We start from the raw sequence: 58,464 nt of genomic DNA on the forward strand, positions 1-58,464 counted from the left end.
GATTTAATATCTTTGTCTAATAAATGCAATACCTGGGATGTCTTGGGAATGGCTTCTATGGATTGTTTTTTATCCTGTGTATTGGTCGTATTGTCCTGTTTTTCTGTGTGTCTTATAACTTTTTATTGAAAACTAGACATCTGAAATAATATAAGGTAGCAACTCTGCAAATCAGATCTTCCCACCACCACTCACATACACATGGTACCAGGTTTATTGCTTTTGTTGCTGTTTGTTTGCCTAGTGATTTTCCTGACTCTGTAAAATCTCTATTCTTGGTCATGCCCAACCATGGAAGTCTGTTTAGCTTGCTTCATGGTCAAATAATGATTGGACGGAGACTTCCTTAAATGCCTTGAACCAATATGTCTCTTAGCCTTTGCCAAGGGACTCTAGTGTATGTGTGGGCATACCTTCAACAATCTGGTAGGCAGTTTAACACTCTACCTTAGCTATCACTTTCTGTTTGCACAGATGCTCAAGATCAGCTGGTGGCAAGTAATTAGGGCTTTCTCAGGTCTTTCCTGGGCACATGCAAAGCCATGCACATGAATGTAGCCTTTTAGATTCCCAAGAACATATCAGAGCTTTTCAAAGCCCCTGTGGACAGCACATGTTCCAGTGTTCCTTAATTTTTTTCAGCCAGCCTCTTATTAAACCCAATGGGTATTGCCACCTCAGGTGGTTGGAATGTTAAACGACTGCAATTGATTGTTTTGGACGAACATGCTGGCGATAAGCCTGTTCACAGAAAGCAAGCTCTGACTCAGGTCAGATAATGACAAACCCTGAGATTGCAGCTTTTCCAGAGAACTGCCAAATAAGTCAAATAATGACATTTCTCTGCCTTTAAAAAGGCAGAGAAGTTTGGACGGGTGACAGGACAAAAGGAAAACCTACTTGGACAGGCAAAAGTCACAGGCAGTTATGATCTGGTAAAAAGCCAGGTACCCAGTGCAAAACTTCAAAGTCGGGAAAATCATTAAAATTAAAATGAGCAGTAAGTATCTAAGGCCATTCAGAGAACAGAATAAGTTTGTGAAACACAATAAAATACTGACAGAAGAAACAAGAATAGGGAAATTGTAACGATATAGTTTAAATGAAAAGATCCATGCAAAGTATTAACTTTAGTTTTATTTACTTTTTTAATGTTTATTTATTTTTTTTGAGAGAGAGAGAGACAGAGAGAGAGAGTGATCCAGGGAGGGGAAGAGAGAGAAGGGAAGAGAAATCCCAAGCAGGCTCCATGCTGTCAGCACAGAGACTGACATGGGGCTCAAACTCATGAACTGTGAGATCACGACCTGAACTGAAACAAAGGGTCTGACACTTGACAGACTAGGCCACCCAGGCACCCCTTAACCTCTTTAGTTTTTAAAGTGAAGGGTGCTACTTTAATCCCAGCACTGTCACTAACATGCCACATGATTGTGGGTGTAAGTGAGATGCTATCCCTTAGTTTTCCATGGAAGAACCGGAGTTTGGAGTTTGTCTCCCAAACTTTATTTGTATACAACCTTCCTGATTTTAAACTCCCCATATCTATATCCCACTTTGTCAATTTAATTTTTATTTATAGTTTTTTTTTAATGTTTATTCATTGTTGAGAGAGTGTGAGAGCAGGGCAGGGGCAGAGAGAGAGGGGGGCAGAGGATATGAAGCAGGCTCTATGCTGATAGCAGCGAGCCTGATGCAGGGCTTGAACTCACAAACCATGAGATTGTGACCTGAGCTGAAGTCAGACACTCAACTGACTGAGCCACCCAGGGGCCCCTGTAAGTTTAACTTTTAAAAAAATTGATTCCGGGGCATCTGGGTGACTCAGTTGGTTAAGCTTCTGACTTCAGCTCAGGTCATGATCTCACCATTCATGAATTTGAGCCCGGTGTGGGGTTCTACTCTGACAGCTGAGAGCCTGGAGCCTGCTTCAGATTCGATGTCTCCCTCTCTCTCTCTCTGCCCCTCCCCCACTTGCATTCTCTCTCTCTCTCTCTCTCTCTCTCTCTCTCAAAAGTAAACATTAAAACTATAAATACATAAATAAATAAATAATAAAAAAACTGATTCCTTTTCTCAACACTAATATAGTATTTGCCAAATCATCAGTTTGATATGTTACATTTTCTTCTAATACTCATTAAAATAAATATCAAACCATTAAAATACACAATGGTCCTCCATGTACCAACTACTTCACTTTGGTTTTTTTTATACATATTAAATATAATTTATTGTCAAATTGGTTTCCATACAACACCCAGTGCTCATCCCAACAGGTGCCCTCCTCAATGGCCATCACCCACTTTCTCCACTCCCCCACCCCCCATCAACCCTCAGTTTGTTCTCAGTATTTAAGAGTCTCTTATGGTTTGCCTCCGTCCCTCTCTTGTAACTTTTTTTTCCCCTTCCCCTCCCCCATGGTCTTCTGTTAAGTTTCTCAGTCAGGTTCCACATATGAGTGAAAATATACAGTATCTGTCTTTCTCTGCCTGACTTATTTCACTTAGCATAATACCCTCCAGTTCCATCCATGTTGCTACAAATGGCCAGATTTCATTCTTTCTCATTGGCAAGTAGTATTCCATTGTACATATAAACCATATCTTTTTTAAAAAAATTTTTTTAATGTTTATTTATTTTTGAGACAGAGAGAGAGAGACAGAACATGAGTGGGGGAGGAGCAGAGAGAGAGAGGGAGATACAGAATCTGAAGCGGGCTCCAGGCTCCGAGCTGTCAGCAGAGCCCAATGCAGGGCTCGAACCCACAAACCGTGAGGTCATGACCGGAGCCGAAGTCGGATGGTTAACCAACTGAGCCACCCAGGCCCCCGAAACCACATCTTCTTTACCCATTCATCTCAACTACCTCACTTTAATAAACACTGGGTTTGATGTGTAAGGTTCTGTCCACATCTATGATTGTGTGTATGGGTTTTCCCCTATCCTTCCTATTCACTTTGGAAGGTTACCTCTCAGTATGTGTCTCTCTGAGGACAAGGTAATTTGGAGTCTACTATGGACTACATGTGACTACATGATTACATGTGTGACCAAGCCATGTTGGCAGCAGCCACTTTGTCACTGACCCATGGTGGTGGTAGAAAGTGGGTGGAGATACCCCAGAGCTGACATCTGGGACAGAAAGGTTCATGATTTCATAGAGTAGATGAAAGACATTAATAATACCATCTACCAGAGCTGAACTGATCCTAAAAGAACGTGACGCAGTAGAGTTTGACTTAGCTTGATCTCAGCACTTACTGTACACCAGGGCAGTGTGCTAAGCACACAACCTTTACTCTTTACAATCAGTCTCTTCAGTAGATGTTATTATCCCCATCTTACAGATGAGGAAACCCAAGCTCAGAGCAAATAAATGACTCATCAATCCTCTTGTAACACTCTAATGAGTTCCTATAGATCCTTTAATTAATCCTGGGAGGTAACCCTTGCTGTGTTGGAATGTATTGTAGGGAAAGCTCATTATATGAGCAGAAATATTCCTCCTTTTGATGTTTTATCAGAGACACTAGTTTTGTTCCCTGGGGCCACAAAACATAAGATCATCTGTAGTTTAATTCACCCAATTTATAGATGAGAAAATGGAGTGCAATTGTGGGTTTCATTACAAAACCAGCCTCCAGAAGATGAGATAAGCATTTTCTATTTCCTGTCTAGACTAGAATGCCTCAATAGTACTGGGGATGCCAGAAAAGTGGTACCAGAAAAGTGGGTGAGGGAAGGCAAATGTGGCTCATGGCCCTAGTGTGTTTCATCGTAACCACTCTAATGGTCTGCTGGTTTCTGGACTTGCTACACTTTGCTTTTCTCATTAGTCACATGCTAAGAAATACACCATACTGTAAGATGGATATCAGTGACCTAGTCAGCAACCAGAGGAGGACAGCCTGCTAATAAGGGACTAGCATCCGACTGAAGAGCTGAAGGGAAAGAGTAACCTAGCCTAGGGGAGAATGGATGAAGGGATGGCATTTTCAAGTATCTGACCAACTGTTAGCATAAATGAGGAAGATGGCCAATCTGCCTTGTGTCAGAGGTCAAAGACACCATTTGTGGGCAGAAATTGCCAGGAAGCAGAAAATTCTGGGCACCTGACTAGCTTTGTGATCTTCAACAAGTCATTTAACCTGTTATCCTTTGGGATCATAATGGCACATGGTTCTTGGGAAGATCCTATAAGGCAAAGAACCTAGTTCAAGACCCACTGATAGTAAGTAGACACCAATGCTACTGAGTCTAGCCTCTGAAGTGTCTTGTCCAACCTATTAAGCACTGTATAAACATAGAAAAGACAATGAAGATACCTTAGAGGACATGAGGTTCTCATCAGCAGAAATGTTTGAGCAAAGGCATCATCTTTACCTTTCAGGGACACTCTAAAGAGGTTCCTCTATGACAGATAGGGTATGGACTGGGAGACCCATGGAGGTCTCTTCCGACCCTAAAATGTTGTCATCCCATATAAGTCTTGCCCTAATTTACATAGTTTGTGGCACAATGGGGACAGAACCCACCCCTTCCATCTCCAAGCCCAGTGCTCTCTTCACTGGCCCACATATCACACATTAAAAAAATTATATAGAACACTGTCTAGAAACTATTCCAAGCGTATCTGTTTATTCATTACAAGTTTCTCTTTCTCAGTAGCCACATTTTAAGAAGGAAACATGTCTACAAACACATAATTTTATAAAGCAGATAATTTAAATCATTTTATTAACCAATATTTTAATGTTTATTTATTTTTGAGAGACAGAGACAGAGTGCAAGCTGAGTAGGGGCAGAGAGAGAGACACACACACTCGGAAGCAGGCTCCAGACTCTGAGCTGTCAGGACAGAGCCCGACTTAGGGCTCGAACTCACAAACTGTGAGATCATGACCTGAACCAAAGTCAGATGCTTAACTGACTGAGCTACCCAAGCGCCCCGATAGTTTAAATCTAAGTAGATTTCACTGGAGTACAAATAATCCCAAAGAATGAAGTTTCTCACATGTTCAAAGCTTTGAAAAGTGAGGAAGAAAAGTAGGACCCAGCAGAAAGCCTTATTTGCTCATTCTTAGTTATTAGGACATTCCAGAAAGCAGGGATGGATATCTTGTGTAAAGATGGCAACTCTTGAAATTTGCTGTACTCCTTTTCCACCAAAGAAGCCACCTGATGCACATGAGATCTGATGCAGAGCTCAGAATAAATCTCATTTAAAGTTTCCCATAAGGCTCTGAGCCATCTCTTAGTTACCTAAAGAAGGACCTGCAAGTTAGGGTCCATTCAAAACTATATGTTTATATGTGCTCTAATGGGGACTGTGTTTGAGTTGTAGGAATAAAGCATTTGGTTAGTTTAACCCATGTGCTAGGATTTCCTTAAGCACTCTGGAACAGATATATGTTTCATGTATTTTTACATCCTCCATATGTTTTTACATTCCATATATTTTTTGAAGACTGCCATCCTATTCTATTAATTTAGGATTAGGAAAACGGTATTCTCTATTAGCTGCCAACATGCATCAAAGTGCCTGCCTATAGGGGGAACTGAATTTTAAAGGTTCCAATCTGTGATGAGTTAACATCTCCCGAATACTTAGGGAGGGAGACTATGCCTAAATTCACAATTTAAGAATTGTTATGTAAAACATAAAATATATAAAAGATGCTATAAGATATAATTCCTATTTTGATGATGATGATGATGATGATGATGACGATGATGGTGATGATAAAGCCATGGGAACATAACAAAAACTTTAGGCTGAAAGGGATCTTAATGATCATTTACTATAGCTAGCTAAGTTTGTAGATGGGGAGCTGTGAAAATAGAAATATTTAAGGTACCTGAACGTCACAGTACTGCTTGGTAGCAAAGTAGGAACCAGAATGCAAATATTCTGAATTCTAGCCTAGTGCCATTTCACCAACGTGATGCCATGAGGACACTATTTTATGCATCAATTTTAGGAGACATCCAGGCTACTAATTAGAGGTCTATATTTTGCTCTATCAACGTCTGGGTGACTAGGGACAAGTAAATGAGCTACTCTGACCTCAACTTCTCAACCAAAGGAGTGAAACACTAATCAATACCCTGTCGGATTCAACGAGGATTCATTCAGACGAGAAACAGATGCTCTGGGAAATACAGCTACTCAAAGAAAGGAATGTTCTCAGAATGATGGACCAAGAAAGCAGCTCTATCTTTGGCAACTTTAAAAGGACTAACCAGACCCCAAACATGTAACCCAGACATCCAATCAACTAGCTCCAGTAGAGTATAGACAAATTAAGAACATAATTTAAGAATAATTTAAGAACACTGTAAAAAACACTATGTAATTCAAGTAATAACTACTTGATTAGACCGAGTTTTAAAGGGAAGATAAATTTCCATGTCCCTGGCTTAAGGTGGGTTGTATAAGATGGGTAAAACACAGCATCTTATTCTATGTCTTTTGCTCTATAATTTATTATTTTTAAAGCACTCATTTCTCATGCTTACCCACTAGAAAATGTACTTTTCAGAGTTAGGGACTGTATTCTTCAACTCTTTTTTCTCTCCTGCCTGCCTTCCAAAACATTCACTGAGTGTCTAACTGTATGCCCACTACGTTCCCAATGCCTAGCACACTGGCACGTGGTAAGGACTCAGTTTTTATTTAAAGATATGAATGAATAAATCACAAAAGCTAAAGACATTCTCCAAAGCACAGACACTTCTGCATGTTTGACTCCTCCATTTAAACCATTAAAATTCTACCTCACAAATCTGAAGCATGCCCCCGACATGCTCTGATATATCTGTGCACAGACCTGTGATGTTATCAGTTTAACACACATGTGATTGCTCAGCATGAATACAATATAGAATTTCAACTGCAGGCTCCTAGACACAGAGGCATATTCTGTGACTGGACAAAATGTCATGAGGTCCTACAGTACATTCCCGTTTCTAAGCAAGACTGCATCTAACCTACAGTAGAGAACAAGGCTTTCCTCAATCTGAAAGATTTCCGTTCAGTGAAACATACAGGCAGCCTAGGTAGAGTCTTAAGTGTCTAAATAGAAGGTGAGATTTTGATTTCTTGGGGTAAGTATGATTTTCATCCCAAGTGTAGCCAATTTCACCAGAGTTCCATTACTGACTGACTTACATCATCTGCTAGATGACAAGAAATTGCTGGCAATTACACTACAAAGAGTATTTATATGAACTTTTCTTGTACAAAGGCAAGTAAATTTGAGCCTTCTTCAGTACTTTGTTAGGAAAATTTTTAATTAGATACACCACTTTATTTAAAAAGAGAAGCACTAGAAAAACATATTCAGAAATGGGGGGGGGGGCAGAAAAACTTACGATTAGCCCAGTTTATTGGAATCACACAGTAGCGATCTCGTGCACTGTTACTTGATACAGCTAAATTCCCTGAGTTTAAGTGATTTCAGGAAGATCCCCACACAGAATGGCCTGTACAGGTCTAGACTCCCTTCTCTCAAAATATTTTTTTAAAATAATGTTTCATGATCCTGAAATAATTGGTGGCCAGATGTTAAGACATTTCATCTGAAATCTTATGTAAACTAACCTCAACCATTTTCTTCAGGACATCCTCCTTGACACCAGGAAAAAGTTTTGGTCCTGGGTCTGCATTTGCCTGACGGACTGGCTGGCTGCTCTCAAAAATGGAAACATATGTGGGCACGATGAAGGAAAGGATTTGGAAGTTAGGCAAAGGAATTTTCTTGCTCCTTTTTAATCTTGTATGTTTTTCTCTCCCCCTAAGCAATAGGTCTCCTAAACTTTGGTGACTTTTTATTTTCAAAAGTGCAAAACTGAATGCTTTTGGTGTTATTTCCCAGGACAAAAACTTCACTTAGTATTCATAACTTTTTTCTTACAATTTGATGACAATTTTTAGAGAAAAATAATGTGAAGGCTCACACATACACTCATTGAAAGAAGGAGACAGGGGAATTCTTATCATCATCAACATCATCATCACTAAATAGAGCTTGAAGGAACTCACCTCTGTACATCACAAAGAAAGAAGTATTTGGTTTATACTTACAGGGACCACAATGAAAGTGTGATATGAGATGGCTAACAGCAGAAATAAATTAGGACTTTTTGCTCTAATTTCACCTTCCACATAAACCCCTCTGCTTTGGATTTGTGCTTTCCTAAATTGTTTACACAATGCACAGGCACAGATTTTGTTTCAAGTTCATGTAAGAGCAGATGCCCTTGCTTAAGGCTGAGCAAAGAGGAAGTGCATTCCTCCTAAGAGCCTAAATCCAACCTCGCTTGGATTGTCAAGCACACTTATACAAACTGCTTGCTTTCAGGTCAGTCCTAAAATAGAAAGAATATATCTCTCCAGAGGTGCACATTTTGAAAATTATAAAAATTTTAAAACAACCTGTTTTCACATTTCAAAACTCATTCCTTTTAATGCCACCAAAAGACCACCAAGAAAATAATTTTAGAAAAATTTTTAATCTGCCCCCTGAAATTTGCCACCAGCAAAAAACAAACAAACAAATAAATCCCAAAAGCCTCAACAAGAAAACTATTTCTCCGGTTTTTATTAATTAGTTTTTAAAAATTTGGAGAATATGAATTCAGCATGTTGTAGAATTATGTTATACACTGTACTAGCAGATGCTGGCAATCCTTGTGTTTAATGATTGCCAAATAAAATATGAAATAAGGAATATTTATTAGAAATATTTTATATTGCTCCAAATTGGTTGTAACCAATGCACAGCTGAATAAAACCATGAAATCAAAAGAATATTCAATCACATTCAGAAAGTGGATATTTTAAAGGGGAATGAATGAACTTGGACAAAACTGAAGTGTTTAGAAAACAAATAAAAATCACTATTGTTCGAAAAAAATTTCTGGTAGGGGTAGTCTTGACATTTCACCAAGAATTTAGATCTACAAAGTGCTTAACTTGACCTTCCACAACTTAGGTGTCTGAAATTAAGCAGGAGCAAAATTTAAAGGGCAGTTATCTCTTAAGTTTTTTAAGGACTTCCTTTGGGTCTTTCCTTTTTTTTTTTTTTTCCAATAATTTATTCTATTTTTTTTACCTTTGTATAAACAAACCAAGTGTCCATAAAATCAGGCACCCAGAAGCAAGCCCTCTCACATACAGTTCACTCAGACTGAACTTCAACAGCAAGTATTGATATTATCACTAATTTTAACTCTTCTCTTTTTTTCAAAAGAAACAAAACAAAGTGTCTTGGGTCAGATCAGCAACCATTAAACGAAAAAGAAATAAATAATAAGTTAAAAATAGAGGGAATGTATTAAAACGAATGAAGAAAGTAATACTCACAACCAAACTCTGTCATCTTAAAAAAGAAACACTTCCACACTTCATATCTGATTGGGACAGAAAGCTTTTCCTTTACATTTGAGACAAATAATTGCACCTCAAATCCACATTTTCAAAGAAGCCCCTAGCTTTCTGCATCTGGCTCTTTCAACAGTCTCTACCTCATTGAGGTAAAAGCAAGTTCACATTTACTATTTCCGCCCCCCCCAACACATCCCACTACAGTTCCTTGTAAATTTCAGCATAAAATCAGGATTATCACTGTGGGTTTAGAAAATGACATATTTTAGATCTCACCCCCCCCTCCCCGGACTCAAAGATTAAAAAGGCTTTGCCCAAATTTAGGGGAAATTGAAGGTGCTTGGGCTCTGCCTGCAGTTGGAGTTTCCAGCCCCTGCAGTCTAGAAGGTTCTTCATGAGTACGGACACCACATGGGTACCCAGAGAGTGGGAGGGGAGTCGCCCTGCACTTTTGCCGGTCTATTTGTGGAACCCTTTGACAAGCATATTTCTGGACGGATTCGCTCCTCGTGCAGTAAAATGCATCTAATATCGCTCATGTCCATTTTCGGGAGGCAGAGCATCGACCAACCCAGCTGGTGTTTAAATGGTGAAGGGGGCGGGGGGCAGGAACGAATATGCCGCGCGTGAAAAACTCCTGGCGTAAAAGCAAACGCAGAACTCATGCCCCGAAGAACAGAAAAACACTGTCCCGTCTCCCTCACAGGAGAGAGGCTATTTCAGTAGAAAATAGCCGAGTGGCGGGGCGTCGCGACTTAGGAGTCGTGATATTCCGTCTGGTGTCGATACGGAGCGGAACCGGACCACGACCCAAAGCAATGAGCTTTTTCTGCAGCCAAGAGCTGCTCCCGACCTCCAAGTGCAAAAATAAAATCGGAGGGGGTGGCAGGCGGCGGCGGGGAGGGGAGGGTGCGGAAGGAGGGTCGCCGCCCCGGCTCGCGGGCAGGCCCGCACCGCCTCTCCCACCCCGCCGGCCGGCCGGGGGCCGCGGACCTGCCCCGCCGCTAGTGCGCCCACCGCGCTGTGCCGGACACGCCGCAGCCACCCCGCGCCGCTCCCCTGCCGGCGGGCCCCCTCCCCCGCCGCTTCCTCTAGCTCTCCCAGCCCCTTCCCCCCACGTGTGGGTGACGTCAAAATTCCGCGAAAAAGCCGCGTGGTGGCTCCCCGAGCGGAGGCGCGATTCCGCCGCCCAGCGGCCCCCTCCCGGGCGCGCCGGGGAGGGGAGGGGAGAGGAGGGCGAAGCACCGAGACGGCCGGTTCCTTTTCCTCCGGGGAGGCAGGGCGCCGCCGACGCCGCGAGCCAGGCGCCCCCCGCCCCAAATCTTATTGGAAAATTCACTTTTATAAAGCTAATGCATTTCCAGATCTATTTTCGGCCTCTCGAGGCGTGTCTTGCGGCTGAATCAGACAGGAAGAGGGGGAAGCTCGGGTCTTTTTATTTTTTATTTTTTTTCCAAGGGAGGGGAGTGAGATGCTAGGTGGGTGAACAGACGGCAGGCGCGAGCCGTCGGGACCCACGCCTATCGCATCTGCTGCATCAGGCACACAGCCCCGGTCCGAGCTGAAACACCGAAAGGGCAGTCTGAACACACGGGCCGGGCCTGACGCTGCCCCCATCCCCCCCCCCCCCCCCGCTGGACCCCGGGCGCCCCAGAGAGGGGACCGGCGGGGCGGGGGGCGTGGGGGCCGCGGCAGCAGGGTCCCGGAAGCGTATTCACACCTGGAGTCCCAGGGCCCAGGTTGGGAAGCCCTCCTCTCGCTCGTCCCCTCCCACCTTCCTCGCTCTGCGCCCTCCAGTTCCCGACCTGTCCTTTTCCTTTCACACGTTTTTTCAGTTTGCTTTCACTCTTTTCCTGTGACCGCCTCCCTCCCCAATTCCTCTTTCTCTCCCTTCTCTAGCTCTTTACTGTGTCCCGGGAGCCGGGAACTGAGACTAGGTCACTTGCCACCTACTTTGAAGTAACCGTCGGGTTTTTGGTTTTCATTGTCTAACCATCCTTCAATGGAGAAACACAGACACAGCCCTGCTCTTTCAGGGACTTCGGGGGAGGGCGATGGTACCCATTCCGGAGCCTGAACTCACTCCCCTCCCCCCACCCGGCTAGATCGCCTCTGCGACGCAGCAGCGGGGCTCGAACTGGCGCGCGGCTCGGAAGCTGTGAGCCGACGGCGTGATCACCTGGCCTGCGGGCATCTGCCAGGTGAGCTTGGGAGTGTGTGTGCTTAGTGTTTGCAGGTTCCTGCAGAAATGTGCCTATAAACACCCAACACCCTGCTGCACCCTACACCTACAGGGTTTTGTACACTTTCCAACCGAAACTCCAAAACGCGAGGAACAGGGGGTGGGGAGCCTGCACGGGAGGGAATAAAAGTCCAATAAAACTTATGTTCACCAGAGTTTATCACTGATCCTATGAAGGACAGGATTTTTTCTTCCTTGAGGGTGAAAAGGGGATAAGGAAGAACCAACATTATTCCCCTCCCCCCTTTTTCCACAGGGACCAGTTTTGACTTAAAAGGCAGAGCATAGGCGCTTGGGTCCACCCCCCCCCCAAACCCGAGTCTATACTCAAAGAAAATTCGCACATTTGCCCGGAAGGCAACGTGCCTTTTCCCGCGTGCTAGGTGCTGTGCTTCTTAACAAGCAAAATTAAGGTTTTAACACATGGTCGGAGTGGCGACCGAAAGGGAAAACTCAGTTTCCAGTCCAAGCCTCCCGGAGACATTCCTGCCAACCTCCGCACCCTCTCACGCCCCACCCCGTGCGTTGGAGACTGAAACCCAACTGGGGGACTGATTCGAAGCGAGGTTAATGTTCGGGAACAGTCCGTAATAGGAAGTGGAAGTGAATGGGGGAACTCGAAGAAGCAAGCCTGCCACGCGGGAAGCGTCCGCCCGCGTGGGGCTGAGTGAATGCAAAGGCCGGCGGGAGAGGGGGCATCCGCCCGCGCCCCTCTGCGCCCCTCCCCTCCCAGCCGCCGCTCCCCCAGCCCCGCGCCCCGCCGGAATTTCTCCGAGAAGACAGACAGGGGTAGGGGTAGGGGTACGGGGGGAGGGAAGGGGCTAGAGGGGCCCTCGGCTTGCTTTTGAGACTCGAGACGTCGCCACCCAGGCTCTCCCCCCTCCCCTCAGGGTGGGCCAGGCCGGGAGGACGACCACCCGCCTCTTCCCCTCCCCCCTCCTCCCCATTTCAGGAGCCCCAGGGCTGGGGATGCTTTCCCTGCAGGGAGGTGGAGAGAAGACCGTGCTTGGTTAGTTATCAAGTGATGTCAAGAGGCTGGAAGCCTTCGCCGACTTCTGTCCTTGCCTGTCGGGCTAGATTTATACTTTAAAAATACCTCTCTCACCCCCACTGCCCCCCCCCCCACCTCCCCAGCAGCTTTCTTTGAACCGCTCATTGGTGGCTGAGGTGAAGTTTGAGTAATTCCTTTATGGGGTCTTAAAATGTAAGTTAATATATTTATCCGGAGTGACTCAAGCTGGAGTCGGGAAGTCCAAGTTGACTAAAATCAATAGGTAATTGTTAGGGACCGACTCTATTCCGAGGAACACTGTACTTAGCCGGAGTGTCATCCGCTGTGCAGGGCTGTTTCATTTTGAGTTGCAACTTGGGTTTCTCATTGAGCTTTTTTCTTCCCGAAAGCTAATGGCTTCCACAGCAATTAGACATTTTCCTCGCCCGCCCCCTTCCCTCCCCTTTCTTTACCTAAGGTAGATTGGATACTAATTCCCGCGGCTATTGATAAGGTCGGAGGCACCGCGGCCTCTCCCCAGCCCTCGCCCGCCCCAGTCCCCGCTTTCCCTCCGCCCTCCCTTGGCTTCCTTTTGATGTAGCGGGGAACGCGTCCTACTAAAAAAAAAAAAAAAAAAAAAAAAAAAAGAAAAAAAAAAAAGAAAAAAAAAGAAAAAAAAAGTAATCTGCCCGGTAACAATCAGCGCGCAGTAGCAGGAGCCCCAGAGCTATTGGCTATGCAAATAGAGGGAGGGGAGACGGCGCCCCAAACTCTTACTCACACTTTAAAGAGATATGCCCCCCCTTCGTCCCCCCCCCCACCCCTTCCGCCCCACCCTCGTTTAAAGGGGCTCGCTTCAGGGCCTGAGCAAATCGCTTGCACCTCTGGTTTATTCACTCCCGGCCTTCTCTATTCCACTTCGGCCCCTTCTTTCAGGGAATCTAGTGAACAGCTCACCCAGCTCGCCCCCCCCCCTCCCGCCCCGCTAACTCTCCACGTCCCGGTTTGGGCCCCCTTTCTCGGTGAAGGAGGTGCACAGCTGACCATGGTGTTTCCAGGGCCCTGACCCACGCCATGCTCGCTGCACGTGCCAGTTCGGCCAACTTGCTGGGGGCTCTGGGCTCCCTCCCCATCCCCCCAAAGTGAAATAACACTGAAAGTCGTGGGGGCGGGGGTGGTGGGAGGAAGGAGGTGAGGAAACGCCACTATATCCCCTGTAAAAGCAGCGTTGACCCCGGGATGCATTTGAGCACATGTCTGAGCCGACTAGGCTGGCAGCATCTCCACCACAATCCTGCTCCCGGGGAGAAAGCCCTGGCTGGCGGGTGAGGCGTGAACCCCGAGGGGTCGGCGAGGATGCAAGCGAAGGACACTGGGTGGAAGTCTTGGGCCTCCGAGGAAAGGAAGGGGTGGTGTTGTTTGCGCAGGGGGAGAGAGGGGGAGCCAGACCTAATCCCTCCCTTGCCCCCCTCCCCTCCCCTCCCCTCCCCCTCCCGGGCTATTTCCTAGAAAGCTGTATCAGTGTGGCCACGCTCGGCGCAGACACCTCGGGCAGCTTGTCAGCAGATGCAGGGGCGAGGAAGCGGGTTTTTCCTGCGTGGCCGCCGGCCGCGGGGGAACCAATGGTAGCCCTGCAAACCGGCCCCCCCGCCCCCCGCCGGCCTGCGGCAGCCCTGGGCGTCTCTCCGCTGCTCCCCAAGGCGCCTGTAGCGCCCCCAAGAATGGGCTGGTTTCTGCTCTAGGGTCACATTCTATCACGTCGAAGAAGCTGCCCCCTCCCTCCTAACACCCACCCCTTCCTCTTCTTCCTCTCCACACACAAATGCGGGCGTGGGGGCTGGGGGGGGGGACCTTGTTCTGGTCCCTTTAATCGGACTTTTGAAACAGCCTTGCAGTGATCAGGAACTTAAACGTCCGGGATATAACCTTTATCTCTGGATATCCGAGCTTGCTATTTTCTAAAATCGCTCTCCTTATTTTTCACTTAAGGGATCTGTTTCAAAATTGCACGAGCCTACCCCATCTTCCAGTAATCTATACCCGTCATTCTCGGATCTTACATACAGGGGCAGGAGTGTAAGGATCAATTTTGAAAAAGCCCAAGTTGGTCGTATTTTGGCATGATACAACTTACAGAATGTGCGAAATTAGAGGGACTAAAGAGGAATCGGTGTGGGTTTTTTTGTGGGTTCCCCTATCGGGGCCCCTGGCATGCCGGGCTGGATGGAGGGAGAGGGCCTCGGAGAGCTAAGGAGACGGGTGGGGGGGCGGGGGACCGCGTTTGAAGTTAGGTCGGGCCAGCTGCTGTTCTCCTTAATAACAAGAGGGGAAAGGAGGGAGGGAGGGAGAGATTGAAAGGAGGAGGGGAGGGACGGGAGGGGAGGGAAGGGGAGGAGGAACCGGAGAGGGGAGCGAGGCGAGAGGGAGGAGAACTAACTGCCCAGCCAGTTTGCGTCACTGCCTCTCAGAGCAGAGAAGAGCGAGCAGGGGAGAGCGAGACAAGTTTGAAGGGGAGGGCAGGCAGAGTCAGCAGCCCCCGAGGCTCTCCTCTCCCACCGCCCATCCCTTTCCTCTCTTCTCCCTCAGCCTCTCTCTCTCTCTCTGCCCCATAACTTTTCTCCCGAAAACCCCCTACCTAGCCAAAGGAAGGAGGTAAGGGGAACCCTCTCCCCTCCCCCCTCCAAAAACCCCCAATTTTCCAGTCCGGAGAAAGCAGGGAGCGAGCGGGCACCCGGCTGGCCATGGAGCTGCTGTGCTGCGAGGTGGACCCGGTCCGCAGGGCCGTGCCGGACGCCAACCTGCTCTACGATGACCGCGTTTTGCAGAACTTGCTCACCATCGAGGAGCGCTACCTTCCCCAGTGCTCCTACTTCAAATGCGTGCAGAAGGACATCCAGCCCTACATGCGCAGGATGGTGGCCACCTGGATGCTGGAGGTAGGTCTGCAGATAGGATACTCGCTCCCCCCCCCCACTCCACCCCCAGCGCAGGGAATCTAAAACTTGGAGAGGGCAGGCTCCGCGCTCGCCTCCCCGCTCCTGTGCGCGAGGTTACCCCGAGCCCTTTGGCGAGACGCGTGGCTTCGTTTCTGTTCCTTGCAGGATGCAAGGCTAACTGGGGGAGGGGGAAGGGGATAGGGAAGGGAGGAGGAAAATCTGGGATAAACGAGGCTGTCCTGGAGCGGGGGTGGGGGAGCATCCCGCGCGCGTGTGCCTGCATGTGGCTGCCTCTTCTTCCCACCCCCAGCCCGACCTGTCTTTTGCGAGGCCGCCACTGCTTTCGGTGCAGTGAAGAAGGGAGTAGGAGCGTGAAATCGGGACCCAAACGTAAAAAAAAGCCAAAAAGCAGCCCCCCAGAAGCCAGAGAAAATTCGTCCTAGCCTCAGGTCCCCGCATGTGGTCGCGACTCCGCGTTGGCACTTAAGGGGGGGGGGGAGAAAGAGGGAGGGGGAGGAGGGAGGAGGAGAGAACCGGAGAATTCAGGAGCCCCGGAAGTCGCATTGAAGAAACATGTGTTTTAGGGGAACCCAAAAGAACCACTTCTTTACCCTTGCTCCAAATCTTTGCCGAGCAAGCCGTGTGCCCACGTATGCACAGCTCTGGACCTGCCGTGGTTTCGCCATGTTGCTTTGCAAACTCCGGTTGGAAAGGCTGGAAAACGTCGCCCGCTCCCTCCGCGCACCCCATTATTCCGGCCACCCCACTTGTAATAGTGCCCTCTTCCCCAACCCCCACCTCAGGAAGGTTACTTACAGTTTGGCTTTCCAGTTTCCTCGCTGCGGAGATTTGGGTGGGGTAGGAAGGGGGGGGAGGAGGTGTGTGTGGGGGGAGATGTCGGGGCACCCCTAAAGGAGAGGTCAGAGTCCCCCGTGCCTCTCTCTGGAGGCTCCCCGTTCCTCGGCTTTCCCCCAGCTCGTCACCACGATCCCCAGTTTCTGCCCTTGTGGGCCGCAGCCGGACACTCTTGCCGCGGCGCTCACCCCTCCAAGTTTCCCCTCGGGATCCAAAGCCCCAGGGGTCGAGATACAGACCTTTCCGGCACCCGAAACCTCCGTTTCGGGAAGCCTGGGTCCTCTTTGGGGTTTTCACGCCAAAAGGGCTTTTCTAGGATATTTCCTCGATTTTTCATTATTTTTTGAAACCGTCTCCCCATGCTCCCGAGTCCAGCCGCCGAGGCTGCGGCTCTTCCTCCTCTCCTCCCTCCCCCTCTCTTCCCCACCTCTCCCCACCCACCCCCCCAATAGCGGCGCCTGGGCCGCAGGGACCCCCCCGGACATTTTTTCCAATTGTCGGGAATGATAGAGCAGGGTCCGGGGATCCGAATGAGACCAAGAAGAAGACCCCCGGAGCCTCCAGAATATTTTTATTGATTTTTTGAAAAGATGACGAAATCCAAAAAAGAGAGTGTGAGCGAGTTAGAGTGAGCAAAGAAGTCAGTAGCCAAAGGGAGCGTCGCCGAGCCGGGCGGCTACTGCGCATTTGTTTGCCTCTCCTGGCTTCCGATCTTCAATTCACCTCTTTTTTTTTACCTTCTTGGGGAATACCCCAGCACGGATGGACTATTTAGATTTACCCCGTTTTCCTCCTCTTTATTCTTATCACATAGCCTGCTCCCCTCCCCCTCCCCACTCAAAAATTAAATATTTTTGCTTGTTTCCATAGGTTGTGCCTTTCATTTTTTTTTTTTTTTGTCTTTTCCTGACACTATTCCCTCAACCCCCCAACCCTTCCCCACTCCCATTGTAGGTCTGTGAGGAACAGAAGTGTGAAGAAGAGGTCTTCCCTTTGGCCATGAATTACCTGGACCGCTTCTTGGCTGGGGTCCCAACTCCTAAGACCCATCTGCAGCTCCTGGGTGCTGTCTGCATGTTCCTGGCCTCCAAGCTCAAAGAGACCATCCCTCTGACAGCAGAGAAGTTGTGCATTTACACCGACAACTCCATCAAGCCTCAGGAGCTGCTGGTAATGCCTACCTCCTTTCTTTTCCCCTTTCTGCTCTTCCTTCCTTCTTTGCTCTCTCCTGTCCTGATAAGCTTCTGCCCACTGCTCCCCAGAGGAATCCTTAGGATCCCAAATTACCACATCGTTGGAATTTTCACACTTTAGGAGATACCGCTTTTAATATGAATTTTTTTGTGTTCCTACTGCGTGCCAGCCACCATGCTAAGCCCTGAGGCTACATCCACAAATAAGATCCCCGCGACATTTGTGTTGGGGGAATTCATTTGCACTTGTGTGTGCGCGTGTGTGTGCATGCATGGGTGTGTGTAGGGGAGACTTGGAACACAGTGATCACATTTTAATTAAATTCCAAATTTTCAACCACTGAATTTTGAGAAAATAGCTCAACTTCCCACATGGTAGGCATGTGTTCCCGTGGTAAAAGGGTGTTGTGGTGCGTCTCCTAAGAATCCAGAGTTCAAAGGTAATGTCTTATCTATCTATAAATTTTCAAGATACCTGCACATAGTAGCTGTTCACTAAATACCAGCTCACTGACGTTTGAGCCAAGTCAGAATTTGTCCTTTAATTGGAGGAATCTGAGGCCTGGTTCTTGGGGAGGCGGGCTATGACCTCTGTACGGTGACAGGGGTCCTGTCTTGACTCAGGTTTTCTAACAGCAAACCTTTTCCCCACCCAGTCTAACTCATTTTCCCCACAGCTTCACACTCAAGGCGTCCATGTGGCAGCAGTGTGGAATGGTAGAGTGGTTCCCAAGCCCACCTTCCGCGGTCTGCACACCTTTTCTCCGCACTGTTTGGAAGAGCCCCCTCCCCCACCTCCTTCTGATCGCCCCTCCCCCTTCCTACTGGGAAGGCCTGCACAAAGTCCACAGGGCTAGGACTGGCTCCTAGAACTGAGCTCTTTGTGAAAAGGCCTTCCTTTCTGGGGCTGTGCTGCCATCTAGTGGCAGACATGTGCAAGGATGGGGGAGGAATTGCGGGGAATGTAGAGAGGGGCATGAATGACTTCACCTTTGAACCGCTGCCAGATTTCAGCTGCTTCTGGTTTGGTCCGGGAGGCCCAGAAAGGTGCTTTCTTCTGGGAGATCTGCTTCCTTTAATAATAGTACAAGACGAGTGGTTTATTTCACACTCCCCTGTGAGAAGAAAGGGCTGGAATTTCAAGCCATCTTAGAAGACACTGGTTGTGTAGTAATTTTACCAGTTTTTTTTTTTTTTTCCTCTTTTTAAACCCCAATCCTCTGTAAAAAGCCAAGGGGGACTTTAAAGCATGTAAAGGAAAAGTCGTCAGAGTTCATCACCAGTTTGTTTTTCTCAACGGGAAACCAGGAAAATGAATCTTCCATTTGGCTCGTTTGTTTCAACGTGATGGTGGGTCGTGGTGTTCTTTGGGACACCCCAGTTTTTCCAGGACCGGCCAAGCCAATTCATGTTGCTTCACAAGCACCCTGCCTTGTCCCCCTTTCCCTGTCTCTTGATCCCAGAAGGTGGGAGGTACAGGAATCCTCCTATTTACTTATGAGAAATCCGAGGCTCTGGGAGGGGAAGGGAGTCACCTCAGATCACACAGCCACCTAGTGCTACAGGAGGGGACTGGGGCTCTGGTTGCTGGTGTAGCAAATGGAAGAGAGCCGGGGTTCTTAGGGTGAATGGGGGAGTAGCGTGCACTGGCACGGTGGTCTTTTCCTGTCTCTTCTGAAGATGATTAATGGATAGGCCTGTTTTCCCTCTGATCGCACGTAGTTTTAAAGTTTCCTTTCTGGCCTGTTGGACTCTGAACACAATTCCCCAAATGTATCTCAGTAAGGGAGAAAAAAGGATTTTCACTAGGTGGACCAATGGTGAGAAGTCTGTGAGAGAGGGGGTCATATTGTCCCCCCTCAGCATTTGGACTGAGGGGTTCCATGACTTTGCCCAGGCACCTTCACTTTGCCCTGTTCAACCTCCAGCTGCAGCATGGGGTTGCTAATGACCATCCTGGTGGGTCCTCCAGTCTCGGTGACAGAGGCCTATGAAACATGTAGGAGAAAGGGCACTCTCCTGGCCGAATGTCATTTCCCCAAGACTTCTGCATTATGTGTTGAGGGGAAAGTTTTAAAGCTGAGAAAAGTGGCACTTATTGGCACCAATTACAAGTAAATTGGTTGCCAAGGAGTTGAGCCAAGGAACCTTATTTTGAGCTTTATCTGTGTGCATCATTTTTCCCTGAGGATTAAAAAGACTATTAATCCAGCGATAGAGACCTGTACAATAAATTATTACCTAAGGGCCACAATGACCTTGGCAGTGTCTTGTAAGTTCAGCTTTCTCGGCGGGGGGGGGGGGGGGGGAGGGGGGGCAACAGGACTGCATGGAGGTCCATGTTGGCTGGGGGGGTGGGGGGAGCCGAAGAGGAAAAGAACTAGGAGAAAGTAGAATCTTGGCAACAGCTACCTGGGCTCTCATTATTTTTGGTGGAGCCTCACATTTGAGGCAGAAGAAGAGATGCCAGCGACTTCCAGGCTTTGGGGGGCAGTTGGGGGGTGGGGGGGGCTTGGACAAATGGGCCCACCTTAGGATCCAGCAGCATCCTCCTGAACATCATTAGAACTGGTCCGGACCCCAGCCCCTGGTCCCTGACACCAGGTCAGCCTTTGGGTTTTATACTCTTGTCTCCCTCCCTCCCTCCCTCATCAGGAGTGGGAGCTGGTGGTGTTGGGGAAGTTGAAGTGGAACCTGGCGGCTGTCACTCCTCATGACTTCATCGAGCACATCCTTCGCAAGCTGCCCCAGCCCAGCGAGAAGTTGTCTCTGATCCGCAAGCATGCGCAGACCTTCATTGCTCTGTGTGCTACCGGTAGGAGCAGGCTGGAGCCGGAGGGGGCCTCGTGGGGGGCGGGGACACAGGCTGAAGAGCCCTTTGGGGGGGGGTGGTCAGGGAGAGACTGACGGGGGTACTAACTGGCATGGGCTTAGGGGTTCAGGAGAGGGGTGGTCCCAAGTAATCTAGAGTACAAGGTTTTCATGCCCAGGCTGTGTGTTCTTCATTTTATCTGAGCTGGTGTATTCTTTTTTTCTACTAAACTCATAAATGGTTTATGAGGACAGGTGTGGTAAGCGGAAAAAAAAAAAAGTGCCTGTTAAAATATTCTTTATGATGTCTAAAGTGCTCTTTGAAGATTATATATACTGCTCTCTGGTTGTGTTTAAATCTTTAATCTTTTGAGGAAAAGGATGCTTGGAGATAAGGCCAAGAGGAAATTTGGGGGGGTGGGGGCAAATATAGGTTAAAGGAACACTGTCTTGATAAATACGCTGCCTGCCCTGATAAGCAGTAAGGGAGGTCGAAGGAGTTCTCTTTACTGTAGGGCACTTACTGCTGGGTAACTGGTGGATGGGGGAGTGAACCTGGCTGGCTCTCATCAAGGACTCACCTTCTGAGCACTAAGTTCTGATGCCCTCCCTTTAAGTGCTGCTGTTTTGAATTGGTTGCAGCCTTTACCAGCAAGCGCAAGTGGCTTTTTCATATTAAAAGCTTTCCACCCACCACGTTGATCCCACAATTGATACATAGTTCTTACTGGCCCATTTGCTTTGCATTTCCCTAATAAACTAAAGGCAGTGGTTTGACAACTGTCTCATTAAACTGAGCCTTGGCCAGTTTCTACTATTTTTGTTCCTTGGTAGTGGCCATGGGACAGACCCTGAAACCTTAATCATAGGTAAAGACATCATAGGTAAAGAACCGACTGGGCAGGTCTTTTGTTTTGTGGTGGAGGGGGGGTTGGGGGAGGTTGGGGGGGGGAATCCAGAGGGTTCAGCCCAAGTTCGCTAAGAGTTGTTGAATTTTAGAGATGGGACTCCTGGGTTACCTTTTTCCAATGTTTTGTTACATGTTATTTGTAAGTATGTACAAATGGATCACACAATATGCAATAGTGTATATGCTCTGTGTTCTCAGTCAAAAGTTCAGGCTTTGCTACTTATCACTGGATGACCTTGGACGGCTGCTTAACCTCTCTGAACTTGAGCTTCTTCATCTGCAAAACACACCTGTTGATACATGATCTTAACAGCCTTTTCAGGGTGGTTAGGAAAACAAAAATCAGAAAGAGACAATGTGCAAAGAGGTACTTTATGAACCAAGGAACGTGTAGACCATGTGTTGTGGTACTAATTGTGAAAATGCCACCATCTCCGTGTTTAACTGTTGCAACTGCCTTAATCCAATTCAACAGGACCCCTTACTCTCTGCCTTCCCTGGCGTGAATGTAGGGTTCCCAGCCACCCACATTTTATTCTAGGGCTTAGATTTTTTCTCACCGGTTTTCTGTAGTCCTGCCCTTCCAGATCCAGACTGGGCCCATGGCCATGTTAATGTGTCCTGTGCCCCTTTATGAGAGAGTAAGCTGTCCTTCCTGCAGCCCTGAGGGGGCCATTCTTCAGAGCCCCCATGGATACCTTGCTGACTTTTAGACAGTAGCCATTCTTTTGCTTCCTCGCTTCTCTTGCTGTCTGGCCTGGGGCCCTAGAGGTCAATCCCTCATTGACTTGTCATTTTGTCTCCCAGGCCCTGCTGTCCCTTCGTCTCCATTGTCATGATTCACTGTGGGGGAGGGGTCAACCAGTCCTTTTTTCTCTAGCCCTAGGACCCCCGACCCTCTGACCCGAAGCTCCCCCATTGCCCAGCTGTTAGCCAGGATTCTGCTTTGACCTTGTCTCTTGACTGACAGATCTTTTGGGGTCTGTCCACCCATTCCCCCATTCTGATCTCTGATTGGGGTAGGGATGGTAGGTGGAATTATCCAGGCATGGGCAGATCCCCAGCTTCTGTAAAGGCCCATTCTCTAAAATTGGGGGTCCTATCCCCCCACTTCTGGCCTTCTTGCCCAGATCCTTGGGGTGGCTGCCAACTTTGGGGCCAGAATAAGGAGCTGGAACTCAGGCACTGAGGACAGAGGTCCAAGGAGTGGCACAGGAAGTCACGAAGACTGCCTTTGGGGAGCCATGAGCTAGCTCTGGGCAAGGGCTAAGAAAGGATACAGGGAATAACTCCAACCAAATGAAGACCACCAGCCATGTACTAAGCCTTAGGTGTGGACTGGTCAGAGCAGAGGGGGCTCCTCAGAAGTTTCCTGAGTCTAGGAAGGATGGCTCTGTCTCACAAAGCTTTTCTTTCTTGATCTGTGCTTGAGTCTGTATGAATGACCAAGTTACATAGAATCCTCACTTTGTGGAGTTTTATACCAGATGGCCTGATGGTATAAAAGCCCAGATCTACTTTTCTTGGAGGAAACACCTTCCAGTTAGATGAAATGCCTCCTTTTGGGGCCAGGGTGTGACAAATGGTTGAGTGCCTAGGACTGTCTGGCAAGCGGCAGGCACAAGGTAACTGAGAACCAAAGGTAGGTGATACCGGGAAGGTCCAGTCTGCTCCTTGCACCTCACGCCTCTGTCCTTGTCCTCCAATCCTGAATATTCCACCCTGAAGCCCAAGAGGCACCTGTAGCCGGGGTCTTGCAGACTCACAGTGGGTCTGGAGGAGATGGTAGCCAGTCCTCTAGGCTGTGTGGCTAGTTTATGGGATAAGTTGGTTGTGAAAGAGCTGGCAGTAGTTCCTCAGTCTGTGCGGGGAGTGCATGTGTGTGTGTGAAAGGGGAAGAGAGAGCAGGAGAGCAGAGAGGGGCCATGAGAAGGGGAGCGAGGCTGCAGTTTTCCTTAGGGGCTAGAGGGTAAGATGGTGGCAAGGCAGAGAGATGCCCTCCTCCCTCCCCCCCCCCCCCACTCATCTCAAAATGGCTTCTGGCAGGAGAGACTGCCTCCACCTGCCTGGTGTCCCTCTCTGGGCCAGTCATGGTTAGTGAAGGCACTGGAGGGAGAGAGGGAGACCTTCATAACTGACAGCCCCTGGCATTCCCTTTCCTGGAGCTTTTGATCCTGGGGAAGCAGGACTGAGCCTTAGTGTCCCCCCGTTCGTAGGTGTGATGGTAGAGTCCCCCAGGTCTGCAAATGGGGAAAGAAGTACCGTTTAATATGACTCAAGATCGCACTCTGGCAATGGAGGATTCTTGATGGGGGATCTCACGCTCAACAGATGATTCCAGTTAGTCTAGAAACGCCAATGATACTGAGTTTGAACTTGGTGTGGGGGTGGGGTGGAGGTGCTTAACCTCCCTACCTATGCGTGGTATCCCACATCTCCCTCTTTTTGCCTTGGGCCCCACCTCAGGGTGTTTTGCTTATTAGCTCTTTGCAGCATGCACTTGAGTAGCCCCGCCCAAGGCTCCCCACCCTGAGGCCTGAGCCCTGGAACCCCAATGAAGCCCCAGTGAAGCCCCAGTGATGATAACTGCTGTATTTCCAGCCTTCCTGGCTTTACCCAAAGGCGTTTCATAACCTTCTATCATAAGATAGAATTATAGCCGGGGCCCGGAGAAGGTAGGTGGGTTGGCCCCTTACCCCAAAAAGGTTTGCCCTGGCGGCTGCCAGGTGGGAAGAATTTAAGCCACCTTCCTGTCTCTGTGCTGCCCCCACAGCTGACAGGGTGCGGAGCTGAGGGGAAGTGGCGTGGGCAGCCGACAGTGTCAGCGCACCCCGTGGGGACCAGCAGTGTGGCAGGGCTATCTTACTTCCCTTCTGGCCGGACAATGAATGAGGAGTAGGCTGCTTGCTGTTCTCCAGCCGTCTCCCTCCCCTCCTCCTGCCACCTAGGCCTTTGGAGTTATATTAGTGTTCCATGTCACCGTGGTCCTTCCCCACAAGGACAGGGTGTGCTGAACCTATTCCAGGGGTGGTAGGTGAGGTGTGTGCTGCGGCCATCACCTGCTGGCCAATGAGCATCTGGGATTCTGGCCTTTTAACCTTCCACCTTGCTGCAGGTGGGAGGAGGGGGAGAGATGGGGGAAATGGGAAACGGGGGCTTCCCTGTTGGTCTTAAGCCTCAGACCGAGTATCTCCCGCCCCCTAGTGGTGGTCAGAAGCAAGGCCATCACTCTTCTACTTCAAGGCCTCCACGTCGTAGCCAAAACAATCTGCACTAAACTTACATGCAGGGCCATCTAATCTGTGGTTTTAGACCTGCTTAGCTCAGAACTCTTTCTTCAGCGAAATTTTACCAAGACCTGCAGATAGCGAGTTGATGACTATGGAGCCCTCTCTGCCCTTGCCCAGATTAAGAAGCCCAGTGGGGCCCCCAGAGCGCCTCTGGTGGTCTTGGGAGGTTAAGTGGGTTGTACAGGCCACACAGATCACTGGTGCCATGGCTAGGACCTATCTCTCTGACTCCTGAGCTAGGGCTTGCTTTTGGGGGCTTTTCTCCCACTTCTGATAGGAAAATCACCCTGTGTTCCTTAGTGGGATGTGGGAGGTGGCCTTGAGGAGCTGTTCACATTCCGGTAAGTTATAAAGAGCACTGGGTCTACAGTCCAGAAGTCCCGACCTTAACCCCAGGCCCAGCACTGGACATTGGACAAGTCACCTAACCTCTCAAGAATTCATTGATTCACTTGTGAAAGGAAGTGTTTTGAAACAGATGAGTTTTACGGTTTATTAATACCTCACCACTACTGCTACATGGATGAGTAAGCAACCAGTAGAGCTGGGGTTCCCCCAAGGTGTGCCCCTTGCCTCCACCACCTCCCCGGGAGGGGGGAACATCATGTCAGAGGCTTCCGGTATGTGGGCATTGCTCCTTGGCTCTGGGCAAACCGCAGCTGAGTGGATATGGGGCACATCGGGGAGACCATTGCCAACTTCTGTATTCCATTCATCGTATGGGGGCCTCAGTTTCTCCCACTCCTGATAAACCAGCATGAGGCTTCGGGGACTCAGTGAGGTCATTTCTGGGACCCACAACACAAGTGACAGTGAAAGATTCTCCAGGCAGCACAGAGCCTTTCTTCTTGGCGGTCTTGGTGCCCTTGGCCTGCTGTCAGCATCCGCCTGTTGCCCAGGGATGCTGGGCACCTTCCTCCTCTCCCCTGCCGATGCTAAACAGAATCTCCAACAGTCAGAATTCCCCTTCACGGTTCCGTTGGAGGTTCCCGTCGTCAGAATAGTGATGGTGATGACACTTGATAGCTTACCACGAGCCAAGCACAGTGCTTTTAGTTGAGTCCTCAGAACAACCCTACCAGGTGGGTATAATTATTCTTCTAATTTGCTGGTGAGAAAATGGAAGCTCATAGGGTTCAGGTAATTTGTCCATCTTCACACAGCTGGTAGGTGGTGGGTCATCGGCCTCCACATTCTCCATCTTCCAGTTCTTGCAGCTGCTTGGCCCAAATCCTTCTCATGCCCTCGGAGAGTGTCCTCCTAAGTATCTTCGTGCTCCTGTCCCCTTGACCACCCCCTTTCTTTGAGAAGTTTTTTTATAAGCTACCCATGTAGTATGTACTTAGCCATTTAGAAGGCACCGTGCTGTATTATATTACTATGCTTTTCAACTGGGGCGGCAGATTAATCCATGCTGCCTGGAACGGGGAGGAACCCTTTGTGCTTTGTCAGAATGGATCACTGGTCAATTCATTGCCTCTCACTCTGCTGCAGAGGAAGGAGGGTGCTCAGGATGTCACCTCTTACCTTTTCAGGTGGGCAACTGAGGCTAGAGAGAGACCCTTGCCCCTGAATATGCCTCTGCACCAAGATACAACCTGTTGGTATTTTTGACCAAGACGTGTAGAGATTTCTAAGAGATTTTTACTTGGTATTTTCTTTTTGCTGAAATAGAATAATATTAAGAGAAAGTATTATAAAATTGCTTATCATTTCTTCCATCTAACTGCGGGAAAATTTGAAATGTTTTCTGTGAATCCTCCTGCTTCAACCACATGCATGTGCATGTATGTACTTTTATTTAGATGTTTCTGGGAGGTTGTATTCTTGGTCATAGTGTGCATGCCGTCTGATTTTTCTGTCAAGCCCCCCTGCCCAAGTGGATATGGTGAACACTTTTCAAGCCAAAGTTTATGGTTTCCAGGAGTGGCTGAATGGGCTGGGTGAAACCTTCCACGGGTGAGCGTGGAGGTTAGCTAACTAGAGCTAGTACGAGGACACGACCCTTCAGATGTTTTATTCTGGTGTTTTCTTCCTCTGCTGTTTCCCCCACCAGCAGAGAGGGGTTGTCCCTGAGCCTAGTCCTGGGGCAGCCCCTGATGCCGTGAGGAACTAGCACTGCTCTCTGTGGAGAGAGATGCCTCGTGACTTTGTTGGCTGACGGAAGCTATGCTCTGTTCTAGTGATTCTTGCTTGTCCTTTTCTCGGGGGTGGCTCTTCTAGATCCTTAAGGAAGAGCAAAGTAGAGCTGGAAGGCACCTGGGAGATGAGCCAGCCTGCTGTCTCCCAACTTTTTGACCTAAGCCGTGAAGAAAGAAAATACATTTTATAACATAACTCAGGATGTACATAAATGTACATCAGACTGATACAAAAGTTTTTCAAGAGGATATTTACTCCTACTACATGATTACTTCCTGATACTTTCTATCTTGTTCTGTTCCGTTAAACAGCAACAAAAACAACCCACAAATGGGTTTCATGACCCAACAATGAGCTGCAACACTGGAAGTCAGAAAAACACCGATCCAACCCCACCCTTTATTAGACAGATGGAGTGTCAGGGACTGGAGGAGGAAGTGACTCACCCAAGGTCCCACAATGTGGATCTGGTTTTCAGTTCTAATGTCACCTCCTTTGGATTTACCCAGAGGAGAGCCTGGCAGGTGCTCAGGAATCTAGTAGGAGACCCTGGTTTGCCACTGTGGTGGGTGGCAGAGGAGCAGAGCAGTGACTGGCCCAGCTTCCGGCAGCTCTTCCCTTGCTGTGGGAGCACTCCCCAGTCTGAGCTGCCAAGAGGCAGCTGTGTTCTTGTCCATGGTGCTCCCCAATTCCAGGAGGCAGGGGACCATATCCCTAGGAGGATGCCCTTCAGCATTTTCCTAGCAAAACAAGAAGGGACATAGAGTCCTTACGGCAACCTTGGCACCTGCTGCACCCCGGGACCACCCTGTAAATACCCCCTGGCTTCTAGAAGTTAATTAGTTTGCTAAAATTGGAAGTGAGTTTTGCGTGCAGCAGCGTGACAAAAGACAGGCATGTATGAGGTGTGCTTCCCGGTCTGAGGCCTGGGACAGAGGAAAGGGAGGGCCAGGGATATCCTCCTGTCCTTCCCTGCCAGATGCTCCCACCCAGGGCCTTTGTGGGCTCAAGGCCATGGGCTGGCTGCCTCCTCTGCATTATGAATGTCACAGGGGGAAGCTAACGAGGTTATTGGGCAGAGAAACACTCCTGTGAGCCCATGTGGAAGAGACCTACAGCAGAGCAGGAGGCAGGGAGGCCGACTTTGGCACCATCCATGGGGCTAGAGAAGGAACTGAAGGGGTTAGTGGACAGCAGGCTTTGGCCAGAACACTGTAGTATACATCCCTCAAGAAGTAGAAATAGTGAGCGAGCGAAGGAAAGAAAGCCAAGGATAGAGACAGACTGACAGGCGGCCAGGCTCGCTCTGTTCATGGGATTTGGCCAACATGGGAGGTGTGTGCGTGGTTCAGTGCTCCAGCAGTGTTTCTGACAACACCACCAACGTGACGCTGGACAATGGGGTCACCTATAAAAGTGCTTTTATGGAATATGCTGTCGTAATAGGGCATTTACAGTAAAAGGGGAAATGTTAGGTTGACCTTTATGTTTCGACCTAACGTTTATGCTGTAATTTGAAGTGTGACCCATGTCCTCCCTCTGTCTCTCCCTCCCACCCCCCTCCTTGCACTGCTCTGTACAGTAAACTCTCTGGAGTGATGCTAGAACCAGAGGTAGCACACTGGAGGATTTACCACACTCCAGGACTGACTACAGTGAGTGATGGAAGGAACCTCTTTAACCTATCAACATAAGGCACTGGTAAAGGCAGTTTAAGTTCTCAGAAGTCTGTCCTTTTTTATCCGCAACGTTAGGGCATTCGTGCCCACCTTATGTGGTGGATGTGTGGATTAACTGGGACATAGCCCGGAAGAGACTGTACACGTGTGGGTAGTTAGCAGTTAGTAGCAGCAGCAATGGGAGTAAGGTGTGGGTGTCCTTGTCTCCTCCCTGATGGCTGGGCAGTGGCTGATCTCGATCCCCCAGCCTGAGAGCTTGTGGGAGCGCTCAGAGGAAACTGAGGTGTTCGGTCTCCCATGCTGAGGCCTCACAGGAGCCTCCCCTCTCTTTGCTTGTGGAGAACTGGAAGTGGATGAGGGTTTGAGCTCCTCCGATCGATCTTGGTGTACGTCTCATTAGCAAACCGCTCTTTTTCTCCAGCAAGAAAATGCGATCTTAGGGCCCAAGAACCATAAAATCTAAACCAAGTCATCCGTGTGATGCGGTGGTTAATACTGGGTGCCTGCTTTCTCTGCTAATATTCTGAGGGCCCTTGGCACTGGGTTAGAAGTTGAGGATTGTGCAAAACTTGGCCCTCAGCACTGTCTCCTGCATTACTGCTTTTCTCACTTCCCTTTTTTCTTTTTTTAATGAAATCATCTGTTGTTTTGTTATGGGCCATATCAGCCCCTGTTGACTTGCCACAGAATATGGCAAGATCACATCAGGATTATTGTTTATAAAATTTTACCAACTTACACTTTTCCTGCCTTCCACCGTCTAGATCCCCTGGTCTGTCTCACTTCTGTGGCACACAGGGTTACCTTGTCTGGACTCGTCTCAGACCTCCCTCCTCTATTCCTGCCATGGAATAGGCAGAGGAGACTATGTTTCTTGCCCCTTGCACATGCTAACCCCTCACAGGATTGTGGACTGAGGGATTGGGGGACCTGAATCCTCTGAGAATTCACTGTGCACTCAGATAGGCTTTCTACCTTCCCTGCCTCAGTCTTCCCATTTTAGCTCTGGACCTGCCACAGGGATGGCAAATAAATAAAGGGCACCTTGTGAAGGAAGACTGAAAAGAGAACGTGTCTGTGGGGTAAGGGGTTACCTGTGCAGCTGACCTAACACCACCCTATATCTGAGTATCTTCAAGCTGGGGAGCTCCCGGATCCAGATTCTTCCTGTGCCTTGACCTTCTGCCTCTTGTCCTCACAGACTTTAAGTTCGCCATGTACCCGCCATCGATGATTGCAACTGGAAGTGTGGGAGCCGCCATCTGTGGGCTCCAGCAGGATGAGGACGTGAGCTCGCTCACTGGTGATGCCCTGGTAGATCTGCTGGCCAAGATCACCAACACGGATGTGGTAGGTGGATGCCATCTTCTTGGTTAAAACCAGATGTCTCTTTTCTCAGCCCAGGGAGGGAGACAGTTGGCCTGACGATGATGTGTTGGAGATATTTTTCTTTGTTGGTGGTTTCTGTTTTCCAAGATCAACATCCAAGGTAGTACAAAATCCAACAGATGAGGCTTCCTCTTAAGGGTTTGAAAGCCTATGTGCCATTAAACAGAGAAAAGAGCCTAGCAGGCAGATAACAAGGTGGGAGGAGGGCTGTTTACTAATTTTCCTTCATGGTGTGGGCTTCCCCATGGGTCTGAATCGTTGCTTCATTTCCATTTATGTACATGTCCTCAGGCTGCCTCTCCCCCACAGTGTGCTGCTCTGCTTACAGCCACTAAGGCGGAGACACAGCGTGGAGAGGGGACTAGAGCCTGGCTCTGCTGCACTGGGGGCGGTGGGGACCTAAGAGGTGCCCTGCCACGAGAATGGTGTCTGGCCTTGACACACCTCTCAACCCCACCCGCCTCTCACTTCCCTTTTGTTTAATGTGGTAATGGATTAAAAAGTACTTCTAAAAGAATAGAGAGCCATAGTAATTCAAAGAACTATTATTAGCTATAGATTTTTCCATTCTTGTGCCCCGTGGACTGCCCAGAGGCTGCAGTTCTGCTTGCCAGAATTTGAAGCTCTTTAGAAGAAAGGTCTTGAGAGACCAGGGTCAAGTGAGGCTCTGATTCAGCTGGTAGGAAATTGCAGTCCTTAGAAGGTCCGAGCCGGGGTGGTTCTGAGAGGTCAGCGAGGCAGTTCCTGCGTCTTCCAGTGGGGGCTTTTTCCATGCGGAGGGCTGAGGGAAGCAGCGGGGGGTGGGGCGGGGTGGGGGGGGGGCACTAGCAGAGCTGGGACTGGACCCAGGAAGCTCAGACTCCTCGCCTGGGAACTCTGCGCTCCACCCTTGTGGTTGCTCCCAAAGCTTTTTGTTTGGGGAAGGGCCTCTGCTCCAAACCAACTCCGAGAGGTGTGTCAGCTCAGAGGCCCTGGAGAGTCCACACGAAGATGCCCCCTCTGGATGTTCCAGGGAGATTCCGAATGCCCTGCTGTGGGAGTATATTGAGTTAAGAGAGAATGTGGTTTGCGGGCCTGTGGCTGATGCCCCACAGGGATGCCGAGCAGAAGGCTGAAGCTCAGAGTGTGAGGCTGCAGCTTCCTGGCTTTCTCACCTACGTATCTGTATTTTGCCTTGGCCTTTATCACCATCTCAAGGAAGTAGTGCAGGGAGGTGTTAAAGGGCCTCATGGAACCTAGGGGCCTGCTGTGAAGCAGTTCTTAGGCTTTTAAAATTCTAGGTCCAAAACATAGGCTTTAAAAACGTGGTTTCCAAAATAGAGATTGAAAAGACCCCTCCAGGCAGCTTCACGTGCAGAATGCTTTTCTAATCCTCCAGAGACAAATCGTGGACAGGACCTAACATTTATAGAAATGAGAAGCTTCCTTCCTTTTCTGAATATCCCCTATTAAGGCTGCCTTACAAAAAGGAGTCCCGAGCAGCAACCAGCTTAAGACCAGCTCTTCCTTGACCCCCCAGAGACAAGAATGTCAGTGACAACAGTTTGACCCCAGGCACTGTAACCTCTTTAAGATATTTATAGATCTGCTCCAATTGGCCGGTTGCCCCATGGGTCTCCCGCCTTCTCCACATGTCCTTTTATCACCCCTTACTGGTTTCAGATGGACAGAGGTCACTCCTGAGGTGCCACTTGGGGTGCTTTTCAAGAGTCTCCTGGGAGTCTCTTGGGAGTCTCTTGGGGTGCTTTTCAAGACTGCAAACCAGTTTCTCATGGCAAACTGGAGAAAGTGCTTGCCCCTTTCAGATACTATGTAGCCAGTCCATCCAAGTTAGCTGTCAGACTGAGTTAAATGGATGCAAACCCGCTCAGAGGTCTCTTAGAAATCCCAGCTGTGTTGCACTGGACTTGCATACACATGTTACATGCTTACCGGTGGGCCCTCAGTTACGTATCTTAATATTTAAAAACCAAGCATGAGGGGCACCTGGGTGGCTCGGTTGGTCAAGCTTCTGACTTTGGCTCAGGTCATGATCTCACAGCTTGTGGGTTTGAGCCCCGCATCAGACTCTCTGCTTTCAGCGCAGAGCCTGCTTTGGATCCTCTGCCCACCGTGCCCCACCCCCCCCCCCCCCACCTCACCCACTGGCACTGTCTCTCTGTCTCTCTCTTTCTCAAAAACAAAATAAAAATTAAAAGCAAAAAAAGCCCCCAAAAAACAAAAACCAAGCATGAGCAGAGGAGAATGTAAAATCCATAGCACTTTTTCAGATAACCACTTGAACCCTCCGTGAGTTCTACTGGGTCTCCTCCCATCTGTCTGCCTGTGCTCTCTGAAGTGCTGAGGCTCAGAGTGAAGGAAAATAAAAGGAGTGGCTTTAGAAAGCATTAGCATTTGGAGGGAGGCAAGTTTTGCTTCCTGAGCTCATTTACTATTTCATGAGTCGAGAGGTGGGGTGTTTGAAGCACTTGACTCTCCATTCATTCCTGGGAGTGTTGACTAACGGCTCACTAGCCGCAGACTTGCATTATGAGGAAGGCCTGGATGGCTTGGAGGTAGAAGTGGAGGCAGGTGGGTAGTGCATGGAAGATGAGACCTGATGTTCCTGGCCTGAAGGAACTTAGCGATCCTAAGACAAATCGAGAGTGAAATGTGCAAAATCCTAGCAAATTAAGATCATAAGGAAATGAACGCTAGAGTGTTATATACTCTAAATGCAGAGGAAGGAGCTTACTAGGCCTACTGTAAAATGCAGGCCTCCTGGCAGAGTCCACTTGATGATAGAAAATGTCCTTGGAATGGAGAAACAAAATGTGGTATGTATTCTCCTTAGATGTGTTCTCCTTAGTGAGTGCAATGGAATATTAGTCAACCTTACAAAGGAAGTGTAATGCCAACACAGGCTACAACATTGAAAACATGCTAAGTGAAATAAACCAGACCCCAAAAGACAAAAATACATGATTCCACTTCTGTGCCATACTTAGAGTAGTCAAGTTCACAGAGACAGAAAGTAAAATAGAGGTTACCAGGGCCCCAGCAGCGGGGGGAAGAGGAAGTCATTTAATGGGTATGGAGTTTCACTTTGGGATGATGAGAAAGTTCTGGAAATGGAGAGTGGAGGTGGTTGCACAGCAAAGTAAATGCACTGAATGCCACTGTACACCTAAAAAATGATTCAGATGGTAAATGTTACGTTCAACTTATTTTGCCACAATTAAAACACACACACACACACACACACACACACACACACACACACAGTGCTCTCAGATCCACACTGTGAAATGCCCACAGGTTTGTGTTGAGCTCTCCCATGGAGAAGCACCACGTTTTGCACATGGGCTCTGGTGAGATAGGACAGACAGGAGTCAGAAAGAGCTGACGTGTCACGCTGGAGTCCCCACAGTGGTGCACTCGCCAGTGCACCTTGTTATTTGTGATGTCTTCAAGCTTACGGTGTTTTCTGTCTGTGCATTGTCGGGGGTCTAACTGCTGAGAGCACATCCCCCCCACAACCCCGATTCCTCTGAGACAGCCAGTCCCCCCTGATTCCTCTGGCTCACTGGCTGGAGGCAGATAGCTTTGACAGGAGGGACCCATGCAGCTCTGAGAAGGTTGGTCTTTGTTGCTCCCTCTGGTTGCCAAAATAAACCGGAACGCTTCATTCCAAAGAGAAAGCTGAGTGAGAAGCCTGACAGTTTTACAGGGAATAAAAGTCTCAGAGGGTGGTATATTTTAAGTACTTTTTCCTTCCAGTCATAAGTGTTGCTAAAAACAGACGCCAGCCAGCGAGGCAGTGCTGGCTTTGGGGGAAACTTCTACCGGGCCTTCCGTTGCCAGGGGTGAGTTTGAGAGGAGGGACCGAGCGTCCCGGTTCCCCAGTGGACCTTTCCCGGCTTCGCCAGGCAGACTTGGGGCTCCTCTTCCGTCCCCTCCGCGCTCGGCTCCTGCTTTGTGCCAGCGTTTATCTCTCTGTTCGCTGGTCTATAGAGCCTCTTGAACAGGACCCAACTTTTACTGCGCTCTTTATCCAGAGCCCCTGGCAGAGCCTTGGGAATGATGCTGAAGAGAGGGAGGGAAGCAGGAAGGAAGGAACGGCAGACAAAGGCCAGGCAGATGGGCTTCGAGTGGGTTTCTAATTCTTTGGTCTCCCCCAGGTCTCTTGGAAAGCCTGAGATTTCTTAGCACTAATTACATGTCAGGGTCCTGAGCAAATCACATCACCTTCACGTGACACGGTTTTACAAGTCGCCTAATAAAAAGAGCAGAACTTGGGCTCCCGGGCCATGACGATGCTGTGAAGCTACCCAGAGATCTTTAACAGAAGATCTAGACACTAGTCACCTGATCGTTAAGGTCATCCTTTTCTGCCTGGGTTACAGCCAAACTCTGTCGCATTCTTAAATATCACCCAGAGAAGATTCTAGAACATCCCTTCCTTAGGGTCATCCTGGCATGCTAGGATCTTGGTTGTCCGAGACCTATTAAAAACCCATCAGCTCTGCTGTGGAAGAAGTCTCGATTTTGGCTACATGCTCTTCACAGGGTCCCCAGCATCATGTCTTTGTCCTGCTTAGTGAGAGGCACTGACACCTTCACAGCACCTTCTCCTAAAGACCCCTGTAGGACTGGGGCTCTGCAGACTCCACAGGGCCTGTGGTCAGGAACCCTGTGAAGAGTGGCTGGAAGGGAGGCTGGGGGTGGGGAGGGGGATGGGATAGAAGTGGAGGCTGATGCTTCCCTCTCCTGCCTTATTTTTTCTGCGGGCCTCATTTGGTATGCAAGGAAATAGCCAAACAGCCTGTGAAGAAAGGAAGAATGAGATAGTTTCCTAAGTTGTCTCTGCCTGAGTTGGCCGCGGGTCTGGGGTTCATTCAGCCCTTTGTCCCCCTGTTGAGTGCAGTGCGTGTGTGGTGACAATGGAGTGATGCAGTTACACTGAGGGCTAATGGTAGGAGTTCCGTCAGCCCATTCATGGAGGCCGAGGAGGGTGCAGGGCGCAGAGCCCGAGCCAGCAAGCAGAGGAAGTCGGAGGCCCGTGTAACGAGCTGGAGATCACAAACACTGCTGTCAGGGCTCCGGGGCTGGGGGGGGGAGGGGGGCATGCAGGGCCAAGGGAGGGGGCCTATCATCATCGAAGTTGGAGGTTTGCCCGACCTCCAGCACTGTGGAGTGCCACCTGTCCGGGCTGACAGACGAGCATTATGGCTTTCCTTTTAATCAGCTTAATTTGGGGCATCTTAACACAATGACTGGTGCTTTCGGAGGCTGCCGGAAAGCAGAGGTCCCGGAGCCGCTGCACTTTGCATGCACGTAGCATCTTTTCACTGGAAGCTCTGTTGGTTCCCCCCCACTCGTGCCCCCCTCCGCCTCAGCCACTTGGGCTATGACTCCCTCTCTTGGAGATTCTCTGCCCTATATGTCTTTACTTAGAGCTGGGAAGAAGCACAGGGTGTCAGGGGAAGCAGTTCTGAAGCTGGAGGCTTGCCCATTTAAAGCCAGGCTTAGCTTTTAACTAGATGTAACTGGGGGACAAGCAGGCTTTAGTTCTGTTCTCTAGCGGCAAGATGAGGGCATGTGGCTGTCTGAGCTCCAAAAGCCCTTCACACCCCCAAATTCCCCAATTCTGTAGTCGCCTGTGTGTGTTGTCCCACAGTTCTGCCCTTTGGAAATGACCTTAGTTCTGCTCCTCTCCGGCTCTGCCTCCTTTTTCTTCCTAGGCCCCGCTGGATTTGTGGCAGGGTACCCCCTCCCTTCAGGTCACCACTTCCCCCACCCCAGGCCCATGCACTGTCCTGCCCTTCTGCTCGGGAGAGCAGGGGCTCCTTGGGCAGGAATGTGTGAAGTAGGCATGTCTGGCCGCGGGTAGTGGTGCCACCACACATTTTCCTCTTCATCAGCTCACAGGAAGTCCTCATGCTCTTTGCAGGCCCAAGAAGGGCTCCTAACAATATGCTAAAGGCAGGCATTAAAAATACAGAGAGTGAGTTCTGTGTCTGGGCAGGAGGGTGCTGATTTCTCTGTTCCCACCATCACAGACTGTTCGACACTGTTCCTATGAGAGGCTCTTGCCCTGAAGTTTTTCATCTAGATAAGGATGGTAGTATCCGCAGTTAACAGTCAAGCTGGTAACAGCCAAGTTGTGAAGAAGGGGAACCTGGAGCAGGGTTAGGCAGAGGCCCCAGAAAGCTTTCCAGGAGCGGGGACATGAGTGGCCCCAGAGAGATTTAACTTCCTGCTCTGTCCCGGGTGCATCTAGAAGAGAACAGGGAATGGGGTTCAGGGTCCCTCATTTCTGGGATAACTGCTGTAGTCATTACTTAACTCTTCAAGTAAGAGGTATCAAAGGTCAAGAGCTGGCCATCATCAGTAACAGTATAGATTAAAATTAAAACAGGGTTGAAGAAGTGTTTTATACGAAAACTTCCTTCAGTTTATTTGGGAAAGCCTATACACGTGTTTTTGGCTGGAACTTCTATAAATGTGACACTTCATATCTTGAAGGCCCTTGGCTCTGTTGTCCAGTAGAAGTGACTGCCAAATGTCCCAGCCTTCCCTGTAGGATTTTTCCAGAACTTTCTTTCCGGTTTCAGGCCGCTGGAGGGGAAGACTAAATACCAGAAACAGTAGAAACATTGGTGACCCACAAGGGAAGACTCTGTACGGCCTGAAATCAGGTTCTTTAGCTTTCCTGAGCTCTGTCTCATTTGGAGGACGATCTTTCTCAGGGATGCTTGGTGTGGCCAATGCAGTGATGATCATGGAATCCTGAGATGGTCGTATCTTGGGGGTGGAAGGTGTGCTGACCCTGATTACCTCCCCATGGCACCCAAATAACAGCTTCTGAGGAAGGAATGCTGGACAGGATTGGCCAGGGGGCATGAGGTTTCCTGGGGAGGGGAAGAGGGGGTGGTGGTGTGGGCAAGGTTTTCTACACAAACTTGACATCAGGAAATCTTCAGCAAATGGCTGTGCCATGGGAAGCCCTCTTTTTAAAGAGGCCTCATTCCTGACACCTGACAGGCATTTCTTTTTTAATTTAATGGCTCAGAGCTATTGTCTGCCCCTTCCCCCTTCTCAATCAGCTGAGAATCCTGCCGTCCTCCTTAGATAACAAAAGTTCTTCACTTGATCTTAGCCGAAAGGCTGAGAAGTGAGGATAACAAAAGCTGTTTTACACTATACCTGCAACTAATATGACACGGTATGTTAATTATACTTCAGATTTAAAAAAAAAAAAAAAAAAAGCTCTTTATGCCATATGCTTTGGATAGGATTTGTCTTCCATGGAGGCAAACATATGGTTACCATCCTTATGGTGTGGAGGGGTTCTGACTCATTCTCCCTGCCTCCTAGAAAAAAACTTGTTTATTTTTTTTTTTTATTTAGAGAGAGAGAAAGAGCATGCATGAGTGGAGGAGAGGGTCAGGGGGAGAGAGAACCCCAAGCAGGCTCCATGCTCCTCAGTGTGGAGCCCCATGTAGGTCTTGATCCCATGGCCCTGGGATCATGACCTGAGCCGAAATCAAAAGTTGGACATTCAGCCAACTGAGCCACCCAGAAAAGAAACTTTTGTACATAACCTTCAACAGCTCCTGAAGGACCTCTGTAGTGGAGGGGCGTCCCATAAGAACTGGCTAGATTCAACTTCTTATTCTCTGCAAGGAAAAAGAAAGAGGAAATTAATATTCATTTAAATTCTGCCGCCCTGCATTTCTGAATGAGGAGGGGGCTGAAGGAGCCGGAGATGTGAGACGGGGTGTGTGAAGATGGTGTTATGCCAACACGGCCTTTAAGAACAAGTCGGCTCCTTCAGATGGTGCTCAAATGGAGAACAGAGCAACCTAATTCCAACTTCGGAAGGAAGACTGGCAGAGTGGGCCCTGCTCTCCATCTCTTGACACAGAACCTTCCCAAGGGACAGTCGACCATGGTTTGCTGATGGTCACTTGTTTGCCGTGTTTATCCCCACACTAGCTTTGACTTTATTTATGATCAGTTTTCTTTAGATTGTGTGCCTTTACAGTGTTCAGAAACCCTCACTGAAACATAAGTGCCCTTAGAAACATTATGCCTTTAGGGGCACCTGGGTGGCTTGGTCGGTTAAGCATCTGACTTTGGCTCAGGTCATGATCTCACAGTTCGTGTGTTAGAGCCCCCTCATTGGGCTCTGTGCTGACAGCTCAGAGCCAGGAGCCTGCTTCGGATTCTGTATCTCCCTCTCCCTCTGCCCTTCCTCCACTCACGCTCTGTCTCTGTCTCTGTCTCTCTCTCTTTTTCTCTCTCTCACAAAAATAAATAAACATTAAAAAAAAAATTAAGAAACATTATGCCTTTGGCCTTCACCCCCAAGCATGTTGGACAAGTGGTAGGTGACCTGGGAGCACAGCCCCTGGAGGCTGGGTCTTGGAGGAGGAACAAAGGGAAGGTAGAGAGGGTCAGACAGGGTGGGGGATGTGACCATGCCGCAGAAGTTTGAGAGAGGTTGCTGGGCGCTTGGTTGCCGGTCCCTGAGTCCTCAGCTTGTTTGGGGTGGCACGCAGACCTCTGCGGCCAGGTTCTGTGTGTCTTGTGGCACAATCCACCTCCTGTGGCAGACGCATGGTGCTCCCTTTACCAGTCTGAAGCACATGCTTCTCTGTACCACATCTTAAAGAAATCTAAAGAATTCTTCCAGACTCCAGGCCTGGAATGATCTTCATTCCATAATAAATTGTCATCATTTACTGAATTTAACAACTTATATATGTGATCTCAGTTGACCTTTACCCTGTGAGCATTTTTGATCCTTACTTTGCAAGCGGACGAAACGTAGCCGCTGCCTACAAGTGCGGTGTGTGGTCGCAAATATTACCGTCCCTCTTTTCATTTTTATTACATTCTGGGTGATAGCTGTTGTTCCTAACCTTCATTTTCGTAAAAAGCTGTAGTTTGAAATGTGGGATGGACAAGATACGAATGGAAAATTTGGGGGGTATGGAAACCGTGTCCCTGAGTAGTTAGTTCCAACTCTATTTTAGATCTTCGGAAAATAAAGATAATGCTTTTGTGCTTGGCAAACAGTAACTTCTGGGCAGTGAAACTTGCTCAGTGAAACAAACAGAAGGGAAGCATAGATTAAGCTGTGGAAAGACCCAAGCAGAATCCAGTTAACGTATTTTCCATATGCATATGCTGCTTGAGTGCAGAAAAGCAGCCTTGCAAAGGACGGGGGGAAGATGTCTGGTAAGAATGATTTCTTTAGCTCACACCCACCCCACTTGCTGGAGGAACCAGCCCCTCCCTAGTGACAGCCAGGAGTCGCCTTGGCCTTCCAAGGCACCCGGCTAACAGAAGCATCTGCCTGGGGCAAACCCACTCTGAGTTTTCCCTACCAAATATAGACTATAATATCAAACAATGCTGCAAATTCTTACTTATTTCCAAATTGGACGGTTCAAGTGGCCGGAGTTTTGTAAACATTCTTCCTGTGTTGCATTTTTATGAGAATTGAGGGTGGTAAGTAAGCAGAAAAATGTTTTTTTTAAGAACTTAGACCTGGTTTGTGTGAGTACGGTTCAATCCATTCTCTTTGTATCCATTCTTCCAGTGCTACCCTTGCCTAGTTCTGTAGCTGTCTGTGGTGCTGGCCTTTCCTCTCTCTCCGTCACCTCCCAGTGTCCACAAGCAGAAAGCATCCAGTTGGCACCTTGATTACCAGGTGCTGCATGTCCCTAAGTGGCTCGTCACCTTAGCCAGGTTCTCATGTGCATTCGACTCTCCTGGCCTTCTGCTAAAATACGGATTCTGTTATAGGTTGATCTGGAGTGGGCTGTGATTCTGCATTTGCAACAAGCTCCCAGGTGGTACTGACGCGGCCGGCTGGGGACGCCCCATGAGTCAGTGTGGTCCCAGGGCACCACGGGGACACATCTCCTTTAATTCACGTTTCTTACCACTGGGAAACTAGCATGCAATATGCAAGGCTTACATTGTGTACATTTTCTTCAGAAACGCTCTGCACGTTGTTGATCTTGCTAACAGCTCTGGTCTGACCCGTTCTCCTTTTAGGACTGCCTCAAAGCCTGCCAGGAGCAGATTGAGGTGGTGCTGCTCAACAGCCTGCAGCAGTTCCGTCAGGACCAGGGGGATGGGTCCAAGTCGGAGGATGAACTGGACCAGGCCAGCACCCCTACAGACGTGCGGGATATTGACCTGTGAGGATGCAGTCGGGCCGAATGGGAGAGACGCGTTCACATCTGCTCTCTCCTTCTCTCTGGTTGTGTTTTGTTCTTTATGTTTTAGGATGAAACTTAAAAAAAAAAAAAAAAAATTCTGCCCCCACCTAGATCATATTGAAAGATCTTTTAGAAGTGAGAGAAAAAGGTCCTATATAAATGGAATAACTAAAAGCATTTGGTGCCTATTTGAAGTACAACAGAAGGGAATCCCTTGTATATGCGAACAGTTATTGTTTGATTATGTTAAAAGTAATAGTAAAATGCTTACAGGAGACCCTGCAGAGTAGCTAGAGAAAAATGTACGCCTGCAAATATGGGAACAAATTAGAGGAGGCTTTTTTTTTTTTCATGTTATGAACTAGCACGTACACACCCCTTTTAGGATAATTTCAAGGAACTGCGTGTGCCATTTATGGCGTCATTAGATTGCGAAGCAATGAACTCAAGAAGGAATTAGAAATAAGGGACATGATGGAGGGAGGGAGGACAAAACAATCTGTTAACGCGGTCGAACCATTTTGGACGTGGAAGCACCTTTGCTCTCGACCACCTGTTTGTCACTAAGTCAGGAGCATAGCTGAATCTCTAGTTGCGAACTCTTGCTGTCTACAGTAGCTGCTACCTAAAAGAGAGGTTTTATTTTGCCAGTCGGACGCAGGTGATGGGATCCTGGGTTTCACGTGTCTTTTTGACATCATGCTTCTTCTTCCAAACATGGTTCATGGCAGACACCACCGTGTTTTTATCAAAAGGGGCAATTTCGCTTTGGGCCATAACCAAAACTCCTATGAAATGGAGGCAGATGGAGACCGAGGGTGGGATCTGGAATGGAATCTTTTCTCTTAATGTATTGAAGAGGGTAATGTGACCTTGGCATCCTTTATTAAAAAAAAAACAACTGATTTTTGGTGCTGATTGGCATGTCTGGTCCACAGTTTAGCATTGTTATAAACCATTCCATTCGAAAAGCACTTTGAAAAATTGTTCCTGAGGAATAGATGGGATGGTTTATGCAAATCATGCTGGATAGACTCCTCCCTTGTCCTGTGCCCCTCCCCCTCCAGCCCTCAGTCAGGTGACTATTCACTTCTGGTATCTGACATTCTTTGGTACACAGTTCTGGTATCCCTACCAGGACTCAAGAGACACCCCTTTCCACCAACATCCCTGTCACAACATTCCTCCATAAAGCCTACAAACAAAAAGCTGTTACATTTTGATGGCACAGAAGGATCTGAATTCCCACCTATATACTTCTCCTTTGGACATGGAAAGAAAAGTTATTGCTGGTGCAGACAGACAGCTGAATATGAATATCAGAGTGTGGCATTGTGTTCCCTTTTCCGTTTTTTGTTAATTTCATTGCAAAGTTGTATTCAGCGTACTTGAATTTTTTTTTCCTCTCCACTTCTTGGAGGCATTCAGTTAGCAAAGAGGTTGGAGCAACAACTTTTTTTTTTTTTTTGCACAATTATAATTGACAGGTAATGAAGCTATTAAAATATTTGCCTTTTTGAGTAAAAAAGAAAAATCAGAACAGGGCTGCTTTGAAGAATTATTTTATACACAGATTCTGCCTTGTTTCTTAGTATGAGGGTTGAAGATGGAGAAAAATCTAAGGGTCTCTTATTTTTCATTTTATTGTGTTCAGTTTTTTATTATTATTTTTTTTTTGCGCTGCTAAGAAGCTAAGATCATTCATCCTTATTCACATTAACAGTACCTAGCTGTAATGTTTCACAGAGTGTGCTGCTATTTTATAAACATTTTTATAATATATTATTTTACTGCTTAAATCCCAAGTCCTGAAGTAGATGGTTGAGATAGGAGTTCTTCGTACTGGAAAAGCCCTTCCATAGTTTATTTTCTTCTGGTAGCGTATTCATGGTTGGTTTTTTTTGTTGTTGTTGGTTTTTTTTTTTTTTCCATTTGTTTTTTTTTTTTTTTTTTCCCTCTCTCTCTCTCTGATCACATTCTTCAAAGACAGAACATTCTTTACCTCAGGTTTACTGGACAAAATCAATAGCTACAAAAGAAAATGATTCACATTTTTGTTTTCATAATACCTCACAGCCGCATAGTTTCTGCTTGGGAGCCATTAGTGTGGGGAAAGAAGTCGGGGAGGAGGCTTCAAGCCCCTCTCAGTGGAGGGTAGGGTGGTTTTAGGTCCTGGGTCTCACACCCAGGGACCTTTTCAGTCATGAAGGTCATCAGGCTTCCATTTTGACTCCGGTATCCTCATCATGATGGAAAAAATACAATTGAACCAAGGGATTTCCCTTTCCCCTTCCCCCCCAAGGCAGACATTCAGCAAAACCTTTATGCAGTGAACTAGGAAGTCATAATTTGCACTTAGGTACCAGGTATCTGGAGACAGATTGAAAAGAATTCCAGCAGGCTATTTGGAGACCCTCATCTTGTGGCCCTTTCATAAAGCAGGGCTTTCATCTGCTTAGGGTCCTTTCATCTTGAAAGCTTCCCCTCTAGCTTTCCCCTTCCCTGACATGGGCATCCCCAGTGTAGGATAATCTCAGAGGCTCTTCTAGATCTGAATCTGTGGGCATGTGAATCTGCAGCATGTGGTATCGTGGGGGTTCCTTCTCCCCTACCTGTCTGACTGCAGCAGGCTGGCACTATGCACAGCCAGCCCCTCTGCTGAGTGGCACTACATGGACTTCAGGTTTTAAATTGCATTGAGTTGGCAAGATTGGGAAAATAGGTCAGATAAGTATTGGATTGGTAGTGGAAGGGAGGTGGAGAGGCTGTGTCTCTACAGAGATGCCATTCCAGAGGAGTCAGTCTCTCTTGAAGTATGTTTGGAAGGGTTCAGGATTTGGTGAGTTAGCATGACCCTAAAATTCTAGGGAGTTTCTGGTAGGGCGGTGGGTTGTGAATTCTGAAGTTTTGGAGAGGAAAGCTGAGCAGCCAGTGTTTTGTCAAGAACTCACTTTGCACAGGATACTCTTTGGGGCCGTGAGGAGTAACACGGGATGGAAGGATACGTGGTCCCTAAAGTCCTTGGGAGTATTGGAGCCTAAAGAAAGCGAGGTATGAAGTCACTTAACAGTGACTGTCCCTGGCTCAAACAGAAGCAGCAAATGAGAGAACCTGATGAATAAGGAAGGGAACAGGCCTGCAGACTCTCCCTGCAGTCTGTAACTTCCTGGGTGCCACTGGGGTGATCTTTTTCTCCTTCTTGCCCTCGGGGCCTGGTGTGATGGGAGGTGTGGTGTGGCTGATGGGGAAGGTGCTAGTTTGTTTGGCTTTTCTGCCTGCTCCCTCCTTAAATAAAAGAAGGAAGCCTGGATTTGTTAAAGTAGCTGATGCCCTCTCCTTAGATCTTGGTTTCCTTGGTAGGAGTTTTTATGTGACGGAGTTCAGCTCTCCCCCACAGATTTTTTTTTTTCCTCTTTCTCACCTCCCACAAATGGGGTTCCAAACCTATTGGTCTTTTTCTACTTTGTTGTCTTTCTATCTGTTCTTCCTCCTCTCTGTTTCAGTTTTCGGTTTTTTGGGTTTTTTTTTGTTTTTTTTTTTTTGTTTTGTTTTTTTGTTTTTTTTTTTTGGTCATTGCTATTACTGTTTTTCTCCATCAGTGGGGGCTAAGTTGTTCCCCTAGCCTGCCAAATTTTATTCCCTCCCCTAGTTTGGCCAAATCCCGGGGGCGGGGGAGAAATCCTAGTATGCCAAAAATATATGCTAAGCATAATTCAATTCCATGCAGGTTTGTAACAGCCAAGAAGCCCTGCAGGGTGGAAGCTGGGGACAGGTCCCTCAGTAGAATGTCTTCCCGTGTTGAGAGGAGGGCTCCTCAGAGCAAGGAGCTTATCTTAGGGGGGAGGCTTTATTCTGGAACTGCCCCAGGACCCCACTGAAGAGTTCACCATGTCTTAAAGCCAGATCCCCTTTGGTCTATGTGCTCTGTACAAGAGGTGGGTCAGGTAAAGCAACCCTCACGCTGTCGTCCCTTCGCCAGCAGGATGGGCTCCTCTTCATGGGGAACTGTCGCTTTCCTGCGGTCTGGCACCCTTGGGGCCTTCTACACTACCCCAGGGGCTCTGGGGATGAGGTTAAAGAGCATTAGGCAGGATTGGATGACTTTCTCAAAGAAGGTGGGGGGAATTTTCTCTCCATGGGCCATAGGGGGCAGGGCTGGGAGAAGAAATAGACTTGCACCTTATATCATGTAAATAATGATTTTCTAGTTCAAGAAGATAATATTGGTAGTGTGGGAATGGGAGGGAGGAATGGGGAGGAAGTCTGAGTAAGCCAGTTGGCTTCTAAGCCAAAAGGATTCCTCTTTGTTTATCTTTGAGACAGTCCAACCCTGAGTATAGCTTTAAAAGGGAAATTAGTGCTGAGACGGTAAAGTCCCCTTAAGCCAACAAACTGTAGCTATAGAACGAGTGAGCGCAGGCTTCTAGTGGTGTGGGCTCGGAGCAGTTTTTAAGAGCTACTCGTGCTGTCGTCCGTTTGTACAAAATAGGGCAGGAAGATTCAGGAGGAGGTTTATGACTTTCTCATACCACGTGGCTTTTCACGGTTCTGGATTCTAAACAGCCCAGAACAGTCCTTTCAGCCAGACATTTGTGTGTCTCTGCTTTTAGACTTGGCTGGACTATCAGACCCGATTCTTGGCTCAGGTTTCAAGAAGCCATCAGCAACTGTATCCGTGCACACTGTAGCTGCAGCATGCCTTCCTCTGCCTGCAGCCTACTTTGGGGAAAAAAGTGCCTTACTGACTGTAGACATTACAGCATCCAATGTATTTTGACAGGTGCCTGTCCTTTAAAAAAAAAAAAAAAAGTTTTGTTTTGTTTTGTTTTGTTTTTGTTTCTTTTAATTGGGTTTTGTTCTTACCGTTGGCCAACTCTTAAATCCCCAGCAAATCACTGGGCCATTGGATTTTTTCCATTATGTTCATTACCCTTGTACCATGTACCTCAGATCTCTTTCTCTCTCAGTTACAGTTTCTCGTCTTGGACTTCTTTTATTATTATTATAATTTTTTTTTTTTTGCTTTAAAATGAGTGTGATGCCATATCGAGTCAATGTTATTCTCTCACAATGTACTCTATAAGAGGTGTGGGTGCTTATTTGGTCAGGATGCTAGCAAGTGCTAAAGTAGCATGATCAGTATAAACAAAAGGTTTTTTAGGAAGTGTGGCAAAAGTGTTTTCTTGGTTATGATGGTGACATGGTATAGTCAGCTGCCTTTTAAGAGGTCCTGTCTGTTCAGTGTTAAGTGATTTTTAAAAATAATGGCCTGTTATTTTGACTAGCTTAAAGATGGATTTGCAAATGGTTTTGGATGCAATTAGGTTATGCTATTTGGACAATAAACTCACCTTGACCTAAATTCTCTGGCCACTTCGACTTATTTCTAGACCAGCAGTCCTCGGAATAGAACTTATCTGTTCTCATGTCAGAACTCTGTTGGCAACAATTGGTAGTGGCATAAAACACAAATCTACATGTGTCTGTGTTATCACAAGACAAGTAACCTTTTTTTCCCTTTTGGGGCCCCCGTGTAGCCATCTTACGCACTAGAAGCCTCAGCCCACCTTTCTCTCCTAAGGTGGGTAGGTCCCTGCTATCACGACTGGGCTTATCCCTGACTTCTGTCAGCTGTTCACTCCTGTTGTGAGTGAGCATCCCTGCCTTGGGAGGCACCAGAGGCCCTGAGTGCCATCTCCAGATTCTATTCTAGGGGGGATGTGAAGAACTCCACCTCTGTAGCTTTCTTGACTCTATTCTGCTACTCTTTGTGGCGCCCCACTGATAACTCTCCCAGGAGGACTGGGCCATAGCTACCCTTTGGGGGGGGTGGTATGGCAGAGCCTAGGAAGGGGGTGAGAGAGTCCACACTTTGATGAATTGCCAGGCTCTGTTCCTAGCTGCTCCTGGACCACAGCTCCTCAGACCAGCTTCTGAGGGTAATGCAAAAGGCAATGGCTTCATGGCCATTTTGATGTTGCTATAAATACTCATGCTTTCTATAGATCCCTGTCTCTTTCAAAGTGACTAGAGGCTGTTTTTCTGTTTAATTTTGACCTGAGTTGCAACTGGTCATTGGGAAAGTCCAGATTAAGATTGCCAGTTATTCTCCACCAACTCCACTTAACAGGATTTCTAGTCTTACAAGGACCCTAGAAAATTCCCTTTGTCTCCATTCCCCCACTGATACCCACCATTCTTGGAGACAAGCAGGGATAACTTTGTTCTTGGGTTTCTGCCTAGTGGAGTCCGTAAGGCCTCTTGGGAGTTTCCAAGGACCCCAGTTGCCACTCCTAACCATCCTTGGAATTCTCTTCTGCAAGACCCATTGTACAGCCAGGTCCCTCCCTCCCACCCCTCCCCCATCTGTTTGTCCTGCAGTGTTGCGGTACCTGTCTGTTACAGGACAACACCACTCCTTCCAAATGCCTTCCAGTAACCCCGAGGGCTTCTCCCATTCAGAACTGTGGATGTCTAAGTGTGGGAAGAAGACAAGGCAGGTGCTACATTCCACACAGCTGGCTATTGATAAATCTAAGGTCCCCTTTACAGGTTCTTTCAGAGCCATTGCATCCTACACTTGAAAAATCTCTAACCTGAGACACAAGTGCCCTTTGTGAAAGTGGGAGTTTGTGATGGAGTGAAGAACCAGAAATCCCAGGTCTTTTGTGCTCTGGTGACTACTGTTGTATTTCTTATGACTTTCCAAAGATCTGGAAGTTTTATGCAGGACACAGAGGTAACACCAGAATAAAATGTTCCAGTTGGCTTAGTAATCTTCTCAACACACTGTCATGAAGCGAGTATTCAAAACTGAATATTGCACCAGACTGTTTCTCCCCTGCCCTTACAGCAGTAACAGCAGCAAAACAACTGGTGACCATGAATGTGAAGGTCCAGCCTATCCGTAGGCAACATGTGTGCAGGGCCTATGCTGAGCCTTTAAGGAAGAGCAGAGAAAAAACCCGTGCCCTGCGGCCAAGGAGCTTTCAATGGGGAAACAAAACACATAGCCGATAAGACTGCGTGGAGCTCTAACAGCAAAGGCCAGGGCGCCCCAAGTGTGGGAGGGGACACTTTCTGAGATGGGACAGGTTTCCTCAAACAAATGAGGTTTAGGAAAACAGTTTTGGTAAGACGCAGCATAGTTTGGAAAAAAGTAGAAACAACAGTTTGGCCTTTTCCAAAAAATAAGGGGATGGGAAGAGAATGGGTAACGCACATTAAAATATGAAGAGAAAATATTCAAAAAGCTTAAGAACACATATAATGAATTTGAAATGCCGTAAACAGACGTTGTCCTCACGAAACAGGATGAACATGGCAACAGACACTCATTTTTGAGTCCTACCTACCCAATTTCTCCTAGGCTTAAAGAACTAAGGCTGGCACTTTGAAGATGATGGACTGGAGGGTTTCATGCTCTGGGCTCTGAGGGCCTCCCTAACACGGAGGAGGGGCAGAGTCTATCAGCTCTGACCCAAGGCTCAGTCCAGCAGAACTAAGTTGCCTGAAAAAACAGCAAGACAGAATTCCGCTGGCCCCTCTGGCCCCACCTCAGTATTCCCACTAGAGCCTTGAGTTTCTGCTTATCCAAAACATGGCTTCCGTTTCATGTGTGGTGATTTGCTTTGGCTCTGGCTTCAACTGGTCACCCCCATCCCTGACTACCCTCTGGCCTCTGTAGGAGTCAACATACAGGTCTAAACATGCGGTGCTTCCTGGGAAATCCACAAGGTGGCACTAATACCACAGACAGGAACAACTTAGAAAAAAATGCTTGTGTGAACAGGTGTAGGATGACTGCCCAGAAGGAACCCCTCTTTCCGGCCACCAGAGGGACCAGCAATTCCCTCACCTGCTTCTCTCTGTTACTACTACATTCTGACTCCATCTGGCAGGGGCTGGTGTGATTCATGACTTCTGACTCTCTTCAGTGATTGGCAAACTGGCAGCCTGCAGACACATTTAGTTTGACTCTCACCATGATTTAAATTGCCTTGGACTTACTTGCCAATGTAAGATGAGAGCTTCCACATAAAAGTCGGGATTTTAACTACTCTTGCTAAATCCACATCCCGGCAACGACAGGCCCAAGGGACAATAAGGGCTGCAGCTGATGATGGTCTGACCCGTTTTCTGCCCCCTAGCATCCACTGAGCCTGACTTACTCATTGATGTCACCTGCCTGTCCCCTACTGTGTTTGCCACTCTGCAGCCTAAAATATGTCAGTCTTAACCTCTCTGCTATGGTGTAGGACCCCCGTAAGTCCCAGGTGGAACAGGCCTGGGATCCTTAGTCCACTTTTCTGCCCCAAATAAAGACCTCTACTCCCCATGAGCCTTCAGAATTGCTTTTCTCTCTTTATGGGTTTTTAGATCAGATAACCAGGGGCTGGGCCAGATTTTGAAATTCCTTTGAGACCCCTATGCTCAGTCCACACTGAGGTCTGCAGGTGGGCCAGGTGGACAGGGTTCAAGATCAGCTTTTTCTGTTTGTTTTGTAGGCTCTTTTCATTTTCGTGGTACCTCAATGACCCCATGAGAAGATGCACCTGTAAGATTTTTCAATCCGTTGAAATAGTACAGGGGCTCAGAGGAGCATGTGACTCTTGATCTTAGGGTCATAAGTTTGAGCCCCACGTTGGGTGTGGGGCATAAATAAATTTACTTGAATAAATTAATTTTTTTACAAAAAGGAAAAGCACAAATACCATGGCTGTTTCAGTATCCTGTCCCTTAAAATGATGACTTTTTATCCCCTCCTTTCACATGTGGGGCTCCTGGACACTGCTCATTCCTCCAACAGACTGCGCGGGGCTGGTTAGATGCCAGGCATTCTGCACCAAACACTTCATTCAACAGATGTTTCTTCAGTACCTGCTTTTCCAGGAACGACGTCCCTGCACTGCTTGGTCTTGGTGGTTAATGGCAGAAACAGAGAAGTCACACAACGGCTGCTACGTGAGCGTGGTGGCAAAGAAGAGGGTGGTCTCGTGGGCTGCCTGCTCTGGAATCCCCATTGGTCTACCCACTAGCTTTGTAGCCTTGGGCATGTCACTTTTCCCCTCAGTGAGTCTGTTCCCTCATCTGTGAAATGGGGTGAAATAATAACAGTACCTCGTGAGTTAACTCATTGGAGCACTTCCTCATGCCTGGCACACAGCCAGAGCTTGATGAACGGTAGCAGTCCCCAGGCTAAAGTGGCACATGAGACAGGCACCTAATTTATGAACGGTAGCAGTCCCCAGGCTAAAGTGGCACATGAGACAGGCACCTAATTCGGTCTTTTGAAAAATTAATGTCACAGGTACCAATTGTTTAGCTACTCAACACGGCCAACATAGGCATTGAGATGCGGGAGACTTTTAGATAACTAGCAGCTAAGTGCTTGTTGTGAGATTTTAAAAGAGCTTTTCATGAGCATCCTATGTAATCCTCACAACCTGCTATGCATCTGATACTTCATTTTGTAGCTAAGTGACTTGAGCGTCACACAGCTCACAGTAAGGAATCAGAGTAGGACCAGAACCCAGATGTGGCTCACTTAGATACCACGCATCTCCTGCCACGCCGGGCTGCTTGACTTATTTGTATTTTGCTTACTGAGGATTGAGCTGAGAGAGTGAGACTTTCAGCCGAGGTGGGGTGGATTGGATGATACTGCTTGTTGAAATCGCCAGGTGGAATGTCACCTTCAGTGAAGACAAGGTCCAAAAAGAAAGAAAAGGGCCTTACGGTCTAAGGAGAAGTTTTGGTGGATTTATATCCTGGAAGTAGCATTTTCTTTCCCAGCATTTTGCCTTGCTTCTTGGTTATTCTTCACAGTGATTCTGTTCAGGTTCCTCTCAGTACATGTGGTTTATACAAGCGCAGCCACTGAGATTGTTAACCAGAGCTCACAGGAGCAGGAGTGCAATAGTTTTCCCCTAAAACTAGTTTTGACCGGAAGACTCTGCCTCTCGGGCCATTCTTAGTGTGCTTTCTGTCTTCCCAGGTTTGCATTCTTGTTTGGGTTTGCCTAGCCCCAGCACTCAGGGTGGGGTGGAGGGGTGGGGTGGAAGTGATCCTGAGGCCTCCAGTTCAAGCCTGCAGAGCCCCTTCGGGATCAATGACTGCATACAGACGTAAGTAGATTCTCAAAGTCTTGGTTGATATTTGTAGCCATTAAACAATTTTAAGTGTGTGAGTATTGGCCACTCCCTTGCAACCTTGCTATCCACTTACAAGCAAACCTTGGACTAAATTTTGCAGCACATCCATGCAGACATTTAGCAGACACACAGAAGGCCCTAAATGCTTCACACCGTCTGTCCTCCAGTGCTGTAACAGCACAGGGCTCTGTCTCTACCACTACCTTGCATGAAGGTTTCATTCCTCTAGGTAAACGTTCCAAAGGTAGGATTATCTGACCTTTAGAGTCAGCAAAAGGAACCAGAAGGCCTCCTGATCCTATGGCTGGACAGAGGGCTGTTTAACGTATGAGGTTCCATGACACCCTGAGGGTTTAGGCCAGTCCCCTAGATCCCTCATTCTGTTTATTCGGAGGTGAGGAGTGTCTAATATACCTATTTGGATTTCAGTGAGGCCCATAACTAACTTGCACTGTTAGAGTTGACAGGCTGCTATTTTCACCAATACAACCTCATTTCTGAAATTCAGGATAGTAATTAAAGTATCCATTATAAATCAAGACTCAGATAACTGAAGTTCTTGTGGACTATGGTTCTTCTGATTAGGATACCTGTGGATCAGGGGCATCTGGTTGGCTCGGTCGGTTAAGTGTCTGCCTCTTGATTTTGGCTCAAGTCATGATCTCATGGTTTGTGGGTTCGAGCCACACATGGGGCTCTGCACTGACAGCCTGGAGCCTGCTTGGGACTCTCTGTCTCCCTCTCTTTCTGCCCCTCCTCTGCTCTTTTTGAAAAATAAATAAATGAACATTAAACAAAAAAAAAAAAGGATAGCTGTGGACCACCCCTAGATTGTACATCCTTGATTAGGATGTGTTATGAACTAAATGTTTGTGTCCCCCCTCACCCCCAAATTCATATGTTGACTCTTTATCACCAGTGTAATGGTATTGCAGGTGAGGCCTTTGGGAGGTGATTGGATCACGGATGGGATTAGGGCCCTTGAAAGAAGAAGCCAGAGGGCTAGCTAGCTCTCTCTCCACCTTGTGAGGATACAAAGAGAAGCAGGTGGTCTGCAGCCCAGAAGAGGGCTCTCTCCAGAACCTGACTGTACTAGTACCCAGCCCGGGATGTCCAGCCTCCAGAATGGTGAGAGATCAACAACATCTGCTGTTTAAGCCACCCTGTCAGTGGTGTTCTGGTACAGCAGCTGGAGCCAACCAAGACAGAATGCTTGTGGTATCTGGGTTATAGCTTACCTGAATCACCCATACAGGCCATATATTCTATAATGTTCAAAGAAAACTGTAGACATTGCAAATGGGCCTTTCTTGGTGACGTTTTGCTGCTCTTGGATGTAAAAGAAATACTCTGCTCTTCCCACATGATGCTGGGGCTTGGAACTAAAAGATTATTGTGGGCTCTGTCCAGGGCACTGCACAGCTACCACTTCTCTGGGGGTCTCTCCCCCTGACCCGGGGAGCTCCTCATGGGAAAGGAGCATGGGATCCTTTCCCCCCAAGCCCCAAAACTTATGTCATTTACAAATCACATCACCATGGAGTGCCTGGGTGGCTCAGTCAGTTAAGTGTCTGACTTTGACTCAGGTCATGATCCCACGGCTCTTGAGTTTGAGCCCTGCATCGGGCTTGTTGACATGAATGCAGAGCCTGCTTCGGGTCTTCTGTCCCCCCCCTCCTCGCCCCTCGCCGCCTCCCTCATTCCCCCCTTGCTCTCTCTCTTAAAAATAAAAATTAATGAATTAAAAAAATCACGTCACTAGTTTGTCCCTATTTCTCAGGGACCCACCAATATGGAGAATCCCAGTTCATTCAGGGAAGGGAGCCTTCTCATCACCTTTGTGTAAGCCTTTGTTTCTGTCAAGATTATTTCATTATCCTTGGGGGAGAGATTCTTTTCCTAGGCTCTTTATTGTCACTTTTCCTTTCCTGAAAAAGGGGACACAGGATAAAGTACCAAAAAATGCAGGGAACAAATACTGGAGGAAAAACACTGAGTACTGTTTCAAAAAATACCATCCTACCAGGGATGCAGGAGCTGGGGACCCTCATGGGTCCATGACACTCTTAGGTTAGGGTTGCCCAGCAGGGGAGGCATTGAAGTGGTCCGAGAACTCAGGCTTCTGCAACTTTATATTCATGGCTCAGTTCAATGAGCCTCTGGGCATTTTGGTCAATACTTTCCTGGAAGGTCTTGATGCCTTAGATATTGTATAAGCAATCATTCAGGGGCACCTGGCTTGTTCAGCTGGAAGAGTGTGTGACTCTTGATCTTGGGGTCATGAGTTTGAGCCCCATGTTGGGCATGGAGATTACTAAAAAAAATAATAATAATAATAATAAAGGAAAAGAAAAAGCAATCATAACTTACATTTTCCATATGTCTCTGTAAAATCAAAATGAAGACACTATGGAAAATTTGCTTTGCTATGGCATTTTCTACTGCCTTACTTGCATCACACTCTACATCTTTCTAGATACTAGGACCAAGAGACCAAGATTTTAGGGTCCTAAGTCTTCTCTTTTTCTTAGCATTTTGTCTAGGCTGTGGCAAAAGCAAGAGCCTTGACCTTCCCACTCGCCACCTCCCTAGTACTTCCTATTTGCCTGGACTACTACTGACTGTACCATACATTTGTATGTTTCATACAGACTGTCATGTGTATTGTGATGGGGAGAGTCAGGGTGCCATAGTGGAAAGAGTCTCACTTAAGCAAGAAGATCTGCCTTTGAATCCCAAGGCTGCCACTGTTTGAGCTCTGAGACTGTTCTTTTATAAAACAGGAGACCTCGCTGGATTAAGAGGATTAAGTGAGGCAGTCTATGTAAAGTGTACTACACAGCAAGAACAAGAATGGGCCAGTCCGATACATGCAAACACATCAATACTGTGTGAATTGTTTTTAAAGGTGTTATATATGCATATGTTAATTTTCCAAAAGGCCAGCGGTGGAGGGGGGAATGTTGTTTTTCTGTGGATCCTGCTGGAGGAGAGTACTCTTGGTACCATAGCAGTGAAACTGTAAGCATTTATAACCTTCATTGTATCCCCTCCGTGCTGCTGCCATTCTTCCAAATAGCAATGAACTTGGGCTTGGGGAGAGTTCTTTTCCCCACTAAGTGACAGGCTCAAAGGCAAGGCATGAAAAGGGATTAGTGGATACATGTATTCAAATAAAGGGGAGTTCCCCAGAAGCACGTCAGGCTGAGAAGGCATCCTTCGACTGTCCATCAGTAGAAAAGCTATTTGACTGACAGATATGATTTTTTGGAACGAGCAATAATGGAGAACTATGGGTGACAGATGTCAGATGCTGGCAGAGCGGCTGCCAAAACAAATCTCCCTCCACCTTCAGACATCAAGCTGATGGAGGACTGGGCACAGTTGGACTGGCAGCCCCTTCTCACTCGGATCATCGGTCACATTATTATTTCTCAGTCACTGGACAAAGCAGATGGTTTACCATGTATTTGTGATTTTGTGTTGGCCTAGAAATTCTGTGTTTCCATCAGGGTACAGCATGTAATCAATTATGACAGTGGGTGGTGCAAGAAAATCCCTGCCAGTAAAAGTCGAAGACTTTCTCTTTTATTAAATTTGCATAAACCACTATAATTTCCAACTTGAAAGCAATAGTGGGACAAAGCAAAGTAGTGTTGTTAGAAATAACTTGGGTAATTGCAAAACCACAATTCTCAGTTGGTCCTGGAGTCTCTCGGTTTGTACTGATATCTGATGTCAGTTTTGTCTGTCCAGTTTTAGTCTTAAAATTTTCTTGTCTCTATTCTGGTCTTAAAGAACTTGATCTTAGAATCATAAAGTGACATAATCAGAGCCAAAGTCTGTAAAAGTAAACAGAATAAATCAAGAATACACATACCCATCAACTCAGATTTCTTTTTGAATATTCAGCTCTACTCTATTAAATGGTAATAATACTAAGTTGGCTTGCCTTAGCATGTGAGTGGCTACATACAAAGAACAATATATACATTCTCTCTCATCCGCCCTCTGAATAATTTTCTTTGTGAAAGACCTCTCACATATATTTATGGAAAAAATCCTTTAGTAATAAAAGAGCACAAGAATTTTTAACATTATAAATATTGCCTAGAGAAATCTTTGACACAAATAACATGTTTCTTCTTGTCTTTTTTTAAATGCCTGAATTTTTTCTTATAAAATCAGTCTCACAGTGAATAGTTTTCTATCTTACCCTTTCCGCCACTGCTCCCACCTCCCATTTATTCACCTGTCAGGGGAATGTTACCATATTATTAGATATTCTTTAGGAACATGATTTCCAATGATGGCAAATATTGATTGAGTTCGTAAATTGTGTCTGGCACTGTTCTAGGCACTGAAGACATGAAAAAGAACATGATAGTCCCTAGCCTCAAGGAATTTATATTCTAGCAGAGACAGGTGATAAACCTGTAAAAACAGTGAATAAGTGATATAGTTCCAGATAAAATAGGATGATAGATGGTGACTGGCAGGCTACTTTGCTTGAGGGAAGCCCTCGTGATGAGGTGACTTGAGTTAGGATTGGGGAGCTGAGAAGGAGAAAAGCACTCAATGTCTTGGGAAAGAACTTTGTAAGCAGAAGTAACAAAAAATGAAAGGACCCTGAGACATGAGTGAGCATGTCATGGTCTAGGAGCAGAGAGAAGCATTATAGCTGGAGCTTGGTGGGGAGGGGGAGTGAATAGGGAAATGAGTTTAGAGATCTAGAGGGGACCCAAGTCACCTTGGCCTTGTGGGAGGTTGGATAAGGAGGTGGGACTTTATTCTAGTGGCGATAAGACTCCATTAGAGAATTTTCCAGCAAGGGGCTGGCACGATGTGATTATAAAGACATCACTTTGGCAGCTGAGTAGGAGATGGTGTATGGTGTACAAGAGCACAGGCAGCAGAGCTGTGTTAAGCTCTCACAATCATCCAGGCAAGAGACAATGAAGCTCAGGACAGGATGTAGTAAGGTCACAAGGAAGAGGGAAGAGTGATGGACTCAACACATAACTTGGTGATAAACCCCATAGAAATTTTTTTTTAAGTTTTAGATTTATGTATTGACTTATGAAGATTTGAACAACACAATAAATAAACTTAATTAGACATGCAAAGAGCTCTGCATCCAACGACGAGTGAACCCATATTCTTCATGAGCACACATGAGACATTTACACAAAACGACCACGGACTAGATGACAAAAATGAGTCTCTAAAGTTTCAAAGACGTGCATCTTCAAAGATCTTTGAAGTATTGTAGATATAAGTCTATTACTTTTAGTGTTAATCTCAGAATAAGAAAAGAAAAACCCTTTAGTTAAAAAACTTATAAACAAGAAGAATAGAAATTTCATGACTCCTATTAACCAACAGGCCAGCATTTGGTACCAATATAATTAATTTCACCCTTAATGCTATTGTTGAAAGTATTTAAGTGCCTGGGAAACCCATGCTCTCTTTCCTCCCTGATCTTACATTCTGAGTAGATCAAGCCCTTTCACACTTGGCGCATCTTCAGTGAAGACTATAATTAAATCTTTATTTGAAAACATGACTAAAAGTCCAGCACTCCCTGCATTACAGAGGCTACAGGAATTTGTGGTGAATTTGATGGGGAGTGTTAGGTTAAGGTATAGAATCAAGGATTACATGGGCAACTGGGTACTGCCATGAGATGAGAAAAACTTGAGGAGTGAGCGGTCTTAGGAGGTAAACATTAAAGATTCTGTGTGGGAAAAGTTAGCCCCAGAAGCCTGTTGGAGCTCCAAGTGAAGATGCTGGGTGGGTAACTGGACAAATGTAGGTGGAGGTTGGGGGAACTTGCAGGCTAGAGAAATAAATAACATCTATACACTGGATAGGATCACCTAGGAGACTGCATAGTTAAGGAGAAAAAGAGAGCTAAGGGCAGAATCCTGGGATATGCCAACATGCACAGTATTTATGGCATTGTCCACTTGCAGGCCTTTATGTGTTCCCCACATTTCCTGTCACATTTGCAGTTAAATAGGGCCATGTCAATAGCTCTGGACAATGCATGGAGGAAGCATCTAAGAACTGGTTCAAGACCTTCAGTTGTTCTCCTCTCCTGCCCCAGGAATCATGAATCTATGTGTTGCAACTGATGTCTGTCAGCCATAATCCCTGAGTAACTACGTGGAACAAAGCCCCTTTCTGATCCATGTTAGACATGTTACATGACAGAGAAACTATTATGTGTTAAGCCATGGCAAACTTCAGGGTTAATTTGTTACCTCAGCATACCTTGGCCGATCCTAATTCAGAATTCTATCATATGCCATACCATAACAAAGCACTATTTTTCATTTAAAAAAGGGGGGGGGGATATGTGATTTGATAGGTTGCCAACAAAAGTATATCAGTGGTTATTTAAAACTTCTAGCAAAACAAAGTTTAAACAAATTCCTTGTTCATTTTAGAAGCTGAAGAGCAATTCCAGAACTGTTGAGTGAATAATGCAAGATTATGTCCATTCTTTCCAAGATCCTCATCTCTCACCTGTTTTCTTTTTCTGATTCTTAAAGTTTATGAAACATTCTTTTTATGCACATTTCTTGGAAAATTCTTTATGTTAATATTGGTGCTTTATAATTTTCTAAATTTCTCCTAGATTAATACTCTCCCATTCATCAGCTAATTTTTAGATGTATGATTCATTTGACAAATTGATCATAACAAATATACCTCATTCATTCATTTAATAAATTTTAATTTAGTCTCTATTGTCTTTTAAACATTTTGATAGGAGCCAGGGAGAGAATGAAACATGGTCAGTACTTACTTTATGTCATGATCTCACAGTTTGTGGGTTTGAGCTCCGTGTTCGGCTCTGTGCTGACAGCTCAGAGCCTGGAGCCTGCTTCAGATTCTGTCTCTCTCTCTCTTTCTCTGCCCCTTCCCTGCTCGTGCTCTGTCTCTCTGTCTCTCAAAAATAAATGTTAAAAAAAAAAAAAAAGAAATGTACTCAGACTACCTTAAAGAGAAAGATTTTATTGTAAAAATAGAACCTTCAAAGTATCTGGTATTATGGCAGCCTGCAGGACTAGGGGCCAGGTAGTCTCTGTGTTACACACTTATGTCTGTCTTTTTTTTTTTTTTTTCTCTTTCTGATTTCTTCCATTACCTTTGCCTGTTCTTACTCCCTACTCTGTAAATCTGTTCTCAAGCTTGTATTATTTGTGGTTTGTTTCTTCATAGCTTCAATCTGCATGCTCCCTTATAGTTCAATCTTATGGTTTCTCTACCTAATTAATTTCCTTTTTCTAGTTCAAACTTCCAGGAGAATCTGTTGGACTGCTTCATTCATTCAGGCATTCAGAACATTTATATGAACTACCTACTATGTGTAGGCAATGTATCCCTATGGTAATTTGGGCCCCCTTTTAGAACTCTGAATTATCCTTCCTCTCTCATTCCAAAACTGACTGTTCCCTGGGATCTTGCTAGGGATGCTGAATTTGGCCTCCATTCCCAATCTACTAAATCAGAATCTTATTTTAAGATGATCCCCAGGTTATTTGTATGCCCATTCAAGTTCGAGAAGCACTGTTTTAAAGTTCTAGTTCTCAAAGCTGGCTGTACAGTGGAAACATTTGGGGATTAAAAAAAAAATTACCGATGCCTGGATCCTTCCTGCATAAATTCAGATTTAATTTTCTGGGGCGTGGCACTCAAAAGGTGCTAGATGATTCCAATGTGTAGGCAGGTTTGAAAATCTCCGAATCAGTCCTGTGTCACCACTGACCAACTGTAAGCCTAGAATAATTGCTTAGTTTCTCTCTAGGCCAGATTCCTTGTATCTTAAGTGAAGATACCCTGTTTACCTCAGAGTTGTTCTGAGAGACAAATGTGATCACACATGTAAAACATTTGAAATGTGTGCCTATAAATCCCATGCATCACTTAAGTTCTTTAAACCCAACTTTTCATATATAATTGGGGAGAAATGCATTATCATATATGAGAAGTTAAGTAAAAATGCATGGAAAACAATGTAAAAGTTAACATCATTAAACTTTGTCATTGTAAAGCTAACACGAGTAAGCTTTACCTGTTAACCCATTTTACTTATCATATAACTGAGAGAGAGGTTAAGTAGCTCTCTCAAGACCCTGAAAGCTGTAAAAGAAACATTATTCACCAGATGCTCTTCAAAAATGACAGGGGAACCTTAAGACCATTGCAACTGGGATCAAGACTATTGCAATGTGTCAGAGAGGCTGAATTCA

At 47.0% G+C, this 58,464-nt stretch overlaps 1 protein-coding gene across 1 annotated transcript; it reads left to right on the forward strand.

The window, feature by feature from the left end:
- The first annotated feature begins 15,095 nt into the window (after positions 1-15,095).
- CCND2 (cyclin D2) lies at positions 15,096-45,411 on the forward strand. The gene is made up of 5 exons (XM_047064979.1): positions 15,096-15,560; positions 17,370-17,585; positions 20,264-20,423; positions 29,642-29,790; positions 39,883-45,411. Exons 1-5 carry the CDS (start codon positions 15,366-15,368, stop codon positions 40,030-40,032), a joined length of 870 nt encoding a protein of 289 aa, XP_046920935.1. The 5' UTR covers positions 15,096-15,365; the 3' UTR covers positions 40,033-45,411.
- Positions 45,412-58,464: the final 13,053 nt, after the last annotated feature.

The sequence above is a fragment of the Lynx rufus genome, unplaced genomic scaffold (genome assembly GCF_022079265.1).
Source record: "Lynx rufus isolate CCGP_SWC_20201006 ecotype Redwood Valley unplaced genomic scaffold, mLynRuf1.p SCAF_7, whole genome shotgun sequence".
Classification (NCBI taxonomy): Eukaryota; Metazoa; Chordata; class Mammalia; order Carnivora; family Felidae; genus Lynx; species Lynx rufus.

Coding starts and splice junctions, on each gene's coding strand:
- CCND2 (XM_047064979.1), top strand. CDS start 15,366: ATGGAGCTGCTGTGCTGCGAGGTGGACCCGGTCCGCAGGGCCGTGCCG. Junction 15,561..17,369: donor TGGCCACCTGGATGCTGGAG/GTAGGTCTGCAG, acceptor CTCCCATTGTAG/GTCTGTGAGGAACAGAAGTG. Junction 29,791..39,882: donor AGATCACCAACACGGATGTG/GTAGGTGGATGC, acceptor TTCTCCTTTTAG/GACTGCCTCAAAGCCTGCCA.